General features: G+C 49.9%; 1 protein-coding gene across 2 annotated transcripts; it reads right to left on the minus strand.

Moving 5' to 3' along the window:
* Positions 1 to 10,825: 10,825 nt before the first annotated feature.
* Positions 10,826 to 41,771, minus strand: LOC146869727 (uncharacterized). Of its 2 annotated transcripts, none has more exons than XM_085613553.1 (5): positions 41,529 to 41,771; positions 33,240 to 33,284; positions 31,167 to 31,586; positions 18,355 to 18,467; positions 10,826 to 13,316 (listed from the first exon to the last, which is right to left on the minus strand). In XM_085613553.1, exons 1-5 carry the CDS (start codon positions 41,605 to 41,607, stop codon positions 13,158 to 13,160), a joined length of 816 nt encoding a protein of 271 aa, XP_085469679.1. In that variant the 5' UTR covers positions 41,608 to 41,771; the 3' UTR covers positions 10,826 to 13,157. The 2 variants fall into 2 exon arrangements, with proteins under 2 accessions (XP_085469679.1, XP_085469610.1); XM_085613484.1 differs by having other exon boundaries at positions 31,167 to 31,589; positions 41,529 to 41,769.
* Positions 41,772 to 71,301: the final 29,530 nt, after the last annotated feature.

Raw genomic sequence — 71,301 nt, forward strand, 5'->3', positions numbered from 1 at the left:
CCTAGTGTAACCATGCGCTCTATAAATTTGTTTATTATTATTATTAAAAGATCTGAAAAGTACGGCCATCCAGAAAAGAGATAATCCAATCCAGGGCTGAACCGCAGATTCCCAAGGATCTCAGAGATTTGATTAGTGTAGGATGAGAGATAGTGTCGAACGCCACACTGAGGTAAAGCAATATGAGCGCAACGGTCTCCCCACCATCAAGATAGTGGCGAAGCCTCTCTGTGACTCCTAGTAAGGTAGTTTCTGTGGAAAAATTGGTCCTAAACCCGGATTGGGAAGGGTGGAGAATCTTATTCAATTCAACCTACTGGGAGAAATGAAAGTGAATATGACTCTCAAGGATTTTGGAGAAAACTGGCAGAAGGGAGATTGGACGGTAGTTGGAGAGAATGCTGGGGTCGGTAGTTGGCTTTTTCAGAAGAGGGGTCACCATGGGCTGTTTCCAATGAGCTGGAACTACAGACTCGCGTAGGGAAGAATTTAAAGCATTCAAAATGACGTGCATATGGGGGGGATCCAGTTGTTTGAGTATGGAGGGAGGCAAAGGGTCATTGGGAGAGCCGGACTTTACTTTGTTTAAAATGATAGTTAACAAATCCATGTTGAGAAGTGGTCAGGAATCAAGAAGAGGGGCCGTGGTGACATGCACAGTGGAGAGTTCATCAAGAGACGGATCATCCACGCCGGGGGGGAGGGCCCTCTGAGTAGTGGTTGATGGTAATGTCTGCATGGGGCTGCTTAAATAAGGAGCGTGAGTGAGTGTTGGCGATCTCAAGATGAATCTTCTCTATTTTGTGCTTAAAGAAGGGAGCAAGGTCTTCACACTGGCAATTGTTCAAAGGGGGGGGGGAATTGCTAGGGTTCCAGATCCGGCAAGCTTTTTAACTAGGCCGAAAAGTGTCTTAGAACAATTAGCGGCAGCTGTGATAGAATTAGAAACAAAATGAGCCTTAGTAGATTTACAGAGGTTATGGTAAAAAAAATTAGATTTAATATATGCAATTTTAAGATCGGGCGCATAGTCTCTCCTTCATTTGCGTTCAAGTGATTTGCATCTAGATTTTTCAGTTTTTAGAGTGTCATTGAACCATGGGGCCATGGGGGCGGTGGTTAGTAAGTTTTTTCTTTGTCGGGGGAAGACAGGAATCGATGGCACTTGAGAGCCAACTATGTACGTTTTTGGAGAGTAAAACCACCTTAGAGTCAGATAAAGGAGCGTTCGAACGTAAGTCGTGGTTAAGAGCGTTCAAGTCAAGTTTTTTCCACTCTCTTTTAGATGTCTTGAGGGAAGGGAACAGGGGGGTAGAGGTAAGAGGGATCGAGATGTTAACCCTTGATAAGAAGTGGTCGGACCAATGGATGGGCATTGCAGGGGCGCAATGAAAGCCAGGAAGGCTGGAGAAAATGGGGTCGAGGAGGTGGCCTGCTTTGTGTGTGGGTCCCGAATTACGTAGGTTGATGTTCATAGCAGCAAAGTCAGAAATTAAGTTGGTACAAGTGGAGTTAGAGAGATTGTCCAGATATAAATTAAGATCGCCAAGCAGCGAAAAGTTGTTAGAGTTCATAATCAAAGGGGTAAGGTGGTCCGGCAGGGATGTGGCCCAGGGAGTAGGGGGGCCTGGAGGGCGATAAATAAGAAGGCCTGAAAAAGTAAAATTGGGGTTTAATGTTAACTTAAATAGGGCGGCTTCACAATTTGGGATATCCACTGTATCAAATTTGCATTGAAGGTGGTTTTTGTAAATGATGGCAATACCACCACCAGATGAAATAATTCTGTCTTTTCTAACGATGACATAATTAGGTGGTAAAGCTGCTGCAACATCTGGACCCGAGCTCTCATGGAGCCAGGTCTCCGTGAGAAAGAGAGCATCAGGTTTTTCTTCAAGGAGGAGGTCAAAAATATCCATTTTGTGTTTGGGGAGTGAACGGCAGTTTAAACTGAGAAATGTAAAAACGTTATTAGGGGAAGATGTTGAGCGAGTGTTTGTCCTATTTCTTGATGACGTGTGTACGCTTAACTGGGAGTTGACAAAAGAGAAATTGCAACCGGGGCAGGTATCTTTAGCTAGATTATTTATTTATTTATTTATTTTTAATATTTATAAAGCGCAGCATATACCCTAAGGCGTCTTGGCGCTAAGAAACCAGTTACTTGTGGTGAGAAACGTGGGGATGGAGGAATCATTGATCGAACAGCCAAGTTTTTAGGAGCTTACGAAAGTGAAGGAGGGAGGGGCTCTGCCTGATGTTTAGGGGTAGAGTGTTCCAGAGCTTTGGGGCTGCCACCAGGAAGCGTCGATCACCCCAGGATACCGTTTTTGTGCGAGGAATGACCAGTTGGCCGAGGGTGGCTGAACGTAACGTTCTACTAGGTTTGTACAGTTGCAGCTGCTCTTTCAAAAAGTAAGGTCCTTGATTAATGAGCGCTTTGAACACGATACAAAGGGACTTGAAATGGATTCTGTTTCGAACGGTGAGCCAGTGGTAATCCTTTATGCTTCTTGATATTGATTCATATTTTGTTTTTCCTGAAAGCAGGCGAGCTGCTGCGTTCTGGATAGTTTGTAGTTTGGTTATTACTCTGGATTGAGCGTTAAGAAAGAGGCCATTGCAGTAATCCAGAGCGGAGAATACTAGGGAGGTGACCAGAGTTTTGATGGCAGACTCCGGGAGAAAAGGTCGAATTTTTCTGATCATCTTTAGTTTTAGATGTGCTGTGGAAACTGTTTTATTGGCGTGATCCATGAAGTGTAAACCTTCATCGAAAACGATACCGAGGTTCCTAACTTTGGCGGTCGGAGTGGGAGGGGTACCGAAGGCAACTGGCCACCAACTTGATGGCCAGGCTGGGAGAAGAGATCCAAATATGACCACCTCAGTTTTATCTGAGTTTAATTTGAGGCAATTAGTGGCCATCCATTCTCCTATATCGATAAGTCCCTTCTTAAATTTTTCAGCCACTTGATCTCCGTCACCTTTGATTGCCAGTACCAACTGGGTATCATCGGCATAGGAGGTTAGGCTCATCCCGTGTGCTTTGATGGTCTTAGCAAGGTCCGACACATAAATATTAAAAAGTGTCGGACTGAGGGATGAGCCTTGAGGAACTCCGCAGGGAGATGAAAGTTGTGCCGATTGAAATGGGCCTAAGATGACAGCCTGCGTTCCATTGGCTAGGAAGGAGGCAATTAGATTTTTAGCGGAGTGGCAGATTCCAAATCCCTCGACACGATCAACCAAAATTGTATGGTCGACCGCGTCGAAGGCCGCTGATAAGTCCAGTATTACCAGGATGGCTGTTCCCCCCTGATCCCGGATTACCCTGATATCATCGGCAGCCTTAATCAAGGCTGTCTCTGTCCCATGGTATTTCCGGAATCCAAATTGCGTGTCATCCAGGAGATGGTGTTTCTCAATAAATTCAGAGATCTGAATGTGCATGGCTTTTTCAATCACCTTAGCCACAAACGGGAGACTCGCAATGGGCCTGTAGTTTTTTAGCTCATTTTTATCCAGGGAAGGTTTTTTTAACAAGGGTTTTAGTAGTGTGTTTTTTAAGGGGTCTGGATAAGTGCCTGCAAGTAGAGTTGAATTACATACTTGAGTGAGTAGTGGAATGATGAAATCCATTACCGGCAGAAGCACTGAGAGTGGACAAGGGTCCAGGGCCGATCCTGATTTAATGGTGGACACTATGATTTTGATTTGGTCCGCTGTAACTGGTTGAAAACTGGGGAACGTATTGGCTGGAGGTAAAGTGATGGAATTGAATGTCCTGGGGAGTGAGTTTGCCGAGAATGCCTGATAGATATCGTCAACTTTGGTAAAGAAAAAAGAGGCTAAAGAGTCACATAAAGATTGTGACGGGGGGGGAGTGAGATCCGGGGAATTGCCTGACAGTGATTTTGTGATTTGGTACAATCGTCTACTGGAATTTTTGGATTTTTGGATTTGATCAGTGTAATAGTCTTTTTTTGCCTTTGTAATCATGGCTTTGTAGAGTGCCAGAGATTCCTTATAGGTTGCTTTGCTTACTATATCGTAGGTTTTCCTCCATTGTCTCTCCTTATTCCGGTTGATTTGCTTTTGTGCCCTTAGTTCTTCGTTATACCAAGGGGCAGTGGGTTTAGATCTATTTTTAGATAATTCTTTAGTTGGGGCTGATTGGTTCGTAGCCAAACCCAGCCAGGAGTGGAATTGAAATAGTGCTGAATTGGGGTCAGCAGATAGTACTGGGCAAGTATGATCCAGTTTTGACCTTAGATCGTCCAGATTGATATTTTTCCAATCTTTAAAAGGCTTTTGAGGGATGGAAGTGGGTTTGATATCGCAAGGAGTTTTAATGGTGATAATAGCAAAAATAGCATGATGGTCAGTCCATGGCAGAGGTAATATATTGGTTATTTGTAGGCCTTCTAAATTGGAAAATATGGGATCCAAGATGTGGCCGGCTAGGTGAGTGGGGGAAGTGACCCGTTGTTTTAACCCTAGTATTTCCAGATCGGTAGTTAGGGTGATAGTGTCAGTTAGATGGAATTGGTCCAAGTGAAAATTCAGGTCACCTAGGACCGTAAATGCACTTTCAGTGGCAACTGATTCCATGATTGTGTTGATGCTGTTGAGAAAGGCTGTTTTTGTTCCAGGGGGACGATATATCAATATTCCTTTGAAATTAAACGAAGGTGATAACTTGATGGCAAACTGCATGGCTTCACAGGATATGGATGGGATAGGAATCGTTCTGACAGGATATGAGTCTCTGGCTATTATAGCTAGCCCACCCCCTCTTTGTCTAAATCTGTCCTGGCGGTATGCTTTGTAACCATCCGGTACTGCTATGGCTAAGTCTGGCTCTGAAGATTCATCGGTCCAGGTCTCAGTGACAAACAGAACATCCAATTTAAAGTCAGTAATGAGGTCTGAGATCTCTTGCCTATGCTTAACGAGTGAGCGCGCATTGATAAGGGCAATTGTTCTGACAACTGTTTTTCCATTCCTTGCAGGTACCGCATTAACGACAGGTAATCGTAAAGGTATTGTGTGGTTACAATGGGGGCAGTAGGTAGCAGACTGGCTATGTAATCCTGAAGGTTCTATTTTTATACAACGAGTGTTGGACGCTGGCTGAAGTGCCAATAAGTCATGGCTTGTGTACGTCCTGTCGGTATCTGGCGTCGGTCGGGCAGGGGTTGTGGCCCTGGGCCCGGTCCCGGCGCGGACGGGCGCAGACGGGCTTGCCTTAGGCGTGCCTTCGGCGCGCAAACGGCGCTCCCGCTGCACTCGTCCGCTGCGCTTGCGTGGGAAGCACATTTAGGGAGAGGGGAGGTGGGCGTGGCCTAGCGGGTGGGCGTGGCCTCACGCTAGCGATGGCAGCCGTGAATCAATGCAAGGGACAGCGCTAAATCCGCTGTATGTCAAGTGCTTACGGGAATTTAAAAATACAGAGAGGATCTCTGTATAGGACACAAAGTTTTAAAATATGAGGTAAGCACAAAATAAACAATTCAAAAACACGAGTCACACCACCTCCGGCTTCCGCCTCAGAGGTCTTCGGTAGCTAAGGCCCGGGTGCAGTCAGGTGCAATTTTAGGGTGAAGAGCTAAAAGTTGCTCCGATGAGAGCGTACGTTTTTTGAGGGGATTAGGACCAGGCGTTGTGGCCCCTAGCCCCGGTCGGCCGCAGACGGGCTTGCCTTTGGCGCGCCGCTGGCGCAACCGCTGGTGCGCATCCGCTGCGCGAAGCGTCTGGCATGAAGATAATAACTTTAGGTCATGTGACCAGCAGCACGTGAACACCCCACCTCCCCGCACCTCTAGCCCAGAAGAAAATGTGACCGCGCCTCCCTCCACATCAACCGTGAAAACCCGTGGTGGACCGGGGAGAATGCGGAGTGAAATTAAAGGCGTCAGAGGTAAAGAGGTAAGCGTTGAGGTGGCGTTTCACTTAGTTTTTGTTAAAAAACAATAAAGCAGTGCAAACAAAACAATCACAGTATCAGTGAGATTAAAAGGTAGCAAGTACCAGGAAAAACAGCCTCTTAGAAGTAGGCTTTCGTTCCCAGTGCGCGTCCATCTCAGCATTGGCAGAAGGGTCAGGTGCTAGTAGCACATCTCAGTATCAGCAGAAGGACCAGGTGCTAGGAGGACATCTCAGTGTCGGCAGTAGGGCCAGTTGCTAGAAGTACATCTGGGCATCGGCAGAAGGGCCAGGTGCTAGGAGTATATCTCAGTGTCGGCAGTAGGGCCAGATGCTAGAAGTACATCTGGGCATCGGCAGAAGGGCCAGGTGCTAGGAGTATATCTCAGTGTCGGCTGATGGGCCAGGTGCAAGGAGTATATCTCAGTGTCGGCTGGTGAGCCAGGTGCTAGGAATACAGCTCAGTGTCGGCTTATGAGCCAGGTGCTAGGAGTACATCTCAGTGTCGGCAGTAGGGCCAGATGCTAGAAGTACATCTGGGCATCGGCAGAAGGGCCAGGTGCTAGGAGTATATCTCAGTGTCGGCTGATGGGCCAGGTGCAAGGAGTACATTTCAGGGTCACAGAAGGGCCAGGTGCGAGTAGTACATCTCAGGGTCACAGAAGGGCAGGTGTGAGGAGTATATCTCAGGGTCGCAGAAGGGCCAGGTGCGAGGAGTACATCTCAGGGTCGCAGAAGGACCAGGTGCTAGGATTACATCTCAGTGTTGGCAGTATGGAAAGGTGCTAGGAGTATATCTCAGTGTCGGCTGGTGAGCCAGGTGATAGGAATACCTCTCTGTGCCGGCTGATGAGCCAGGTGCTAGGAGTACATCTCAGTGTCGGCAGTAGGGCCAGATGCTAGAAGTACATCTGGGCATCGGCAGAAGGGCCAGGTGCTAGGAGTATATCTCAGTGTCGGCTGATGGGCCAGGTGCGAGGAGTACATCTCAGGGTCACAGAAGGGCCAGGTGGGAGTAGTACATCTCAGGGTCACAGAAGGGCCAGGTGCGAGGAGTACATCTCAGGGTCGCAGAAGGGCCAGGTGCGAGGAGTACATCTCAGGGTCGCAGAAGGACCAGGTGCTAGGATTACATCTCAGTGTTGGCAGTATGGAAAGGTGCTAGGAGTATATCTCAGTGTCGGCTGGTGAGCCAGGTGCTAGGAATACATCTCAGTGTCGGCTGATGAGCCAGGTGCTAGGAGTACATCTCAGTGTCGGCAGAAGGGCCAGGTGCTAGTAGCACATCTCAGCGTCGGCAGAATGGCCAGGTGCTAGGAGTATATCTCAGTGTCGGCTGATGGGCCAGATGCTAGGAGTATATCTCAGTGTCGGCTGGTGAGACAGGTGCTAGGAGTACATCTCAGTGTCGGCTGGTGAGCCAGGTGCTAGGAGTATATCTCAGTGTCGGCTGTTGAGACAGGTGCTAGGAGTACATCTCAGGGTCGGCTGGTGAGCCAGGTGCTAGGAGCACATCTCAGTGTCGGCTGGTGAGCCAGGTGCTAGGAGTATATCTCAGTATCGGCTGGTGAGCCAGGTACTAGGAGTACATCTCAGGGTCGGCTGGTGAGCCAGGAGCTAGGAGTACATCTCAGGGTCGGCTGGTGAGCCAGGTGCTAGGAGTACATCTCAGTGTCGGCTGATGAGCCAGGTGCTAGGAGTATATCTCAGTGTCGGCTGGTGAGCCAGGTGCTAGGAGTACATCTCAGGGTCGGCTGGTGAGACAGGTGCTAGGAGTACATCTCAGGGTGGGCTGGTGGGCCAAGTGCTAGGAGTATATCTCAGTGTCGGCTGGTGAGACAGGTGCTAGGAGTATATCTCAGTGTTGGCTGGTGAGCCAGGTGCTAGGAGTACATCTCAGGGTCGGCAGGTGAGCCAGGTGCTAGGAGTATATCTCAGTGTCGGCTGGTGAGCCAGGTGCTAGGAGTACATCTCAGTGTCGGCTGGTGAGCCAGGTGCTAGGAGTACATCTCAGGGTCGGCTGGTGAGCCAGGTGCCGGGAGTATATCTCAGTGTCGGCTGATGGGCCAGGTGCTAGGAGTATATCTCAGTGTCGGCTGGTGAGACAGGTGCTAGGAGTATATCTCAGTGTCGGCTGGTGAGCCAAGTGCTAGGAGTACATCTCAGGGTCGGCTGGTGAGCCAGGTGCTAGGAGTATATCTCAGTGTCGGCTGGTGAGCCAGGTGCTAGGAGTACATCTCAGGGTCGGCTGGTGAGCCAGGTGCTAGGAGTATATCTTAGTGTCGGCTGGTGAGCCAGGTGCTAGGAGTATATCTCAGTGTCGGCTGGTGAGCCAGGTGCTAGGAGTGTATCTCAGTGTCGGCTGGTGAACCAGGTGCTAGGAGTACATCTCAGGGTCGGCTGGTGAGCCAGGTGCTAGGAGTATATCTCAGTGTCGGCTGGTGAGCCAGGTGCTAGGAGTATATCTCAGTGTCGGCTGGTGAGCCAGGTGCTAGGAGTACATCTCAGGGTCGGCTGGTGAGCCAGGTGCTAGGAGTATATCTCAGTGTCGGCTGGTGAGCCAGGTGCTAGGAGTACATCTCTGGTGAGCCAGGTGCTAGGAGTATATCTCAGTGTCGGCTGGTGAGACAGGTGCTAGGAGTACATCTCAGGGTCGGCTGGTGAGCCAGGTGCTAGGAGTACATCTCAGTGTTGGCTGGTGAGCCAGGTGCTAGGAGTATATCTCAGTGTCAGCTGGTGAGCCAGGTGCTAGGACTACATCTCAGGGTCGGCTGGTGAGCCAGGTGCGAGGAGTACATCTCAGGGTCACAGAAGGGCCAGGTGCGAGTAGTACATCTCAGGGTCACAGAAGGGCCAGGTGCGAGGAGTATAGCTCAGGGTCGCAGAAGGGCCAGGTGCGAGGAGTACATCTCAGGGTCGCAGAAGGACCAGGTGCTAGGATTACATCTCAGTGTTGGCAGTATGGAAAGGTGCTAGGAGTATATCTCAGTGTCGGCTGGTGAGCCAGGTGCTAGGAATACATCTCAGTGTCGGCTGATGAGCCAGGTGCTAGGCGTACATCTCAGTGTCGGCAGTAGGGCCAGATGCTAGAAGTACATCTGGGCATCGGCAGAAGGGCCAGGTGCTAGGAGTATATCTCAGTGTCGGCTGATGGGCCAGGTGCAAGGAGTACATTTCAGGGTCACAGAAGGGCCAGGTGCGAGTAGTACATCTCAGGGTCACAGAAGGGCCAGGTGTGAGGAGTATATCTCAGGGTCGCAGAAGGGCCAGGTGCGAGGAGTACATCTCAGGGTCGCAGAAGGACCAGGTGCTAGGATTACATCTCAGTGTTGGCAGTATGGAAAGGTGCTAGGAGTATATCTCAGTGTCGGCTGGTGAGCCAAGTGCTAGGAATACATCTCAGTGCCGGCTGATGAGCCAGGTGCTAGGAGTACATCTCAGTGTCGGCAGTAGGGCCAGATGCTAGAAGTACATCTGGGCATCGGCAGAAGGGCCAGGTGCTAGGAGTATATCTCAGTGTCGGCTGATGGGCCAGGTGCGAGGAGTACATCTCAGGGTCACAGAAGGGCCAGGTGGGAGTAGTACATCTCAGGGTCACAGAAGGGCCAGGTGCGAGGAGTACATCTCAGGGTCGCAGAAGGGCCAGGTGCGAGTACATCTCAGGGTCGCAGAAGGACCAGGTGCTAGGATTACATCTCAGTGTTGGCAGTATGGAAAGGTGCTAGGAGTATATCTCAGTGTCGGCTGGTGAGCCAGGTGCTAGGAATACATCTCAGTGTCGGCTGATGAGCCAGGTGCTAGGAGTACATCTCAGTGTCGGCAGAAGGGCCAGGTGCTAGTAGCACATCTCAGCGTCGGCAGAATGGCCAGGTGCTAGGAGTATATCTCAGTGTCGGCTGATGGGCCAGATGCTAGGAGTATATCTCAGTGTCGGCTGGTGAGACAGGTGCTAGGAGTACATCTCAGTGTCGGCTGGTGAGCCAGGTGCTAGGAGTATATCTCAGTGTCGGCTGGTGAGCCAGGTGCTAGGAGTATATCTCAGTGTCAGCTGGTGAGCCAGGTGCTAGGAGTACATCTCAGGGTCGGCTGGTGAGCCAGGTGCTAGGAGTATATCTCAGGGTTGGCTGGTGAGCCAGGTGCTAGGAGTACATCTCAGTGTCGGCTGGTGAGCCAGGTGCTAGGAGTACATCTCAGTGTCGGCTGGTGAGACAGGTGCTAGGAGTACATCTCAGGGTTGGCTGGTGAGCCAGGTGCTAGGAGTACATCTCAGTGTCGGCTGGTGAGCCAGGTGCTAGGAGTATATCTCAGTGTCAGCTGGTGAGCCAGGTGCTAGGAGTACATCTCAGGGTCGGCTGGTGAGCCAGGTGCTAGGAGTATATCTCAGTGTCGGCTGGTGAGCCAGGTGCTAGGAGTATATCTCAGTGTCGGCTGGTGAGCCAGGTGCTAGGAGTACATCTCAGGGTCGGCTGGTGAGCCAGGTGTTAGGAGTACATCTCAGGGTCGGCTGGTGAGCCAGGTGCTAGGAGTACATCTCAGGGTCGACTGGTGAGCCAGGTGCTAGGAGTATATCTCAGTGTCGGCTGGTGAGCCAGGTGCTAGGAGTACATCTCAGTGTCAGCTGGTGAGCCAGGTGCTAGGAGTACATCTCAGTGTCTGGTGAGAGACCAGGATTTTTGGTTCTCACATTTAAAGAATAGTTCAGATAAAGTCGTTTTGGACATTTCTATCTTCTGTGTAAACATTGTTTTTGCTAATAAAATTTGTTGACTTGATTACCTGGTCAACAAGCCACCCCAGGCTGGAGGGAGGGGTAGAGAAAGGGGAACATTGTTAGCCAAGGGTGGGGGTGGCGGGAGACAGTGGTAGTCGAATAAAATGAAAAGAAGTACAAAAATACTCACATCATGATAATATTTTATTTCAAACACACAATCACAAGTATGAGCGGTGGAACATTCGCCGAGGTGGTCCCACGGCCTGCAGGACATTTAAGAAGAGATTAAGAAACAGCTTTTCTCCTTTGTAAGGACGTGCACTTTATTCACTGAGACAGATTGGAACCAGCTGCTTCTAACTGCTTCGCCACTGTAACTTAGCAGGAAGTTTCAACAAAATTGACATTTTCAACAAAAAGTTCTTTAAAAAAATATTAATAATTCAATCCTACCTCAAGAAAGATAAAGACGGATTCTTAACTAGAGTCCATGTTTTTCTTTTTGTTTTATGAATCGTTTCGTGCTTAACTTCTTGAATGGATCGACTTGTTTATGCTGTCTGTCCATTCTTTTTATCCAATATAGTTAGAGAATATGGTTCGGGCAAAACCGGGGATGATTGAAATTTAGTAGTGAGGCGAATTCTGACTAAAACTCAGCTGATTTGTCATTGGTGAATATGGTTTGTCTACTCTCCCCCTGAGTCAGTGGCACTTCAGAAGACACTATGGACTTGCAACACATCTTAGAAGGCGCTGTGAAACCAGTAAAGTGCTCCAGGAGGCGCTGTGAGTTCTATTGCATGCCCCACGAGGCACTGGGGATCCTATAACACGCCCCGGGAGGCACTGCGAATCTTATCACACGCCCAGGAGACTCCGTGAATCCTATAACATTCCCCAGAAGGCACGATGAATCCTATAACGTGCCCGAGGAGGCACTGCGGATCCTATAAAACACACCTCGGCAGGTACTGCTCATCACCTCAGGAGGCATGCCAGATCCTGTAATGTGGCTCAGAGGGCACTGCGAATCTATAACATGCCACAGGTGGCGTCCTGGATCCAGATAAGTTCCAGTGCGGAGGCACAAACTCTGCATTGTACACATAAAAATAAGTATATACTCAGCGTTTAATAAATAGTGCTAAAAAATTAAGGAAGAGAACCGAGGAACAACACGTGCTAAATATAAAACGTTGATATTGGGGGCCAGCTGCTGACAGCAAGAGCCCCCTCAGTGAGTATGACAGATTTGAAAGAATAAACCTCATGTTTTCCTGAGTGCGTGCTTGTGTAGTATGCAAGCTTCCCTTGGGCAGTGAGTGAAGCCGTCGCTCTTTCCTGAGTGTGCACTCGTAAAAGATGAGAGCTCCCTCTCTCAGCATTCATAAATGGTCTCAGACCCAGTGCTTAATCTGAGCTGGTGCTTTCCGGTGCTCGGCACCAGCACTTAATTCTTAATACTGGCTCTTATGACAGATCACCACATGGTGGTGCTGTTTCTCTAAGATTGAAGTGAGAATATCAGCTACATTTTTAACATAAATGACACATACAGAAATGAATAATACTTGCATGTCCGGGCCAAAGCACTTGTAGGACTCTGATGGTTAGTAGTTGCATTGGTACTGACACAGCACCAGTGGGCAGTGCCAGTCACAATGGCCTCTTGAGAAATACCTTGGGCCCTGGCACTTAAATTAAGTGCTGCTCTGACTAAAGAGTGCAGGCTGCTCCTTGGTATGAATGAACGCACAAACTTCACCTGTTTCTAGAGTATGTGTTCTTAGTCTACAATCTGGTCCTACAGTGTGAGTGATTGTAGGATCCCTCAGCAGAGAGACAGTCTACTGGCTCTGCAACGTTTGAACACAATCCTCTCCTCTGTGAGAGTGAGTGACTGTAGGATCACCCAGCAGAGAGCCAGTGGGGTAACTGCTACGTTAGAAAAATACTGAGAATTCACTAGCCATCTCTTAGCTCTTCCGAACTAGCAAAAAGTAAACAAATTTAGTCAAATGGACAGTAGGGCTTGGTTTAGATATTGGCAGACGGGTTTCTCCCTCACATTGGGGATGGATATGCCCTCTGCCCAAATATTGATCCAGTGATATCCTGTCGGATTTATATTTCGGAGGCCGGGATAGCCGTCACCGTTTGGAGTAATCCGTCCACCAAGCGCCACATCTGGCCCGATGTTTTTGAGAAAGGTGTCAAGCTTGAGTGTAATCCTGGGTGATTGTGGGCTGCAGCACACACTAGGAATCCGGGGTATATTCGCCATAAAACACATTTGTTTGCAAACAATCTAAAGACAAGAAATGCTGGACTCAGAGAAAGTGAAGTCAGAGTCTGCTGTGTAGAAATTAGGGGGTCCCAGCATCACGCATGCGCACCGCGGCTGGTCCTGGGCTGCGTCCTCTGGCGGTGGATGGAAGGACGGACGGCAGCTCCAGAGCTTCTTTCAAGGACCTGGCGGTGGAGCTGGGGCCACGTCTGTTCATGGCACCCCTCAATAATGGGGGCCCTGGCGCCCCCCAAAACCATTGAAGTCCTGCCCAGAGCAGTGCGTAGAAGTGACGTTGTCCATGCCAAGCCCGGGGCAGGCGGCTGAGCTCTGACGGTGGCCACGACAGCAGCCGCTTCCACCACCGCACTTCCCTGACATGACCTACAAAAAAATGAAAACAAAGAAGATATGTCAGTATTCTGCGGGGCAAACCTGGCACTGCCCACTGAATGCCACTGCCAACCATCAACCCAGAGGGATGATGCAGGACACTTGGTACAGAAGTATCGCCACCCCCCAAGCCTAGTCCCTCCACCTAACCCCATCGAGAGAAACTCCTACACTTGTCCGTGAGATACCGAAGCAGTTTCCATGTGCCACAAGCCTGGCACTGCCCACTGTGTGCCATCTCTTACCCCAGAGGTACTCTTTGGCCAGGAAAGCAATAGTACCCTCAAAAAGGAAGGTACAATTAACTGAGAGACACTGGCAGAAGAGAAGAGATGTAACCCATACCCTATGTTCCAACTCTCACCCCAAAGGTACCCCTGGACACTGAAGAAGCAGTGCACCTTCCTGAGAGATACTGCCACAGGGAAGGAGAGGAAACCACTGCCCGGTGGCACCGTCCTGGCACTGCCCATGGTGTTTCCATTAGAGTGTTACTGTGCACACCTTATTTTCCTTGTAGTTTTGAACATATTCATTCTAGAACAATGTTACACGTGCAACCCAAGTGCGTGATCCGCCCTGGTTCACGCTTACGTTAACAACTTGAAGAATAGGACCGTGTTTGCGTTCCTTGCACGGGTGCACCGCGATTTCATTTTTATTAATGCTTTCTTCTCGAATTATCAAAAAATTCATCAGTATACTCCAAACATAAAAAATGACTTCATTTATTTTCAGATGGTCAATCACACGTGAGAGAATATGTCTTGAAATGCCCATGGTGTGCCAACCGAGATCCCAGAGGTACCATACGAGCACTGAGAAGCAGCCCTCATTGGAGAAGTATCCTCACCACCCTAAGAGACCCTTAAAAACAAGGACCGAGAACACATCACCGCTACCCAGAAGCAACTGGCACTGCCAATGGTTTGCCAACCCTCACCCAGAGACCAGGGGAGTTGCTGCAGAAACACAAGAAAGATGTCACTACTGGCCAGCTGCATGTGCCAGGAGCTTCCTGCTGGGTGCCAACGGGCACCTGAGGCCAGAGGAACTGATAGTACTACTAGAATAAGCCACTACATTATTGGCACACACACCCTGGCACCAGTCCTCAGCCAGATGCCTGGGATACTAACACTGCTATCAGAGAAAACACTTCCTCATTGGCACACACACTGGCATCAGACCACAGCCAGGGGCCTGGGATACTAACACTGCTATCAGAGGAAACACTTCCTCATTGGCACACACACTGGCACCAGTCCTCAGCCAGATGCCTGGGATACTAATACTGCTATCAGAGGAAACACGCTGGCACACACACTGGCATCAGGCCACAGTCAGGGGCCTGGGATACTAACACTGCTATCAGAGGAAACACTTCCTCATTGGCACACACACTGGCACCAGTCCTCAGCCAGATGCCTGGGATACTAACACTGCTATCAGAGGAAACACTTCCTCATTGGCACACACACTGGCACCAGTCCTCAGCCAGATGCCTGGGATACTAATACTGCTATCAGAGGAAACACGCTGGCACACACACTGGCATCAGGCCACAGTCAGGGGCCTGGGATACTAACACTGCTATCAGAGGAAACACTTCCTCATTGGCACACACACTGGCACCAGGGAGCAGCCAGGGGCCTGGAATACAAACACTGCTATCAGAGGAAACACGCTGGCACACACACTGGCATCAGGCCACAGTCAGGGGCCTGGGATACTAACACTGCTATCAGAACAAACACTTGCTCATTGGCACACACACTGGCATCAGGCCACACCCAGGGGCCTGGGATACTAACACTGCTATCAGAACAAACACTTCCTCATTGGCACACACACTGGCACCAGGGAGCAGCCAGGGGGCTGGGATCCTAACACTGCTATCAGAGCAAACACTTCCTCATTGGCACACACACTGGCACCAGTCCTCAGCCAGATGCCTGGGATACTAATACTGCTATCAGAGGAAACACGCTGGCACACACACTGGCATCAGGCCACAGTCAGGGGCCTGGGATACTAACACTGCTATCAGAGCAAACACGTCCTCATTGGCACACACTGGCATCAGTTCTCAGCCAGAGATGCCATCAGAGCAAGCACATCGTCCGGTGGACCAGACCAGGAGGTTCTTAATTGACGAAATATCTCAGCAGCTGCGGCTATAAATCTCCACATCAGGAGGGAAGGTTTCCATTGTACCAGGGATGTGGAGAGATGCACTTATAACAGAGGCTAGTGGGGCTGTGGAGAGATGCACTTACAACAGAGACTAGTGGGACTGCGAAGAGATGCACTTACAACAGAGACTATTAGGGCTGTGGAGAGATGCACTTACAACAGAGACTAGTGGGGCTGTGGAGAGATGCACTTACAACAGCGGCCGGTGGGGCTGTGGAGAGCTGCACTTACAACAGACACTAGTGGGGTTGTGGGGAGATGCACTCACAACAGAGACTAGTGGGGCTGTGGCGAGATGCACTTTCAACAGAGACTAGTGAGGCTGTGGAGGGATGCACTTACAACAGAGACCAGTGGGGCTGTGGAGAGATTCACTCCAACAGAGACCAGTGGGGCTGTGGAGGGATGCATTTACAACAGAGACTAGTGGGGCTGTGGCGAGATTCACTTTCAACAGAGACTAGTGGGGCTGTGGAGAGATGCACTTACAACATAGACTAGTTGGGCTGTGGAGAGATGCACTTTCAACAGAGACTAGTGGAGCTGTGGCGAGATGCACTTACAACAGAGACCAGTGGGGCTGTGGGAAGATGACCTTACAACAGAGACTAGTGGGGCTGTGGAGAGATGCACTTACAACAGAGAATAGTGGGGCTGTGGAGAGATACACTTACAACAGAGACCAGTGGAGCTGTGGAGAGATGCACTTACAACAGACTAGTGGACTGTGGAGAGTTGCACTTACAACAGAGACTAATGGGGCTGTGGAGAGATGCACTTACAACAGCGACCCGTGGGGCTGTGGAGAGATGCACTTACAACAGAGACTAGTGGGGTTGTGGAGAGATGCACTTACAACAAACACTAGTGGGGCTGTGGTGAGATGCACTCACAACAGAGACTAGTGGGGCTGTGCAGTGATGCACTTACAACAGAGACTAGTGGGGGTGTGGAGAGATGCACTTACAATAGAGACTAGCAAGGCTGTGGAGAGATGCACTTACAACAAAGACTAGAGGGGCTGTGGAGAGTTGCACTTACAACAGAGACTAGTGGGGCCGTGGAGGGATGCACTTAAAACAGAGACTAGTAGGGCTGTGGAGGGATGCACTTACAACAGAGACTAGTGGGGTGGAGAGATGCACTTACAAAATAGACTAGTGGGTCTGTGGAGAGATGCACTTACAACAGAGACCAGTGGGGCTGAAGAGAGATGCACTTACAACAGACACTAGTGTGGCATTGGAGATACACACATAGCACAGAGACTAGCAAGGCTGTGGAGAGATGCACTTTCAACAGACTAGTGGTTTGTGGAGAGTTGCGCTTACAACAGAGACTAGTGGGTCTGTGGAGAGATGCACTTACAACAGAGACTAGTGGGTCTGTGGAGAGATGCACTTACAACAGAGACTAGTGGGGCTGTGGAGAGATGCACTTACAACAGAGACTAGTGGGGCTGTGGAGAGATGCACTTACAACAGCGACAAGTGGGGCTGTGGAGAGATGCACTTACAACAGAGTCTAGTGGGGCTGTGCAGTGATGCACTCACAACAGAGACTATTGGGACTGTGGAGAGATGCACTTACAGCAAAGACTAGTGGGGCTGTGGAGAGATGCATTTGCTGCAGAGACTAGTGGGGCTGTGGAGAGATGCACTTACAACAGAGGCTAGTGGGGCTGTGGAGAGATGCACTTACAACAGAGACTAGTGGGGCTGTGGAGAGATGCACTTACAACAGAGGCTAGTGGGGCTGTGGAGAGATGCACTTACAACAGCGGCCAGTGGGGCTGCGGAGAGATTCACTCCAACAGAGACTTGTGGGGCTGTGCAGAGATGCATTTACTGCAGAGACTAGTGGGGCTGTGGAGGGATGCACTTACAACAGAGACTAGTGGGGCTGAGGAGAGATGTTCTTGTAATAGGTGTCATTTATATCCTGTGTCAGATGTCTGTGAATACCAAATTATGATGGGAGTCGCTGCACTCTCGTTAGCTATACCCCTTGGCTCCGCATCATTGAGAGATATCACTGCTGGCACGTGAAGGTAGGGCGAGCCAGTGACATTTCATTTATTTAGGAGGGATCTGTGCATCACTCGTGGGTACATATGAGCCGGGAAGGCTCCTAGAATGGCCTTGTGTCCATACTCTAGAAGAGACATCACCTAGTCCTCCCATGACGTCAGATTAACAGTAACACTTCCTGTGAAGACATCAGCCACTACCTTGTGACAAATGACGGCAGATGAATAGAAACAGCTGACACTACCCCTCTGACCTATGAAATACGACATCTCCCTAAAGAGACAGCCGCTCTGTCTCTAATGATGCATTACTTGTGACATTCCCTCTGCCACCCGCGGCTTAGGCCTTGAGAAAATGATTTCTTCGCAAAGAGACAACCCATGTCTGGAAGCAGTGACATCACCCTAAAGAGACAACTCCGCTCCGACTATAGAGACTCAGCAGCAGGTTAGCTCCCGCCTGAGCCGCCTCCCGTGCGGCCATCGCAGACCCACGATTTGACATGTGCAGACCTCTAGAAAAGACATCCCGGCAGTGGGGTAACAAAGATCCCCGCAGGCCCCGCAGTGCAGGGGCCCGAGCCCCGGGGGTCCCCTCAGCACAGTACCCTGGCCTGAGAGACCCAGAGTCCGGAGGGGGGCTCACCATGTACTTTGCAAGGGGGGGGAGGGGCTCAAGTTTCGTTACGTCACTGCATCCCAGCGCCCTTGGCGTTCAGCTGATTACCCCGAAGTATCTGACGAAGCCCCCTGACCCAAAAGAGACACCCCGACCGCCCCTGCTAGGTGCCCCAGGTGACTTACCAGGCAGAGCAGGGTTAGGAGCAGCAGCGCCCCCAGGGAGGAGAAGACAGCAATCAGGACGATCTTCCAGGTTTCGAGGCCCTTGACCTGGGCACTTCCGGCCATCGTGGTCTCTGTGAAGGAAAGGACAGGGCGTCATCGGGTGGGCACGCCTAGTGTGCAGGAAACCCTAGGCAAGGCAGACCTCTGTCCTAGTGTGCGGGAACCCTGAGTGAAGCAGACCTCCGTCCTAGTGTGCAGAGACCTTGGGTGAGGCAGACGGATGCCCTAGGGTGCAGGGACCCTAGTGAGGCAGACCTCTGTCCTGGTGTACAGAGACCGTGGGTGAAGCAGAACTCTCCCCTAGTGTGCGGGAACCCTGAGTGAAGCAGACCTCTGTCCTAGTGTGCAGAGACCTTGGGTGAGGCAGACGGATGCCCTAGGGTGCAGGGACCCTAGTGAGGCAGACCTCTGTCCTGGTGTACAGAGACCGTGGGTGAAGCAGAACTCTCCCCTAGTGTGCAGGAACCCTGAGTGAAGCAGACCTCTGTCCTAGTGTGCAGAGACCTTGGGTGAGGCAGACGGATGCCCTAGGGTGCAGGAACCCTAGTGAGGCAGACCTCTGTCCTGGTGTACAGAGACCCTGGGTGAAGCAGAACTCTCCCCTAGTGTGCAGGAACCCTGAGTGAAGCAGACCTCTGTCCTAGTGTGCAGAGACCTTGGGTGAGGCAGACGGATGCCCTAGGGTGCAGGGACCCTAGTGAGGCAGACCTTTGTCCTAGAGTGCAGAGACCCTGGGTGAAGCAGAACTCTCCCCTAGTGTGCAGGAACCCTGAGTGAAGCAGACCTCTGTCCAAGTGTGCAGAGACCTTGGGTGAGGCAGACGGATGCCCTAGGGAGCAGGGACCCTAGTGAGGCAGACCTCTGTCCTAGTGTGCAGAGACCCTGGGTGAAGCAGAACTCTCCCCTAGTGTGCAGGAACCCTGAGTGAAGCAGACCTCTGTCCTAGTGTGCAGAGACCTTGGGTGAGGCAGACGGATGCCCTAGGGTGCAGGGACCCTAGTGAGGTAGACCTCTGTCCTAGTGTGCAGAGACCCTGGGTGAAGCAGAACTCTCCCCTAGTGTGCAGGAACTCTGAGTGAAGCAGACCTCTGTCCTAGTGTGCAGAGACCTTGGGTGAGGCAGACGGATGCCCTAGGGTGCAGGGACCCTAGTGAGGTAGACCTCTGTCCTAATGTGCAGAGACCCTGGGTGAAGCAGAACTCTCCCCTAGTGTGCAGGAACCCTGAGTGAAGCAGACCTCTGTCCTAGTGTGCAGAGACCTTGGGTGGGGCAGACGGATGCCCTAGGGTGCAGGGACCCTAGTGAGGCAGACCTCTGTCCTAGTGTGCAGAGACCCTGGGTGAAGCAGAACTCTCCCCTAGTGCGCAGGAACCCTGAGTGAAGCAGACCTCCGTCCTAGTGTGCAGAGACCTTGGGTGAGGCAGACGGATGCCCTAGGGTGCAGGGACCCTAGTGAGGCAGACCTCTGTCCTGGTGTACAGAGACCGTGGGTGAAGCAGAACTCTCCCCTAGTGTGCGGGAACCCTGAGTGAAGCAGACCTCTGTCCTAGTGTGCAGAGACCTTGGGTGAGGCAGACGGATGCCCTAGGGTGCAGGAACCCTAGTGAGGCAGACCTCTGTCCTGGTGTACAGAGACCCTGGGTGAAGCAGAACTCTCCCCTAGTGTGCAGGAACCCTGAGTGAAGCAGACCTCTGTCCTAGTGTGCAGAGACCTTGGGTGAGGCAGACGGATGCCCTAGGGTGCAGGGACCCTAGTGAGGCAGACCTTTGTCCTAGAGTGCAGAGACCCTGGGTGAAGCAGAACTCTCCCCTAGTGTGCAGGAACCCTGAGTGAAGCAGACCTCTGTCCAAGTGTGCAGAGACCTTGGGTGAGGCAGACGGATGCCCTAGGGAGCAGGGACCCTAGTGAGGCAGACCTCTGTCCTAGTGTGCAGAGACCCTGGGTGAAGCAGAACTCTCCCCTAGTGTGCAGGAACCCTGAGTGAAGCAGACCTCTGTCCTAGTGTGCAGAGACCTTGGGTGAGGCAGACGGATGCCCTAGGGTGCAGGGACCCTAGTGAGGTAGACCTCTGTCCTAGTGTGCAGAGACCCTGGGTGAAGCAGAACTCTCCCCTAGTGTGCAGGAACTCTGAGTGAAGCAGACCTCTGTCCTAGTGTGCAGAGACCTTGGGTGAGGCAGACGGATGCCCTAGGGTGCAGGGACCCTAGTGAGGTAGACCTCTGTCCTAATGTGCAGAGACCCTGGGTGAAGCAGAACTCTCCCCTAGTGTGCAGGAACCCTGAGTGAAGCAGACCTCTGTCCTAGTGTGCAGAGACCTTGGGTGGGGCAGACGGATGCCCTAGGGTGCAGGGACCCTAGTGAGGCAGACCTCTGTCCTAGTGTGCAGAGACCCTGGGTGAAGCAGAACTCTCCCCTAGTGCGCAGGAACCCTGAGTGAAGCAGACCTCCGTCCTAGTGTGCAGAGACCTTGGGTGAGGCAGACGGATGCCCTAGGGTGCAGGGATGCTAGTGAGGCAGACCTCTGTCCTAGTGTACAGAGACCGTGGGTGAAGCAGAACTCTCCCCTAGTGTGCGGGAACCCTGAGTGAAGCAGACCTCTGTCCTAGTGTGCAGAGACCTTGGGTGAGGCAGACGGATGCCCTAGGGTGCAGGAACCCTAGTGAGGCAGACCTCTGTCCTGGTGTACAGTGACCCTGGGTGAAGCAGAACTCTCCCCTAGTGTGCAGGAACCCTGAGTGAAGCAGACCTCTGTCCTAGTGTACAGAGACCTTGGGTGAGGCAGACGGATGCCCTAGGGTGCAGGGACCCTAGTGAGGCAGACCTCTGTCCTAGTGTGCAGAGACCCTGGGTGAAGCAGAACTCTCCCCTAGTGTGCAGGAACCCTGAGTGAAGCAGACCTCTGTCCTAGTGTGCAGAGACCTTGGGTGAGGCAGACGGGTGCCCAAGGGTGCAGGGACCCTAGTGAGGCAGACCTCTGTCCTAGTGTACAGAGACCCTGGGTGAAGCAGACCTCTGTCCTAGTGTGCAGAGACCTTGGGTGAGGCAGACGGATGCCCTAGGGTGCAGGGACCCTAGTGAGGCAGACCTCTGTCCTAGTGTGCAGAGACCCTGGGTGAAGCAGAACTCTCCCCTAGTGTGCAGGGACCCTAGTGATGCAGACCTTTGTCCTAGTGTGCAGAGACCCTTGGGTGAAGCAGAACTCTCCCCTAGTGTGCAGGAACCCTGAGTGAAGCGGACCTCTGTCCTGGTGTGCAGAGACCTTGGGTGAGGCAGACGGATGCCCTAGGGTGCAGGGACCCTAGTCAGGCAGACCTTTGTCCTAGTGTGCAGAGACCCTGGGTGAAGCAGAACTCTCCCCTAGTGTGAAGGAACCCTGAGTGAAACAGACCTCAGTCCTAGTGTGCAGAGACCTTGGGTGAGGCAGACGGATGCCCTAGGGTGCAGGGACCCTAGTGAGGCAGACCTTTGTCCTAGAGTGCAGAGACCCTGGGTGAAGCAGAACTCTCCCCTAGTGTGCAGGAACCCTGAGTGAAGCAGACCTCTGTCCTAGTGTGCAGAGACCTTGGGTGAGGCAGACGGATGCCCTAGGGTGCAGGGAACCTAGTGAGGCAGACCTCTGTCCTAGTGTACAGAGACCCTGGGTGAAGCAGACCTAGTGTGTCCTAGTGTGCAGAGACCTTGGGTGAGGCAGACGGGTGCCCTAGGATGCAGGGACCCTAGTGAGGCAGACCTCTATCCTAGTGTGCAGAGACCCTGGGTGAAGCAGAACTCTCTCCTAGTGCGCAGGAACCCTGAGTGAAGCAGACCTAGTGTGTCCTAGTGTGCAGAGACCTTGGGTGAGGCAGACGGGTGCCCTAGGATGCAGAGACCCTAGTGAGGCAGACCTCTATCCTAGTGTGCAGAGACCCTGGGTGAAGCAGAACTCTCCCCTAGTGTGCAGGAACCCTGAGGGAAGCAGACCTCTGTCCTAGTGTGCAGAGACCTTGGGTGAGGCAGACGGGTGCCCTTGGGTGTAGGGACCCTAGTGAGGCAGACCTCTGTCCTAGTGTACAGAGACCCTGGGTGAAGCAGAACTCTCCCCTAGTGTGCAGGAACCCTGAGTGAAGCAGACCTCTGTCCTAGTGTGCAGAGACCTTGGGTGAGGCAGATGGATGCCCTAGAGTGCAGGGACCCTAGTGAGGTAGACCTCTGTCCTAGTGTGCAGAGACCTTGGGTGAGGCAGACGGATGCCCTAGGGTGCAGGGACCCTAGTGAGGTAGACCTCTGTCCTGGTGTACAGAGACCCTGGGTGAAGCAGAACTCTCCCCTAGTGTGCAGGAACCCTGAGGGAAGCAGACCTCTGTCCTAGTGTGCAGAGACCTTGGGTGAGGCAGACGGATGCCCTAGAGAGCAGGGACCCTAGTGAGGTAGACCTCTGTCCTAGTGTGGAGAGACCCTGGGTGAAGCAGAACTCTCCCCTAGTGTGCAGGAACCCTGAGTGAAGCAGACCTCTGTCCTAGTGTGAAGAGACCTTGGGTGAGGCAGACGGATGCCCTAGGGTGCAGGGACCCTAGTGAGGCAGACCTCTGTCCTAGTGTGCAGAGACCCTGGATGAAGCAGAACTCTCCCCTAGTGTGCAGGAACCCTGAGTGAAGCAGACCTCTGTCCTAGTGTGCAGAGACCTTGGGTGAGGCAGACGGATGCCCTAGGGTGCAGGGACCCTAGTGAGGCAGACCTCTGTCCTAGTGTACAGAGACCCTGGGTGAAGCAGAACTCTCCCCTAGTGCGCAGGAACCCTGAGTGAAGCAGACCTAGTGTGTCCTAGTGTGCAGAGACCTTGGGTGAGGCAGACGGATGCCCTAGGATGCAGGGACCCTAGTGAGGCAGACCTTTGTCCTAGTGTGCAGAGACCCTGGATGAAGCAGAACTCTCCCCTAGTGTGCAGGAACCCTGAGTGAAGCAGACCTCTGTCCTAGTGTGCAGAGACCTTGGGTGAGGCAGACGGATGCCCTAGGGTGCAGGGACCCTAGTGAGGCAGACCTCTGTCCTAGTGTACAGAGACCCTGGGTGAAGCAGAACTCTTCCCTAGTGTGCAGGAACCCTGAGTGAAGCAGACCTCTGTCCTAGTGTGCAGAGACCTTGGGTGAGGCAGACGGATGCCCTAGGGTGCAGGGACCCTAGTGAGGTAGACCTTTGTCCTAGTGTGCAGAGACCCTGGGTGAAGCGGAACTCTCCCCTAGTGTGCAGGAACCCTGAGTGAAGCAGACCTCTGTCCTAGTGTGCAGAGACCTTGGGTGAGGCAGACGGATGCCCTAGGGTGCAGGGACCCTAGTCAGTCAGACCTTTGTCCTAGTGTGCAGAGACCCTGGGTGAAGCAGAACTCTCCCCTAGTGTGCAGGAACCCTGAGTGAAGCAGACCTCTGTCCTAGTGTGCAGAGACCTTGGGTGAGGCAGACGGATGCCCTAGGGTGCAGGGACCCTAGTGAGGCAGACCTCTGTCCTAGTGTACAGAGACCCTGGGTGAAGCAGAACTCTTCCCTAGTGTGCAGGAACCCTGAGTGAAGCAGACCTCTGTCCTAGTGTGCAGAGACCTTGGGTGGGGCAGACGGATGCCCTAGGGTGCAGGGACCCTAGTGAGGTAGACCTCTGTCCTAGTGTGCAGAGACCCTGGGTGAAGCAGAACTCTCCCCTAGTGTGCAGGAACTCTGAGTGAAGCAGACCTCTGTCCTAGTGTGCAGAGACCTTGGGTGAGGCAGACGGATGCCCTAGGGTGCAGGGACCCTAGTGAGGTAGACCTCTGTCCTAATGTGCAGAGACCCTGGGTGAAGCAGAACTCTCCCCTAGTGTGCAGGAACCCTGAGTGAAGCAGACCTCTGTCCTAGTGTGCAGAGACCTTGGGTGGGGCAGACGGATGCCCTAGGGTGCAGGGACCCTAGTGAGGCAGACCTCTGTCCTAGTGTGCAGAGACCCTGGGTGAAGCAGAACTCTCCCCTAGTGCGCAGGAACCCTGAGTGAAGCAGACCTCTGTCCTAGTGTGCAGAGACCTTGGGTGAGGCAGACGGATGCCCTAGGGTGCAGGGATGCTAGTGAGGCAGACCTCTGTCCTAGTGTACAGAGACCGTGGGTGAAGCAGAACTCTCCCCTAGTGTGCGGGAACCCTGAGTGAAGCAGACCTCTGTCCTAGTGTGCAGAGACCTTGGGTGAGGCAGACGGATGCCCTAGGGTGCAGGAACCCTAGTGAGGCAGACCTCTGTCCTGGTGTACAGTGACCCTGGGTGAAGCAGAACTCTCCCCTAGTGTGCAGGAACCCTGAGTGAAGCAGACCTCTGTCCTAGTGTACAGAGACCTTGGGTGAGGCAGACGGATGCCCTAGGGTGCCTGGACCCTAGTGAGGCAGACCTCTGTCCTAGTGTGCAGAGACCCTGGGTGAAGCAGAACTCTCCCCTAGTGTGCAGGAACCCTGAGTGAAGCAGACCTCTGTCCTAGTGTGCAGAGACCTTGGGTGAGGCAGACGGGTGCCCAAGGGTGCAGGGACCCTAGTGAGGCAGACCTCTGTCCTAGTGTACAGAGACCCTGGGTGAAGCAGACCTCTGTCCTAGTGTGCAGAGACCTTGGGTGAGGCAGACGGATGCCCTAGGGTGCAGGGACCCTAGTGAGGCAGACCTCTGTCCTAGTGTGCAGAGACCCTGGGTGAAGCAGAACTCTCCCCTAGTGTGCAGGGACCCTAGTGATGCAGACCTTTGTCCTTGTGTGCAGAGACCCTTGGGTGAAGCAGAACTCTCCCCTAGTGTGCAGGAACCCTGAGTGAAGCGGACCTCTGTCCTGGTGTGCAGAGACCTTGGGTGAGGCAGACGGATGCCCTAGGGTGCAGGGACCCTAGTCAGGCAGACCTTTGTCCTAGTGTGCAGAGACCCTGGGTGAAGCAGAACTCTCCCCTAGTGTGAAGGAACCCTGAGTGAAACAGACCTCAGTCCTAGTGTGCAGAGACCTTGGGTGAGGCAGACGGATGCCCTAGGGTGCAGGGACCCTAGTGAGGCAGACCTTTGTCCTAGAGTGCAGAGACCCTGGGTGAAGCAGAACTCTCCCCTAGTGTGCAGGAACCCTGAGTGAAGCCGACCTCTGTCCTAGTGTGCAGAGACCTTGGGTGAGGCAGACGGATGCCCTAGGGTGCAGGGAACCTAGTGAGGCAGACCTCTGTCCTAGTGTACAGAGACCCTGGGTGAAGCAGACCTAGTGTGTCCTAGTGTGCAGAGACCTTGGGTGAGGCAGACGGGTGCCCTAGGATGCAGGGACCCTAGTGAGGCAGACCTCTATCCTAGTGTGCAGAGACCCTGGGTGAAGCAGAACTCTCTCCTAGTGCGCAGGAACCCTGAGTGAAGCAGACCTAGTGTGTCCTAGTGTGCAGAGACCTTGGGTGAGGCAGACGGGTGCCCTAGGATGCAGAGACCCTAGTGAGGCAGACCTCTATCCTAGTGTGCAGAGACCCTGGGTGAAGCAGAACTCTCCCCTAGTGTGCAGGAACCCTGAGGGAAGCAGACCTCTGTCCTAGTGTGCAGAGACCTTGGGTGAGGCAGACGGGTGCCCTTGGGTGTAGGGACCCTAGTGAGGCAGACCTCTGTCCTAGTGTACAGAGACCCTGGGTGAAGCAGAACTCTCCCCTAGTGTGCAGGAACCCTGAGTGAAGCAGACCTCTGTCCTAGTGTGCAGAGACCTTGGGTGAGGCAGATGGATGCCCTAGAGTGCAGGGACCCTAGTGAGGTAGACCTCTGTCCTAGTGTGCAGAGACCTTGGGTGAGGCAGACGGATGCCCTAGGGTGCAGGGACCCTAGTGAGGTAGACCTCTGTCCTGGTGTACAGAGACCCTGGGTGAAGCAGAACTCTCCCCTAGTGTGCAGGAACCCTGAGGGAAGCAGACCTCTGTCCTAGTGTGCAGAGACCTTGGGTGAGGCAGACGGATGCCCTAGAGAGCAGGGACCCTAGTGAGGTAGACCTCTGTCCTAGTGTGGAGAGACCCTGGGTGAAGCAGAACTCTCCCCTAGTGTGCAGGAACCCTGAGTGAAGCAGACCTCTGTCCTAGTGTGAAGAGACCTTGGGTGAGGCAGACGGATGCCCTAGGGTGCAGGGACCCTAGTGAGGCAGACCTCTGTCCTAGTGTGCAGAGACCCTGGATGAAGCAGAACTCTCCCCTAGTGTGCAGGAACCCTGAGTGAAGCAGACCTCTGTCCTAGTGTGCAGAGACCTTGGGTGAGGCAGACGGATGCCCTAGGGTGCAGGGACCCTAGTGAGGCAGACCTCTGTCCTAGTGTACAGAGACCCTGGGTGAAGCAGAACTCTCCCCTAGTGCGCAGGAACCCTGAGTGAAGCAGACCTAGTGTGTCCTAGTGTGCAGAGACCTTGGGTGAGGCAGACGGATGCCCTAGGATGCAGGGACCCTAGTGAGGCAGACCTTTGTCCTAGTGTGCAGAGACCCTGGATGAAGCAGAACTCTCCCCTAGTGTGCAGGAACCCTGAGTGAAGCAGACCTCTGTCCTAGTGTGCAGAGACCTTGGGTGAGGCAGACGGATGCCCTAGGGTGCAGGGACCCTAGTGAGGCAGACCTCTGTCCTAGTGTACAGAGACCCTGGGTGAAGCAGAACTCTTCCCTAGTGTGCAGGAACCCTGAGTGAAGCAGACCTCTGTCCTAGTGTGCAGAGACCTTGGGTGAGGCAGACGGATGCCCTAGGGTGCAGGGACCCTAGTGAGGTAGACCTTTGTCCTAGTGTGCAGAGACCCTGGGTGAAGCGGAACTCTCCCCTAGTGTGCAGGAACCCTGAGTGAAGCAGACCTCTGTCCTAGTGTGCAGAGACCTTGGGTGAGGCAGACGGATGCCCTAGGGTGCAGGGACCCTAGTCAGTCAGACCTTTGTCCTAGTGTGCAGAGACCCTGGGTGAAGCAGAACTCTCCCCTAGTGTGCAGGAACCCTGAGTGAAGCAGACCTCTGTCCTAGTGTGCAGAGACCTTGGGTGAGGCAGACGGATGCCCTAGGGTGCAGGGACCCTAGTGAGGCAGACCTCTGTCCTAGTGTACAGAGACCCTGGGTGAAGCAGAACTCTTCCCTAGTGTGCAGGAACCCTGAGTGAAGCAGACCTCTGTCCTAGTGTGCAGAGACCTTGGGTGAGGCAGACGGATGCCCTAGGGTGCAGGGACCCTAGTGAGGTAGACCTTTGTCCTAGTGTGCAGAGACCCTGGGCGAAGCGGAACTCTCCCCTAGTGTGCAGGAACCCTGAGTGAAGCAGACCTCTGTCCTAGTGTGCAGAGACCTTGGGTGAGGCAGACGGATGCCCTAGGGTGCAGGGACCCTAGTGAGGCAGACCTCTGTCCTAGTGTACAGAGACCCTGGGTGAAGCAGAACTCTCCCCTAGTGTGCAGGAACCCTGAGTGAAACAGACCTCTGTCCTAGTGTGCAGAGACCTTGGGTGAGGCAGACGGATGCCCTAGGGTGCAGGGACCTTAGTCAGGCAGACCTTTGTCCTAGTGTGCAGAAACCCTGGTTGAAGCAGAACTCTCCCCTAGTGTGCAGGAACCCTGAGTGAAGCAGAACTCTGTCCAAGTGTGCAGAGACCTTGGGTGAGGCAGACGGATGCCCTAGGGAGCAGGGACCCCAGTGAGGCAGACCTCTGTCCTAGTGTACAGAGACCCTGGGTGAAGCAGAACTCTCCCCTAGTGTGCAGGAACCCTGAGTGAAACAGACCTCTGTCCTAGTGTGCAGAGACCTTGGGTGAGGCAGACGGATGCCCTAGGGTGCAGAGACCCTAGTGAGGCAGACCTCTGTCCTAGTGTACAGAGACCCTGGGTGAAGCAGAACTCTCCCCTAGTGTGCAGGAACCCTGAGTGAAGCAGACCTCTCTCCTAGTGTGCAGAGACCTTGGGTGAGGCAGACGGGTGCCCTAGTGTGCAGGGACCCTAGTGAGGCAGACCTTTGTCCTAGTGTGCAGAGACCCTGGGTGAAGCAGAACGCTCCCCTAGTGTGCAGGAACCCTGAGTGAAGCAGACCTCTGTCCTAGTGTGCAGAGACTTTGGGTGAGGCAGACGGATGCCCTAGGGTGCAGGGACCCTAGTGAGGCAGACCTTTGTCCTAGTGTGCAGAGACCCTGGGTGAAGCAGAACTCTCCCCTAGTGTGCAGGAACCCTGAGTGAAACAGACCTCTGTCCTAGTGTGCAGAGACCTTGGGTGAGGCAGACGGATGCCCTAGGGTGCAGGGACCCTAGTGAGGCAGACCGCTGTCCTAGTGTGCAGAGACCCTGGGTGAAGCAGAACTCTCCCCTAGTGTGCAGGAACCCTGAGTGAAGCAGACCTCTGTCCTAGTGTGCAGAGACCCTGGGTGAAGCAGAACTCTCCCCTAGTGTGCAAGAACCCTGAGTGAAGCAGACCTCTGTCCTAGTGTGCAGAGACCTTGGGTGAGGCAGACGGATGCCCTAGGGTGCAGGGACCCTAGTGAGGTAGACCTCTGTACTAGTGTACAGAGACCCTGGGTGAAGCAGAACTCTCCCCTAGTGTGCAGGAACCCTGAGTGAAGCAGACCTCTGTCCTAGTGTGCAGAGACCTTGGGTGAGGCAGACGGATGCCCTAGGGTGCAGGGACCCTAGTGAGGCAGACCTCTGTCCTAGTGTACAGAGACCCTGGGTGAAGCAGAACTCTCCCCTAGTGTGCAGGTCCCTGAGTGAAGCACACCTCTGTCCTAGTGTGCAGAGACCTTGGGTGAGGCAGACGGATGCGCTAGGGTGCAGGGATGCTAGTGAGGCAGACCTCTGTCCTAGTGTACAGAGACCCTGGGTGAAGCAGAACTCTCCCCTAGTGTGCAGGAACCCTGAGTGAAGCAGACCTCTGTCCTAGTGTGCAGAGACCTTGGGTGAGGCAGACAGATGCCCTAGGGTGCAGGGATGCTAGTGAGGCAGACCTCTGTCCTAGTGTACAGAGACCGTGGGTGAAGCAGAACTCTCCCCTAGTGTGCAGGAACCCTGAGTGAAGCGGACCTCTGTCCTACTGTGCAGGGACCCCAGTGAGGTAGACCTCTGTCCTAGTGTACGTAAACCTTGGGTGAGGCAGACGGCTGCCCTGGTGTGCAGGGACCCTAAGTGAAGCAGACCTCTCCCCAGATGTGCAGGGACCCTGAGCGAAGTAGACACTCCCCTAGTGTGCAGGACTCTGGTGAGGCAGATGTCTGCCCTAGTGTGCAGGGAGCCCGGGTAAGGCAGATATCTCCCCTAGTGTGCAGGACACTGGTGAGGCAGATGTCTGCCCTAGTGTGCAGGGACCCGGGTGAGGCAGATGTCTGCCGTAGTGTGCAGGGACCCTGAGTGAGGCAGATGTCTCCCCTAGTCTGCAGGACCCTGGTGAGGCAGATGTCTGCCCTAGTGTGCAGGGACCCTGGGTGAGGCAAATGTCTCCCCTAGTGTGCAGGACCCTGGGTGAGGCAGATGTCTGCCCTAGTGTGAAGGGACCCTGGGAGAGGCAGATGTCTGCCCTAGTGTGCAGGGACCCTGGGTGAGGCAGCTGTCTCCCCTAGTGTGCAGGACCCTGGGTGAGGCAGATGTCTGCCCTAGTGTGAAGGGACCCTGGGAGAGGCAGATGTCTGCCCTAGTGTGCAGGGACCCTGGGTGAGGCAGCTGTCTGCGGTAGTGTGTAGTAGCCCTGGGTGAGACAGCTGTCTGCACTGCTGTGTAGGGACTCTGTGGCAAATAATGGCGATTGTATGTGTTGTGTGACCCGGAAGTGACTCCTCATTGGATTTAGGTAAAGTTTCCAGTGAATTGATGACTTCCTGCAGCAGACACTCTGCTCCTGCTGCCCCATAGCCAGTGTCATTCGAGTGGTTCTGCTGCAGGGCTGTGCTTGGGACTTGTAAGCTGAGATGTCATCCCTTCTGCAAGACCCACACCCCCAGTTTATCACAGGATAAACTTGGGGTGCCCTGGCTCCATAGAACGAGAAGTCTTTTTTATTGTTTACAGCTTTAAAGAAAGAAATAGAAGGCCTTGTGCGGTAGTTTGAGAGCGAGGGATAAGAGTATGAAATGAACAGCTCTTGGGGAGGAGATCTCAGTTTCAAGGAGTGGGCTGAGAGGGCTGGAGGTCAGCGGCAGTGTGCTGGCACAAATGGTGAATGTGGGGTGCAGTTCACGAGCCAACATAAAACTCTGAGGTGCCGTCCGCCCCCTCCACCGGCAGCTCCAGTGATCAGGAGTGACCCGATGGAGGTGCCCTTTGTGAATACTGAATGTCTTAAAGTTAGACTTTCATCTCAGTTTACCTTTGTGAATCGAGCCACATGTTTTTTGCCCAAGAGCAGTGATCAGATAGCAGCCTGAAAGGCAGACTTATCACAAACAATTCAATGTGCTCGGGGAGATGAGGGCGCACCCCTGGTACAGTGGCAAGTGGAAGGAAGTAGCAGAAGCCCGCAATCAGGGACAGTAAACACATCGGGCCCAATTCACAAAGGTAAACTTACACCTTTGTGTACGTTTACGACTTTTCGGTATTCACAAAGGTAAGTTACTACTAGTAAAGTTAGACTAATGGTCTAATTTTACCTTTCTGAATATTGAAAAGTTATAAACTTGCACAAAAGTACAGTTATAAACTTGCCCCCTGCTGGTGGAAGAGTATAACCTGCAGATGGGAAAGTGGCCAGAGAGGTTCATGCAGTCTTAGGCTTTGGAGCAGCAGGCTGTCCTGCTTAAAGTGCTCCAATGCCTCCTCAGGGTTAATAAGAGCTACATAAATGTTATTACAATACAGTACAACCTACCTCCACTGCTGGTAGTGCTTCCAGTTCCTGTGGTGGTGCTTCCGGTTCCTGTGGTGGTGCTTCCGGTTCCAGTGGTAGTGCTTCCAGTTCCTGTGGTGGTGCTTCCAGTTCCTGTGGTGGTGCTTCCGGTTCCTGTGGTGGTGGTTTCGGCTGCTGTGGTAGTGGTTTCGGCTGCTGTGGTGGTGGTTGCGACTGTTGTGGTGGTTGTTTCGGCTGCTGTGGTGGTGGTTGCGGCTGCTGTGGTGGTGGTTGCAGCTGTTGTGGTAGTGGTTTCGGCTGCTGTGGTGGTGGTTGCGACTGTTGTGGTGGTTGTTTCGGCTGCTGTGGTGGTGGTTGCGGCTGCTGTGGTGGTGGTTGCAGCTGTTGTGGTAGTGGTTTCGGCTGCTGTGGTGGTGGTTGCGGCTGCTGTGGTGGTGGTTGCTGCTGGTGAGGGGAACAGAAGATGGGTTCAAAAATTAGATTTGCTACTACATCCTGCACACCCTTAAACTACAAGTGAGAACGTGGGTGCTGTTAGGGCCACTCTGGCAGGCCATCTTCAAGGAGTGGGTAGAACCATGGTTCAGAGGTTCCCAAACCTTTAAACACATTCTCTTAGTTTCCTGAACCTTTGTTGCCCCTGATGGTTCTTCTCAAAATCTTTCAGCCTATAAACTATTTCACATAACCGAAAGGAGTTAAGGGAGCAGTGATGCTGCAAACCCCGAAACCTTCTGACGTTGAGGAATGCAGTAATAATGCAGTGGCGGCTCCTACGCAATGGCGGAGGAGTATCGCCCCACTGGCTCAGAGCCAGCAGCTGAAAAATAAAGTGATTTTAGTATTGATTTATTTTTCAGCGTCTGTCTCTGAGCCAGTGTGTGCAGGGAGGGGTGAGGCCGAGCCATGGGAGGGGGAAGTAGGAGTGGCAAATGTGCACTTTGAAGTGCACATGTTGGTTGGCCGGCCGTTTCAGGCCTACCAAACTGACATGCGCACTTAGGTTTCTCCAACCCAGCTGTAATGTACACCCAGGTTGGAAAAACAGTGCAAACTCCCTGTGCCTGAGCAAGCGTTAATCTAGCCCACTCAGGCCAATTGCCACTGGTCTCATGCTTGAAAGCAACCTGGGGATTGGATAGGGAGTCCGATGCTGTCCCAGGGACTGCTGGGACCAGGAACAGAGGAGTGCGAGGCGGCTGGCACCACCAGGTAAGTCTTGTTTTTTTAAATTATTTACTAATCCCCCAGCACACTTCCTCGCTGCATGACAGGGAAAGGGGAGGAATGCGTCATATTTAAAATAACACAGCGCGTTCCTACCTTGGTCCCTGCACTGGTGCCACATTGGCTGCCGAACACCAATGCAGGCACCCATGCACCATGGTGGAAGGGTGCCTCTGTTGCGGGAAGGATTATTTTTGGTCACTAAGAGGCACATTCCTGCACAAATGCAATCTTGAGAGGCATTTTCCTCTTTCTATGTGTGCCGCATGCAGAGGAAGTAACAAGAAGAGATAAAGATATTTCTTCTAGGTACGCCTCCCCTGGGAAGGTGTATCTTTTTAGCGCATTCCCAAGTCTTCCACATTTGATAAATCTGGGAATGTGTACAAAACCGTGGGGGTTGCATGGGAACACCCACGCAATGCCCAGGCAATGCCTTCTCAGGGCAGAGAAACCCAATGCAATGTTTTGTGCTGTGTTGCGTTACTACAAATTTATGAAGCCACTCAGGGCCACAGAAGGTGGCCTTGTATGGTTTCATAAATCACATTTTGGGCTTGCGTCACACTTGCACAACGTTGCATGTTGAAGTGCGACGCACCCCCTTTAATAAAAATGCCCCTAGTTGAGCAAGGCATGCCACAACAGAAAACTAAAGTTTATATGACCAATGGGGTTCTTTGTGCCATCCTCAAACGTGTATGATTACAAGCAGGCCTGTGCCATTCCAACCTGAATTAAATGTTCTATTTTAGAGTTTGTGTTTCATCACCTTTCTGACTACAGAAACTGGATTAAAAAAAATAAGAATCAGTGGTGAAGCCACAAGCATGATATCATTGGCGTACGTGACCTCAGGTGACTTACGTGTAGTCGTGGTGGTCGCGGTGGTCGTAGTGTTGTCTAATCCAGCTGTGGAGAAAAGAAAAACAGCAACATGAAGCCGGTGCCCAGAAAGCTCAGTATGTGTTCATTGCGCATGTGCATCAACCCAAGCGATGATGTAATAATACTTTGCAGCTAGTGTTTGCCACCTATCCAGTTTGGGCAAATCAGTCAGAGTACTGACAGTTTCGATAGCTTTAATTTTCAGTGTTTACCACTTTCAATAATTTAAACAATCGGAGTCAAGATGCCGCTTATCACCAAGACACACATGACAATCAAAACCAAGAGAAAACACTTACTAGACAAAGAGATTCAACATTTTCCAGCCATAAATGGTGACATTAAAAACAATATTTCTCAGATTAGACGCATTTAGTAAAGTGGACCCCCAATAATAAACAATGCACCAATTGAACCATTCCTTACACTAAACCTTTAAGGTGTCAGTTCCCCTAATACTTAGCCTTGTAGGATCTGGTTCTTGGAAACGTATCAAGAGCACATGGACCAGAGGTTGATGGATGGCCTATGCAGCATGAGCGCCTCACCGTGAAACCCTGGCTGGCTGTCCTTAATATTTGACCTGTCTTTTATATGCATTAGTTTAAGAATTCATATTTGTATAAGTCAAAGTTGCAGACAAATTAGTTTAAATACTTTTTTATGATTTAATGAAATGTATTGGAATAAGTGCGAAACACCAGTTACGCTAAGCACCTGAAAAGCTACCCCTTCTATTTGTTACTTTTGTCTTAATGGTTAAGATGTGGTATTTGTTTGACCTCCACCCCAAAAGAAACATTAGAGTTTTTGATTTACTAATACATTTTAAAATCAGCTGACTTTGGCAAAGCCAATAGCAATGACCACAGAGCTGGGAACGTGCAACCACTTGGCATTTCCAATGCTTGTTTCCAATGTTTTGAAAACTTAAACATTTTCCTAAGCTGCAGTCCCCTCTTCCTGTCTCTGGGGGCCGAGCATTTGATGCTGCCTACCAATCTGCAGCAGTGATGGCCTGTGTACCTGCAGAACCCACTTGTACCACTGGATGGCAGCAGCCAGTGGTACTAGGGGTCTCAATGACTGTCAGATCCACATCCCTGCTGCCCCCATCCCCAGCACCCTGTGAGTGACTTGTCCTCTAGGATCCAGCCTCTTATCCCTCTCACATCACCTTTTAATAGTTGAGTAAGAACTTCTTCACCCCTTGAGACCAGCAGTGATCCTTAAGCAGAGACCTTCCGCAGAGGTCCTAGAGCCGTCACAGAGCTTAGAATCTAGCATATGGACTCCAGGCGCTGTACTCACAAACACCAGAGGCCGGGACAGCGGTTCTGTGAACATTAGGCCCAGGGTGGTACATGATCTAAATGAGATGTTGACCCTAGAATACTCCAGTTCCTGGGACATATGCAGAAGACAGCACATATACCCCTTTTTTTGTTTTCTTCGAGGATGCAATGGAAATGTGCAAATACATTCCTGACATGTAAAATATCTAAGTCCAAGTACCCTAAAGAAAAGCTTTGTCAAAAGTGAAGAAAAAACTGTTTTGAAAATGTATCTTACACAAGGTAAGTTTACGGACAACAAACCAAATCTACATTACACATTAATTTCATATGAACATCTCTAGGTTAAGACTGATGATGGAAGGTGAGGCTGGTGAAGGTAGGTAAGGCTAGTGAAGGTAGGTAAGGCTAGTGAAGCAAGTGTGGCTGGTGATGGAAGGTAAGACTAGTGAAAGACGGTAAGGCTGGTGAATGAAGGTAAGACAGGTGAAAGGAGGTAAGGCTGGTGAAGGAAGGTAAGGCTAGTGAAGCAAGTAAGGCTAGTGAAGCAAGTAAGGCTGGCGAAGGAAGGTAAGACTGGTGGAAAGAATGTAAGCCTGGTGAAGGAAGGTAAGGTTTTGATGGAAGATAAGGCTGATTAAGGAAGTTAAGGTTGGTGATGGAAGGTAAGGGTGGTGAAGGAAGGTAAGGCTGGTGACGGAAGGTAAGGCTGGCTAAGGAAGGCAAGGCAGGTAATAGAAGGTATCGCTGTTGATAGATAGTAAGGCTGGTGATGGAAGGTAAAGCTGGTGATGGAATGTAAGACTAGTGAAAGAAGGTAAGGCTGTTGAAGTAAGGTAAGGCTGTTGAAGGAAAATATGGCTGATGATGGAAGGTAAGGCTATTGAAGGAAGGTAAGGCTGGTTAAGGATGGTAAGGCTGGAGAAGGAATGTACAGCTGTTGAAGGAAGGTAAGACTGGTGAAGGAAGAGGAGGCTGGTGTAGAAGGTAAGACTGGTGATGGAAGGTAAGGCTTGTGATGGAAGGTAAAGTTGGTGATGGAAGGTACGGGTAGTGATGGAAAGTAAGGCTGGTGTTGGAAGGTAAGGCTGGTGAATGAATGTATGGCTGGTGAAGAACGTAAGGCTGGTGATGGAAGCTAAGGCTAGTTAAGGACTGTAAGTCTGGTGAAGTAAGGTAAGGTTGGTGAAGGAAGGTAAGGCTAGTGATGGAAGGTAAGGCTGATGAAAGAAGGAAAAGCTAGTGATGGAAGGTAAGACTGGTGAAGGAATGTAAGGCTGGTGAAGAAGGTAAGGCTGGTGATGGAAGATAAGGCTGGTTAAGGAAGGTAAAGCTGGTAATGGAAGGTAAGGCTGGTGAAGGAAGGTAAGGCTGGTGAAGGAAGGTAAGGCTGGAAAAGGAAGGTAAAGCTGGTGATGGAAGGAAAGTCTGGTGATGGAAGGTACGTCTGATGGAAGAAGGTAAGGGTGGCAAAGGAAGGTAAGGCTGGTCAAGAAGGTGAGGCTGGTGAAGGAAGGTAAGGCTGAAGAAAGAAGGTAAGGCTGATGAAGGAAGGTAAGGCAGGTTATGGTTTACCTCTGTCACAGCCCGCTGTTGAAAGCTGATTTGTCCTGGGACCAGAAGTTGTGAAGAGCCCAGACCACATTAGAGCAGCTCTGGAGGAAAGGCTGGGTGATACCAACTGTGTTTTTGGGCTCTTTGTGAGAGCTGTATGCCATGAAAATCAACCGCAATGTTACTTTTTATATCTACACTGCGCACTCTGTAGGTCACCGCGGTTTGTTGCATCAAGGGTGGAACCAGCCTGAGGACATAGCTGTGATCAGACGCTTACGCCCTCTGAATGATATCTCACTCTGGAATCTGTCCTAAAGTAATTTAAATATCATTTTTCTTTGTGTCTGACCTTAGACCTTCAGTCCAGGCCATGTGCAATGAGTGCCAACACCGGTCTTCAACATCTATTGATCATCAATGTATGCTGGGTCCAGGTGAAGTCAAAAGTAAGATAGGCATGTGGTCCAAGGGTTCGCCCAGAAGCAGTCAGGTCAGTAATAACTTGACACGGATAAACCTTTTGTTACATTACCGTAGTCTCCTTCCACTAGTTATGCAAAATTCCTGGAGCTACAGCATTACACCACATCACCTAAATTCAACTTAATTGAAGTAAAGATCATATCTCAGGTATGTGGGAGCAAAACAAACCCACAGAACACGAGCAGCTGTCATTTGCAGCAGTTGTGGTTTATTCTCAACTGTTTGTGCGAAAGGTGTCTTTGCATCCACAACTGGCATGAGTATGCATTTCACTCTAAAATATAGCGCTAAATTACAGATTTGAATTTTGTGTAAGTTTTCTGAAGCTGTGCATAGCTACACAAAAGGAAATCACACACATTTCACACATCCCTAATAATTATACCGAATTTCCCTTCTAGAGATGGTTAATGGAGGGCCATTGGGATTTATATCACTGTTGTGACGGAGTAACCCATCCGACAAGATCCAAATACAGCCCTCTCCGTTTAGGAGCCTCAGGACTTCTGGAATTCCCTCACTTCCTCAACAGCATCAACACCCCAAAGATCTTGAGATGATTCTATCACCTCAGCCCCTCTTCCTGACTTGACAAGTTCAAACCCCAGCAACTTTTCATATTAGTTCTAGAATACCGCCTACCATCCCCAGACCTCTGTTTCTGTCTGCAAGCTGCCTCTATCCTTCTCTAGACCTGGACACAATACTATAAGTGTCCTCTCTAGAACCAGTACTGTATTCCAGATCTGGCCTTTTCACCTACTGCTGAACACCGTGCTCCCAGACTGGGATGCTCTAGATGTGTGCTCGTCTTGTAGAACCTGATACCTTTGAACAGATGTGACCATCAGACCTGAGAATAAGTCTGATGATGTGGACTTCAGAACTGAGAATAACTCTATAGATGAGACCTTCAGAACTGACAATAACTCTGTAGATGAGACCGTCAGAACTGACAATAACTCTGTAGATGAGACCTTCAGAACTGTCAATAACTCTGCAGATGAGACCTTCAGAACTGATAATAACTGCAGATATGGTCTCCAGAGCTGAGAATAACTGCAGATATGGTCTCCAGAACTGAGAATAACTCTGTAAATGAGGCCCCCAGAACCGAGAATAACTCTGTAGATGAGACCTTCAGAACCGAGAATTGCTCTGTAGATGAGACCTTCAGAACTGACAATAACTCTGTAGATGAGACCTTCAGAACTGACAATAACTCTGGAGATGAGACCTTCAGAACTGACAATAACTCTGTAGATGAGACCATCAGAACTGACAATAACTCTGTAGATGAGACCTTCAGAACTGACAATAGCTCTGCAGATGAGACCTTCAGAACTGATAATAACTGCAACTATGGTCTCCAGAGCTGAGAATAACTGTAGATATGGTCTCCAGAACTGAGAATAACTCTGTAAATGAGGCCCCCAGAACCGAGAATAACTCTGTAGATGAGACCTTCAGAACCGAGAATAGCTCTGTAGATGAGACCTTCAGAACTGACAATAACTCTGTAGATGAGGCCTTCAGAACTGAGAATAACTCTGCAGATGTGGACTTCAGAACTGAGAATACCTCTGCAGATGTGGACTTCAGAACTGAGACTTCTTCTGTAGATGTGGCCTCCAGAACTGAGAATAACTGCAGATGTGGACTTCAGAACTAACAACAACTCTGTAGATGAGACCTTCAGAACCGAGAATAACTGCAGATGTGGACTTCAGAACTGAGAATAACTCTGTAGATGAGACCTTCAGAACTGAGAATAACTCTGTAGATGAGACCGTCAGAACTGACAATAACTCTGTAGATGAGACCTTTAGAACTGACAATAACTCTGTAGATGAGACCTTCAGAACTGAGAATAACTCTGCGGATGTGGACTTCAGAACTGAGAATAACTCTGCAGATGTGGATTTCAGAACTGAGAATACCTCTGCAGATGAGACCGTCAGAACTGAGAATAACTCTGTAGATGAGACCTTCAGAACTGAGAATAAATCTGAAGATGAGACCTTCAGAACCGAGAATAACTCTGTAGATGAGAACTTCAGAACCGAGAATAACTCTGTAGATGAGACCTTCAGAACCGAGAATAACTCTGCAGATGTAGACATCAGAACTGGGTATAACTCTGCAGATGTGAACTTCAGAACTGAGAATACCTCTGCAGATGAGACCGTCAGAACTGAGAATAACTCTCTAGATGAGACCTTCAGAACTGAGAATAACTCTGTAGATGAGACCTTCAGAACTGAGAATAAATCTGTAGATGAGACCTTCAGAACCGAGAATAACTCTGTAGATGAGACCTTCAGAACCGAGAATAACTCTGTAGGTGAGACCTTCAGAGCTGAGAATAAATCTGTAGATGAGACCTTGAGAACCGAGAATAACTCTGTAGATGAGACCTTCAGAACTGGGTATAACTCTGCAGATGTGGACTTCAGAACTGAGACTACTTCTGTGGATGAGGCCTCCTGACACTCTACATGTTGCCTCAGAGCTAGTCCACGAAGCCAGCCCTGGGAACAAGGCTCTCTCTATGGCAGTCAGAAATGGACACATTATTTATTTTCATGATTTATCTTACATCTGTAACCTTTCTTAGAGCATCCTTTTACAAGAGAGACAAGGGTGTTATAGAGAGCACGGTGATGAGAGGGTTAACTTGGAGCTATCTTGTGCTGCTGCAATGTGGAGTGAATATGCATGCTATGGCATGACTATGGCGAAGAAAGACATGCATCTTATAAACATATCTATTATTAATGAGACATAGAGGTATTAATGAACCTATTTATTCTAAATGTGGCCTCCAGAAGTGAATACAAAATTATAGGTTTGGCCTCTGGAACTAGGAAATATTTGGTCACCAGGTCTCGCCATAATGCTCCATAGGTGTACTTTAAAACCATACATAATCACTCAAAAAATGGAATGGATTAAACCAAAGGTTGCATTTGCTACATTTATAAACCCAGCAGTGATATGTGTTACCTTGTCTGCTAACCCCACTTCTCCCACAGGTAACATGTTGACCAATCTACATTGTCTCACAGGTAAAAGGTTGTCTAACCTCCTTTCTATCACAAGTAACATGTCGGCTAGCCTCCTTTCTCCACAGGTAACATGTTGACTAGCCTCCTTTCTCCCACAGGTAACAGGTTGACTAGCTTCCTTTCTCCCACAGGTCCCATGTTGACTAGCCTCCTTTCTCCACAGGTAACATGTTGACTAGCTTCCTTTCTCCCACAGGTAACATGTTGCCTCACCTTCTCTCATCCACAGGTAACAAGTTGACTAGCCTCCTTTCTCCCATAGGTCCCATGTTGACTAGCCTCCTTTCGCCACAGGTAACATGTTGACTAGCCTCCTTTCTCCCACAGGTAACAGGTTGACTAGCTTCCTTTCTCCCACAGGTCCCATGTTGACTAGCCTCCTTTCTCCACAGGTAACATGTTGACTAGCTTCCTTTCTCCCACAGGTAACATGTTGCCTCACCTTCTCTCATCCACAGGTAACAAGTTGACTAGCCTCCTTTCTCCCATAGGTCCCATGTTGACTAGCCTCCTTTCTCCACAGGTAACATGTTGACTAGCTTCCTTTCTCCCACAGGTAACATGTTGCCTCACCTTCTCTCATCCACAGGTAACAAGTTGACTAGCCTCCTTTCTCCACATGTAACAAGTTGACTAGCCTCCTTTCTCCACATGTAACAAGTTGACTAGCCTCTTTTCTCCCACAGGTAACATGTTGACTAGCCTCCTTTCTCCCATAGGTCCCATGTTGATTAGCCTCCTTTCTCCACAGGTAACATGTTGCCTGACCTTCTCTCATCCACAGGTAACATGTTGACTAGCCTCCTTTCTCCCACAGGTAACATGTTGATTAGCCTCCTTTCTCCACAGGTAACATGTTGCCTCACCTTCTCTCATCCACAGGTAACATGTTGATTAGCCTCCTTTCTCCACAGGTAACATGTTGCCTCTTTTCTCCCACAGGTAACATGTTGACTAGCCTCCTTTCTCCCATAGGTCCCATGTTGATTAGCCTCCTTTCTCCACAGGTAACATGTTGCCTCACCTTCTCTCATCCACAGGTAACATGTTGACTAGCCTCCTTTCTCCCACAGGTAACATGTTGATTAGCCTCCTTTCTCCACAGGTAACATGTTGCCTCACCTTCTCTCATCCACAGGTAACATGTTGATTAGCCTCCTTTCTCCACAGGTAACATGTTGCCTCACCTTCTCTCATCCACAGGTAACATGTTGATTAGCCTCCTTTCTCCACAGGTAACATGTTGCCTCACCTTCTCTCATCCACAGGTAACATGTTGATTAGCCTCCTTTCTCCACAGGTAACATGTTGCCTCTTTTCTCCCACAGGTAACATGTTGACTAGCCTCCTTTCTCCCATAGGTCCCATGTTGATTAGCCTCCTTTCTCCACTGGTAACATGTTGCCTCACCTTCTCTCATCCACATGTAACAAGTTGACTAGCCTCCTTTCTCCACATGTAACAAGTTGACTAGCCTCCTTTCTCCACATGGAACAAGTTGACTAGCCTCCTTTCTCCACATGGAACAAGTTGACTAGCCTCCTTTCTCCACATGGAACAAGTTGACTAGCCTCTTTTCTCCCACAGGTAACATGTTGACTAGCCTCCTTTCTCCCACAGGTAACATGTTGATTAGCCTCCTTTCTCCACAGGTAACATGTTGCCTCACCTTCTCTCATCCACATGTAACAAGTTGACTAGCCTCCTTTCTCCACATGGAACAAGTTGACTAGCCTCCGTTCTCCCTCACTTACAGTTTCCCACCCCGTGCTTTAGACAGCAGAGCCGCCTCTCCGTCCCTCATCCGGTGCCACCTGCTGGCCGAGAGCCACCCTCGGTGTGAGGTCTATGCTGGCGCCACCTACCGGCAGTGTGGAGTCCCAGCAGCAGCAGCAGGACGACGGCTGCCCTCAGGCTCCTGGACACATTACCACCTTGCTCCATTCTGATCTTGGTCACTCTCCTCTGGTCACGTGCAGTCAAGAAGTGTCTGGGTTGTTGCAGCTTCCAAAACCTGTGCTCTCAACTCCTCAATGTGGCCTTTTATACCGGGGCCACTGGGAGGGGCCGGGCGGCTCGTCAGGGCCCCAGAAGACACTCACTCACCCGCAAGTCACTCACTCGAGGCGCACGGCCGTTAATTGCCAAAATTATCCGCGCAATTAAGGAAATCTTAAGGAATGATGTGCACGCCAAGTATTTCTGCTGAAACTGGTGCGGACATTCCTGGCAGCGTTCAGCGATGGCGAGGCCCGTTTGTGTTTTAAAGCCCCTCAGTCCAGCTTTTTTCAAGGCTTTCTGGGGTTTCCTGATCAGAAGTTGCGCGGGCATTTTCATTACAGAATTCACCTTGCCAAGAAGATGTCAATCAAAAACATGCATTAAAACGCAACTGCACTGCAAACCTTTTTTTAAAGATGTGTTTTTATTTTATTTTCGTCGTAAAAAACATCAGCTGCTTGGATTTATTACAGAGAGCAAACAGAGCACCGAGAATCCTTTAAACAAGCAAGTAAAGTTAGTAAATTACATGGACCAGCAAGCAAGAACATACTATAACCAGGGCGATTACCGCAATGCAAAACTGACATAAAAATACACCATTACTGACAGGAAACTCAAACACAGCTACACACCTCAGACATACGAAAACACAGACACGCCACCAAGACAGACGCACCAATAGGCGAGTGAGAGACCGACACAACGTCATAAACACACACAAATACATCTATTAACCAGAGAGCCGAAATATAAACAAATCACACAAACAGATACATCGATACCCCAGAAAGAGAAACTGTAGAATAGAAACATCGCAAACAATCTGAAATAAGAAATACAAACACGTGCAGGCAAGTAGAAAGACAGACTTATGGGTTTATTCACCCCTCAACCATCCAATCAGGGCCTCCGCGCGCCCCTTGGGGTAGGGCTTTCTCTCCCCTGGCCCCTGCTCACTGGAGCACCCTTCCTTACTGCCATGGTGTGTAAGGGACGGCCTCCTCTTTAGAAAGCAACTAAAACCTCGCTTTTTAGGTCTGGCATTAACCAAGACCTTTTGATAAAAAAATAATATATATATATATATGTACAACATGCTTTTTTAAAGTGGGTTTCATCAGCTTTCGTAGTTGGTTGGTCTGCACTTTGTTCTTTCACAGGGAGCACATCCACACACAAGCAGGTTCCCTTCTGGGCCATTGTTTTTCTTTTTAATGTATTACTTTGATGCCCCCTCTGTGTGGGAGAGTCTGGTGTGTCAGCAGGAAGCTTTACACCATATCTGAGCACAGGGCACACTTCACACTTTAGCAGTTCCTGTCTTCTGCCAATGCTATTGTAAATTGCTTTTGGGAAAGACCTTTCTTTAATCTGAATTTCTCAGATAAGCACAGGGCACTCCAAAAAGAATTTCACAAAATATCAAATCAAAAGCTTCAATATTATACAAGTGAATTCATAAACTGAAAATTCTGCACAGCATGTTTATTCTGAACTCAATTTCACCAATGGTTCTTTTATAGGGGTGGGAGTAACTGCGTAATTCTCTGTAGTGTAAATACTCATAATCTAGCATTTAGTGCTCTTTGCTAGTGCAAATTCACTCTAGCATCTTAAATAGGTGTGAGGCTGCATTTTGCTCTAAGAAATTAGCATTAAGTGCTTCTTTCCTTGTCCTTTTTTTCCCTTCTTTATTTCTCTAATTTTTCTATTATACCTTCTTTCTTGCTTTCATTGTTTCTTTCATTCCTTTGGTCTTTTGTTTGTTTGTTTATTTGTTTTGTCTTACTTTCAATCTTCTTTGCTTTCTTTTTTCTTTAATTGTTTCTTTCCTTCATTCTTGGTCTCTCTTTCTTTCCCTCTTTCCTTCTTTGTTGCTTTAATTCCTTCTTTCTTGCTTCTATTCCTGATTTCATTCCTTCTTTCTTGCTTTCCTTCCTTCTTTCTTGCATTCATTCATTCATTCATTCATTATTTCCCGTCTTCCCTTCTTTCCCTCCTACCTTCTAACTCTCTTTCGTTTCTTTCTTTCTCCCTTTATGTTTCTTTCTTTTTCTGTGCATTTCTTTCGCTCTCGTTCTTTTTCTTTCTTTGTCTTTATTTCCCTCTTTCTGTCTTTCTCCCTCTTTCCTTATTTCATTCATTCTTTCCTGCTTTGATTCCTTCGTTCTTGTTTTCATTCCTTCTTTCTTGACTGCTTTCTTTCCATCTTTCCTTCTTTCTTGCATTCCTTCTTTCTTTCCATCTTTCTTGCATTCCTTGTTCCTTCCTTCCTTTTTCTTTTTTCTTTCTTTTCTTTTCTTTCCTTTCTTTCTTTCTTTCGTTCTTTCTTTCTTTCTTTCTTTCTTTGTTTGTTTGTTTGTTTCTTTCTTTCTTTCTTCCTTCTTTTTTCTTTCTTGCCTTCTTTTTTGTCCATGTTTTTTTACACATCTTTTTAGTTTCAGTTCTTTTCGTTTTAATATTTGCAAAATGCCTCACTGCAAATTCAATTCGAATAGGAAAAATGGTGGCCGTGTTAGAAGCAAATCTTTGAAAATTTCTCAGCTTTACTAAATGCTAGAGTAATCTATGGAAGAAGACTGCGAAATGAACGTGCCAGTGTCAAGTGTTTGCACAATTCTCCCTTTTGCTGCTCAAGAAGTTGGGGATTTGTGTGTTTTAAACCTCTCCCCTTTTTGCCGAATTCCCCACAAAAACAGTGAACTCTACTGTGTTTCCACCGGACTCTTATAAAACAATAATATGTTGAAGATTCCAGAGTTTGAAATATTTAAAGAATAGTCCATGCCCCAGGAGCTGATGACGTTTGATAACTTGGCCCGCACCTCGGACAGACACTTGATCAGGGCATAGACGGGTCTGTGCTACTGCTCTGCACCCTGATACCCGCCACCAGCCTTCTTTTGCAACCTGGTACCCATCCCAGCCTTCTTTTGCAACCTGGCACCCACCCCAGCCTTCTTCTGCACCCTGGTACCCGCCACCAGCCTTCTTCTGCACCCTGGTACCCACTCCCAGCCTTGTTCTACACCCTGGTACCGGCTCCAACCTTCTTCTGCACCCTGGTACCCGTCACCAGCCGTGTTCTGCACCCTGGCACCCGCCCTAGCCTTCTTCTGCACCCTGGTACCCGTCACCAGCCTTCTTCTGCACCCTGGTACCCGTCACCAGCCTTGTTCTGCACCCTGGTACCCGTCCCCGGCCTTCTTCTCCACCCTAGTACACGCCCCAGGATCAGATTGGTATCGCGGGCACTCGGGCAATGCCTGAGGGGCCGGTATCCGAATTGCAGCTGTGGGCTGCTTTTTTGAGTAGCCTGGGGGGCCGACTTGGACGGTTTCTGCGTTGTTCGATGCCGCCAGCGGCCCAGTGGTTGCCTGAATGGCCTTTCTGGAGGTAGATGGGTGTCCATTACCTCCCCTTTATCAACGGGCAGAGGTTTGATTGATTTGATTTGATTTGTCTATTTCTAAAGCGCACGAATGCCCGGAGGTGTCTTGGCGCTATGAATTGTCCAGTTTCCGGTGCAGGTCTGAAGTTAGTGTAGTTTATGCAGTGAAAAGCCAAGTCTTGATTTTCTTTCTAAATATCTCCAGAGTTGGGCTGTTTTTTACATCAAATGGTAGTAAGTTCCATGTCCGTGCTGCGTGAACGAGGAAACTTCTTCCTCCCCAGTTTGTTCGTTTAAACTTGGGTATTGCTATCAGTTTTTTTTTACCAGATCTGAGAAGTCTTGAAGGTTCGTAATGTTTCAGGTGTGTTTTCAGGAAGTGAGGGCCTTTGCCCTGCAGGGCCTTGTAGGTTAAACACAGTGATTTGAACTTGACTCTTTTGGCCACATGTAGCCAATGGTGTCACTCCCTTTCTCTTGCTGGACCGGCCCATTAATGTATGCATATTGAGCGGGGCAGGGGGCCTTCTTCTGCACCCTAGTACCTGCCCCTAGCCTTCTTCTGCACCCTGGTACCCGCCCCAGCCTTCTTCTGCACCCTGGTACCCACCACCAGCCTTCTTCTGCACCCTGGTACCCGCCCCAGCCTTCTTCTGTACCCTGGTACCCGCCCCAGCCTTCTTCTGCACCCTAGTACGGGCCCCTGGCCTTCTTCTGCACCCTGGTACCCGTCACCAGCCTTGTTCTGCACCCTGGTACCTGTCACCAGCCTTCTTCTGCACCCTGGCTTGTTCTTCACCCTGGCACCCGCCACCAGCCTCCTTCTGCACCCTGGTACTCACCCCATCGTTCTTCTGCACCCTGCTACCCGCCACCAGCCTTCTTCTGCACCCTGGTACCCACCTCCAGCCTTCTTCTGCACCCTAGTACCTGCCCCTAGCCTTCTTCTGCACCTTGGTACCCGCCACCAGCCTTCTTTTGCAACCTGGTACCCACCCCAGCCTCCTTCTGCACCCTGGTACCCGCCCCCAGCCTTTGTTCTGCATCCTGTTACCCACCCCAAGCCGTTGTACTGCACCATGGTTCCCGCCCCCTGCCTTCTTCTGCAACCTGGTACCTGCCACCAGCCTTCTTCTGCACCCTGGTTCCTGCCCGCTGCCTTCTTCTGCACCCTGGTACCCGCCCCCAATCTTCTTCTGCACCCTGGTACTCACCACCAGCCTTCTTCTGCACCCTGGTACCCTCCACCAGCCTTCTTCTGCACCCTGGTACCCTCCACCAGCCTTCTTCTGTAACCTTTTACCCGCCCCCGGCCTTTGTTCTGCACCATAGTACCCACCCCTAGCCTTGTTCTGCACCATGGTGAATGCCACCAGCCTTGTTCTGCACCATGTTGCCCGCCACTTGGCTTCTCCTGCAGCCTGGTACCCGCCACCAGCCCAACTCATGGTTCTATGTCATGCCCCTTACCCCAGACAGAGTTGTAGCCTCATTGTTCTGTGTCATACCCCAAGCACCCAGACAGAGCTGTTGGCACATTGTTCTAGATCATGCACGAGGCCCCCAGACAGAGCTGTAGGCTCATTGTTCTATGTCATGCCCCATGCCCCCAGACAGAGCTGTAGGCTCATAGTTCTATGTCATGCCCCTTGTCCCCAGTCAGAGCTGTAGGCACATTGTTCTGTGTCATGCCCCAAGCCCCCAGACAGAGCTGTAGGCTCAATGTTATATGTCATGCACCTTGCATCCAGACAGAGCTGTAGGCTCATTGTTCTATGTCATGCCCCAAGCCCCCAGACAGAGCTGTAGGCTTATTGTTCTATTTCATGATCCTTGCCCCCAAACAGAGCTGTAGGCTTATTGTTCTATTTCATGATCCTTGCCCCCAAACAGAGTTGTAGCCTCATTGTTCTGTGTCATACCCCAAGCACCCAGACAGAGCTGTTGGCACATTGTTCTAGATCATGCACGAGGCCCCCAGACAGAGCTGTAGGCTCATTGTTCTATGTCATGCCCCATGCCCCCAGACAGAGCTGTAGGCTCATAGTTCTATGTCATGCCCCTTGTCCCCAGTCAGAGCTGTAGGCACATTGTTCTGTGTCATGCCCCAAGCCCCCAGACAGAGCTGTAGGCTCAATGTTATATGTCATGCACCTTGCATCCAGACAGAGCTGTAGGCTCATTGTTCTATGTCATGCCCCAAGCCCCCAGACAGAGCTGTAGGCTTATTGTTCTATTTCATGATCCTTGCCCCCAAACAGAGCTGTAGGCTCATTGTTCTATGTCATGAACCTTGCCCCCAGACAGAGCTGATGCCTCATTGTTCTATGCCATGCCCCAAGGCCCCAGACAGAGTTGTAGCCTCATTATTTTATGTCATGCCCCTTGCCCCCAGACAGAGCTGTAGGCTTACTGTTCTATGTCATGCCCCTTGCCTTGTCCCCAGACAGAGCTGTAGGCTCATTGTTCTATATCATGCCCCAAGCCCCCAGGCAGAGCTGTAGCCTCATTGTTCTATGTCATGCCCCTTGCCCCCAGACAGAGTTGAAGGCTCATTGTTCTATGTCATGCCCCAAGCTCTCAGACAGAGCTGTGGGCTCATTGTTCTATTTCATGACCCTTGCCCCCAGACAGAGCTGTAGCCTCATTATTCTAGGTCATGCCCCAAGCCCCAGGACAGAGCTGTAGGCTCATTGTTCTATGCCATGCCCCTTGCCTTGCCCCAAGACAGAGCTATAGACTCATTGTTCTATGTCATGCCCCAAGCTCCCAGACAGAGCTGTGGGCTCATTGTTCAATGTCATGCCCCTTAGCCCCAGACAGAGCTGAAGACTCATTGTTCTATATCATGCCCCTTGCCCCCAGACAGAGCCGTAGCCTCATTGTTCTATGTCAAGCCCCAAGCCCCCAGACAGAGCTGTTGGCTCATTGTTCTATGTCATGCCCCAAGCCCCCAGACAGAGCTGTTGACTCATTGTTCTATGCCATGCCTCTTGCCCCCAGAGAGTGATGTAGCCACATTGTTCTATGTCATGCCCCAAGCTCCCAGACAGAGCTGTAGCCTCATTGTTCTATGTCAGGCCCCTTGTCCCCAGACAGAGCTGTAGGCTCATTGTTTTATGTCATGCCCCTTACCCCCAGACAGAGCCGTAGCCTCATTGTTCTATGTCAAGCCCCAAGCCCCCAATCAGAGCTGTAGGCTCATTGTTCTATGACTTGCCCCAAGTCCCCAGACAGAGCTGTAGGCTCATTGTTCTATGTTATGCCCCTTGCCTTGCCCCCAGACAGAGCTATAGCCTCATTATTCTATGTCATGCCCCTTGCCCCAGACAGAGATGTAGGCTAATTGTTCTATGTCATGCCCCTTGCCTCCAGACAGAGCTGTAGGCTCATTGTACTATGTCATGCCCAAGCGTCCAGACAGAGCTGTAGGCTCATTGTTCTGTGTCATGCCCCTTGCCCCCAGACACAGCTGTAGGCTCATTGTTCTATGTAATGCCCCAAGCCCCCAGACAGAGCTGTATGCTCATTGTTCTATGTCATGCCCCGTGCCCCCAGACAGAGCCGTAGGCTCATTGTTCTATGTCATGCCCCTTGCTCCCAGACAGAGCTGTAGGCTCATTGTTCTGTGTCATGCCCCTTGCCCCCAGACACAGCTGTAGGCTCATTGTTCTATGTAATGCCCCAAGCCCCCAGACAGAGCTGTATGCTCATTGTTCTATGTCATGCCCCGTGCCCCCAGACAGAGCCGTAGGCTCATTGTTCTATGTCATGCCCCTTGCTCCCAGATAGAGCTGTAGGCTCATTGTTCTATGTCATGCCCCAAACCCCCAGACAGAGATGTAGGCTCATTGTTCTATGCCATGCCCCAAGCCCCCAGACAGAACTGTAGGCGCATTATTCTATGTCATGCCTCTTGTCCCCGGATGGACCTTTAGGCTCATTGTTCTATGTCATTCCCCTTACCCCCAGACAGAGCTGTAGGCTCATTGTTCTATGTCATGCCCCTTGCCCCCAGACAGAGCTGTAGGCTCATTGTTCTATGCCATGCCCCTTGCCCCCAGACAGAGCTGTAGCCTCATTGCTCTATGTCATGCCCCTTGCTCCCAGACTGAGCTGTAGCCTCATTGCTCTATATCATGCCCCTTGCCCCGACAGAGCTGTAGGCTCATTGTTCAATGTCATGCCCCATGCCCCCACACAGAGCTGTAGGCGTATTGTCCTATATCATGCCCCAAGCCCCCAGACAGAGCTGTAGGCTCATTGGTCTATGTCATCCCCCAAGCCCCCACACACAGCTGTAGGCACATTGTTCTATATCATGCCCTAAGCTCACAGACAGATCTGTTGGCACATTGATGTAGGTCATGCCCCAAGCCCCCATACAGAGCTGTAGGCTCATAGTTCTAACTTCTATGTCATGCCCCAAGCCTCCAGACAGAGCTGTAGGCTCATTGTTCTATGTCATGCCCCTTGCCCCAGACAGAGCTGTAGGCTCATTGTTCTATGTCATGCCCCAAGCCCCAAGACAGAGCTGTTGGCATGTTGTTCTATATCATGCCCCTTGCCCCCAGACTAAGCTGTAGGCTCATTGTTCTATGTCATGCCTCTTGCCCCCAGACAGAATTGTAGGCTCATAGATCTATGTAATGCCCCTTGCTCCCAGACAGAGCTGTACGCTCATTATTCTATGTCATGCCCCAAACCCCTAGACAGAGCTGTAGGTGTATTGTTCTATATCATGCCCCAATCCCCAGACAGAGCTGTAGGCTCATTGTTCTATGCCATGCCCCTTGCCCCCAGACATAGCTGTAGGCTCATTGTTCTATGCCATGCCCCTTACCCCCAGACTGAGCTGTAGGCTCATTGTTCTATGTCATGCCTCATGCCCCCAGACAGAGCTTTAGGCTCATTGTTCTATGTCATGCCCCAAACCCCCAGACAGAGCTGTTGGCTCATTGTTTTACGTCATGCCCCTTGCCCTCAGTCAGAGCTGTAGACTCATTGTTATATGTCACACCCTTGCCACCAGACAGAGTTGAAGGCTCATTGTTCTATGTCATGCCCCAAGCTCCCAGGCAGAGCTGTGGGCTCATTGTTCTATGTCATGCCCCAAGCCCCCAGACAGAGCTGTAGGCTCATTGTTCTATGTCATGCCCCAAGCCCCCAGACCGAGCTGTTGGCTCATTGTACTATGCCATGCCCCTTGCCCCCAGAGAGAGATGTAGCCTCATTGTTCTATGTCATGCCCCAAGCTCTCAGACAGAGCTGTAGCCTCATTGTTCTATGTCAGGTCCCTTGCCCCCAGACATAGCTGTAGGCTCATTGTTTTAAGTCATGGCCCTTGCCCCAGACAGAGCTGTAGCCTCATTGTACTATGTCATGCCCAAGCATCCAGACAGAGCTGTAGGCTTATTGTTCTATGCCATGCCCCTTGCCCCAGACAGAGCTGTAGGCTCATTGTTCTATGTAATGCCCCTTACCCCCATAGAGAGATGTAGCCTCATTGATCTATGTCATGCCCTGCCCCTTGCCCCCAGACAGAGCTGTAGGCTCATTGTTTTATGCCATGTCCCTTGCCCTCAGTCAGAGCTGTAGACTCATTGTTATATGTCATGCCCTTGCCACCAGACAGAGTTGTAGGCTCATTGTTCTATGTCATGCCCCAAGCTCCCAGGCAGAGCTGTGGGCTCATTGTTCTATGTCATGCCCCAAGCCCCCAGACAGAGCTGTAGGCTCATTGTTCTATGTCATGCCCCAAGCCCCTAGACAGAGCTGTTGGCTCATTGTACTATGCCATGCCCCTTGCCCCCAGAGAGAGATGTAGCCTCATTGTTCTATGTCATGCCCCAAGCTCTCAGACAGAGCTGTAGCCTCATTGTTCTATGTCAGGTCCCTTGCCCCCAGACATAGCTGTAGGCTCATTGTTTTAAGTCATGGCCCTTGCCCCCAGACAGAGCTGTAGCCTCATTGTACTATGTCATGCCCAAGCATCCAGACAGAGTTGTAGGCTCATTGTTCTATGCCATGCCCCTTGCCTCAGACACAGCTGTAGGCTCATTGTTCTATGTAATGCCCCCAGACAGAGCTGTATGCTCATTGTTCTATGTCATGCCCCTTGCCCCCAGACAGAGCCGTAGGCTCATTGTTCTATGTCATGCCCCTTTCTCCCAGATAGAGCTGTAGGCTCATTGTTCTATGTCATGCCCCAAACCCCCAGAAAGAGATGTAGGCTCATTGTTCTATGTCATGCGCCAAGCCCCCAGACAGAGCTGTAGGCTCATTGTTCTATGTCATGCCCCAAGCCCCCAGACAGAGCTGTTGGCTCATTGTACTATGCCATGCCCCTTGCCCCCAGAGAGAGATGTAGCCTCATTGTTCTATGTCATGCCCAAGCTCCCACATAGAGCTGTAGCCTCATTGTTTTATGTCAGGCCCCTTGCCCCCAGACATAGCTGTAGGCTCATTGTTTTAAGTCATGCCCCTTACCCCCAGACATAGCTGTAGCCTCATTGTTCTATGTCATGCCCCATGCCCCCAGACAGAGCTGTAGGCTCATTGTTCTATGTCTTGCCCCATGCCCCCAGACAGAGTTGTAGGCTCATTGTTCTATGTCATGCCCCTTGCCCCCAGACAGAGCTGTAGGCTCATAGATCTATGTAATGCCCCTTGCCCCCAGACAGAGCTGTAGGCCCATTGTTCTATGTCATTCCCCTTGCCCCCAGACAGAGCTGTAGCCTCATTGTTCTATGTCATGCCCCAAGTTCGCAGGCAGAGCTGTAGGCGCATTGTTCTAGGTCATGTCCCAAGCCCCCAGACAGAGCTGTAGGCTCATTGTTAAAGGTCATGCCCCAACCCTCCAGGCAGAGCTGTAGAGTCAGTGTTCTAGGTCATGCCAAAGCCTCCATACAGAGCTGTAGGCCCATTGGTGCTGTGACTGCTCAGGTGAGGCTCCACTCTTGGCACATCTTAGTCACAATCATGAGCCGCCGTCTTCAGTGAGTCACAACCTGGAAGGACACGTGCATCAGGCAGCGTTAATGTAGGAGCCATTTATAATTTAGAAACCGATTTGTATTCTAAAAATATGAATTACGGCTTGTAATCACAGAGGTGAGTTTTGGGTGCTGAACTCTGCTGGGCAGGTGAGTTCTAGCTTTGGAATTCAAGGCCTTGAGTGACATCATAATAGAGGAAATCACAGGCGCTCCTCTGAGAATACCCGGCAGTACTTCATGATAGGATAATATCTATTGCTCCTCTCTCCAGAACTGCGCCGCGGTGTCCTCCCTCCTGCAATGGCGTGCCTATCTCAGCACCTGCCGCCACCGAAGTGACAGTCTCAGGCTCATCAATTGGAGTAGAAGGTACCAAGGTTTACTGCAGGAGAAAATATTGCAGAGCATGGTAACACAATAGCTGTGCATTATGAACAGCTTCCACCGGTGGCAGATCCTTCTCCTACCTCGCTGCCAAGACATGGAACACCCTCCCCACAAAGCTGCGACAGACCCAGGACCTGCTGACCTTCAGGAGACTTCTCAAGACCTGGCTGTTCGAGCAGTAGCTGCACCCCCTCCCTCCCCTCAGCACCTTGAGACCCTCACGGGTGATTAGTGCGCTCTACAAATAAGTGATTGATTGATTGACTTGCAGACCTTGACCTACATCAACTCCTGGACATCACGCAATCAGGTTTAAGATCCAATCACAGCGCAGCGCATGCCCTGATCGTAACAACTGACAACATCAGAATGACCCTTGACTAAGGGGAAACAGCAACCCTCACCCTGCCCGAACTTTCACTAGCACACGTACACCGCCTACACAAGAACAGAGCAGGAGGTCGCCCCTTTTCATATACCTCCCCTAAAGAATGGAACGACCACCCACATCACATCCGAGCCGCCTCATCCTGAGTTCCGTAAGAAGCTGTAAACCTGGCTTTTCAAATAAATATCATGGGAGACCGGCTGCCTACGCACCTGCGATGTGACGGAATACCGCCAAGTGTGATTAGGGCACAATACAAATATACATAAAATAACTTCATACATTCACTCTTTATAAGGCAAACAGCAGGGAACCGCTTAGCACAGTATCCCTGCTGGGAGAGCACTAGATGATTTGATCACACCACAAGAAACATCGTGGACACCAGAGGTGTGGGATTTAGGTACGAGAGATGTGACATTGCAATACGTTGGATGTCAGTAACAGAGTGTTAAGGGTAGAAGGTCATGCTTAGGAGTAGGTCTTGGTCCAATTATGCCAGGAAATGTAGACGGACTGTAATGCTAGGCATTTGCAGCTTGATGAATTAAACTTAAGACCTTATCCTGAGTCTAGGACTGACCCGGCTTTGAGTCTTTCAAGAGTGTTTTATCATAAGTTAAGGACATGCGGTGATTTATTCATGTGTGAATAAAAGAAATGTTTCAAGCAAGTCAGAAAACAATCAAGAAATACCCAGTTAATAGCGTAATTGGCAAAAGTAAATGACGTAAAGAAAATGGCACGTAAATCAAATTAATGCAAAGTGATTGAACACTCATTGAAGCACAACAACAAAAATAACTTTACTGTATCGAGTGTGGTGGTCCAACCTCAAACACTGTGATAAGGTATTTGGGAGGCACGCCTGTGCAATTGACATTATTCTTGGAAATGTAGACATTTGTGAAACAAAATAATAAGAAGGTCATTGATATAGTAACTTTCAGTGCTTCCACACCTCCTTTGCCACCACTCCAACTTGGTTTTGGCTCCATTCTTGAGCAAGCGTGATAGAAACACCACCAGAAAAGAAGCAGTAGCCATACTGAAGTCATTCATGAAATAATGAAAAATCTTTACTAAGGGCCTAATTTAGAGCTCGGTGCACGGGTCACTCCATCCCAAGGTTGACGGATATCCTGTCTGCCGAAATATAAACCCCATTATACCCTATGGGATTTAGACTTCAGTGTTGGGGATAGCCATCACCGCCGAGATCTAAACCTGGCCCTCCCTCTCGGCAGCAGTCTTTGAGTTAGGCAGCCTTCCTTAGATTTGAATGGAAGAAGCCATTTTGAGATCATAACAAGTTGCTAGTCCAATTAAAGGAACAAAGAAATAAATATTATCACACAAAACTACGAGGTGAGACAACAATTTATAATAATATATATTCTTTTTTTTTTTTTTTAAATGTCTGACAAAGAAAATGAAAGTAATGCAGCTACAAGAAGAGGAAAATATTTCATGAATGATTTTTCACAGACTTCTAACATTTGACATAACAGATTTACTGCAATCTATTTGGTGATGAAGTGGAAGATTTAATTATAAGGTTTCCAGAACAAGAAAGGGGGACTTACCTAGGACTTATGAAGTGTTTAAAACAAAAGGTTTAATCCATAGAGTAACCTATATTTTAAGAGGTATAATCTCAACATGGCTTGTCAAGAAGAAGATCAGTCCTTTGAGAAGTGTGATGCAAGATTGAGGAAATTAGTAATGTTTTGTGAGTTTTAAGGCATTTAATAATGAGGGAACTAAATGATTAAAATGACTTACAATTGGAAAGATGGAAGACATACAAAATAAAAAATATGTTTCAGATGTGGATTGCAATTGCTACTTACAAATGTCTGTCTAGCAATGGGGCACCATTGTAAATAATGTGGAAAATTAAACCATTTTGCTAGTGTATATAGGATGACGCAAGGAAATGAAAGGACAGATAATATTAGACCTGAAAGAGGCAAAAAAGAAGATTCCAAATATAACAGACAAATTGAAAACCTAGAGCTTGAGTGTTCATAAGAATCTGAAATGTCAGAACATGGTAAACATGGGGCAAGAGATGCCAGAGGGATTAAATGTGGGACAAATATACTTACTACCAAGAGAAAGCAGGAGAAAAACAGAGATCAGGCTTGAGCATCGAAAAGTACCATTTGTTCTTGACAGTAGTGCCATGTCTAACATCATGTGTGTCACAGGAAACCATAAAATGCAAAACAAGCCATTATTAAATCCATCTAATGTAACTGTCATTCAATGAAAGGTGATACATCCTGTTTGCCTTGTGTAAAAATGTGAAGTTTAATATATGGAAACGTGTCCAGTAAAGAAGACATACACGTTCTGGAAGAAGTTGTTTCAGGTCCATGCCTGTTGAGTAATGTCACTGCCCAGATGATTGTGCCTCTGGCCATGACTTTTAATATCACGACAGAACACACCATATTTAAGACATATCCAAACTTGTTCCAAGGTTTACAAAAATTAAAGGATAGAACAATAACCTTACATATTAATGAAGACATACATCCAGTTCCACAGATGAGTAGGAGAGTTCCTATTCATTTGCAAAAGAAAGTAAAAGATGACATAAATTCTCTACTAAAGCAAGACACAACAGAGACGGCTACGGATCCAAAACCATGAGTGTCCCCCCTAATAGTAGTTCCCAAAAAGAATACTAATGCTATCAGAATTTGTGTAAACATGAGAATTCCTAATGCAGCAATTGAAATTTGGAGGTATTCTAGACCCCATTTGTATGATATGATCAGCAGTATGCATGGACCTACAATATTTTCATAAGTAGATTAATGTAAATTATATCGTCAATTAGAGATTGACGAGAAATACAGGTACATAACTACATTTTCTGCACACCTTGGGCTATTTAGAAATACAAATTTCCATTTTGGCATATACTCGGCTGCTGAAATATCTCAGAAATCATTGTAAATGTGATAACGACAAATGAAGAACTCAATGAATTACAATGATTTTATTTTAGCTTTTGGAAGCACTCAAGAGGAACATGACTAAGCGTTAGATGGAGTATGTCAATATCTAGTGAATACTGGTCTCATTGTACAATACAGAAAATGTAAAGTTAGAAAACTTAAATTGACTTTTCGCAGGCACATTTTTTAAAAGGAAGGGATGAGAACAGATCCAATAAAGGTGTCTTCTTTGAAACTGTTATTAGTCTAGAGATATTTCCGAACTACATTCTTGGCTATGAAGGGTCAGTTATTGCTTGTGAAATATCATGGACTATTCTGCTATTAGTGCATCACTTAGAGATCTGACTAACAAAAAAGAAAATGGTTTGAAATTTGGATGAAAACTTTGAAAATGCTTTAAAATATTTCAAAGATGAATTATCATCGATGACGAACTTGCACTACTTTATTCCTAAACTGTGCACAGAATTAGTGGTGGATGCAAGTCCCGTGGCTGTGGGTGCCATACTTGTACAACACACACAGGGGCGAGATACCTTCAGATAAATAGTTTCACGTGCTAGTACATATCTATCTGACATGAAGAGCAAGTATTCTCAACCTGACAAATAAAGTATTGTAGTGGTTTGGGCTTGTGAGCACTATCATAATATAAAAAAAACATTTTGTAATAATCATAGACCATCAAACTCTAATGACTATTTTTGGGAATCCTAAAAGTAAGGTGTCACCCGGTATTGTGAGATGAGGAATAAGGTTGGTGAATTATGATTTAACATCATGCATAGAATAGGACTGGAACACAACTCTGCCAACTATCTGTCTAAGCATCCAACTGAAATGAGTGGGTATAAAAGATCTATACCGTGAATCTATTTATATTTCATATTCAAATCTAATCTGCCAGAAAGAACTAATAAGTGCAGGGTTGAATGATTATACCAATAAAAAGGTAAAATATATATTATATATTAATTAACATATTAATAGGGCAACATCATTTCAATCTAAAGTAAGAAGGAAAGATGTGCTGGCATTCAAGAATGTTCCAGCAGAATTGACGGTGACTCCATCTGGTAGTCTCTTGAGAGGTACAAGGTTAGTAATTATGCGTACACTACAGAAGTATGTGGTAGACATGTGATAGACATAGGACACAAGGAGGCTGGAAGCAGTGCCCAGGGAGCCAAGACAGAGCAAGCACAGGGAGATGTGGGGCTGAGGAGCCATTACAGAGAGGAATGATAGATAAATGCAAGGAGCAGCTAAGCATTGCAAGCAATGCCCACAGAGCCCAGACTGAGCGAGCTGCATGGACCCGAGGGAGTCAGACTGAGCAAGCTTCATGGACTCGTGGATTTCTGACTGAGCGAACTACATGGACACGGGGAGGTCAGACTGAGCAAGCTAAATGGACCCGAGAGGGTCAGACAGAGCGAGCTGTATGGACAATAAGGCATCAGACTGAGTGAGCTGCATTGACATGAGCAGGCTGGAAGCAGTGGCTAGAGACAGAGCGAAATGCATGGGCACCACCAGGGTGTCAGACTGAACAAATGACATGGGCACTAGGGAGCCAGACTGAGTGACCTGCATGGACAGAAGGGGGTCAGACTGAGCGAGCTGCATGGACATGAGGGGGACAGACTGAGCGAGCAAGATGGGTACAAAGGGGTTAGACTGAGCGACCTGCATGGACACGAGGGGGTCAGACTGAGCGAGATGCAAGAACACAAGTGGGTCAGACTGAGCGAACTGCATGGACTCGAGGGGGTCAGACTAAGCGAGCTAGAATGGTACAAGGGGGTCAGACTGAGCGAGCTGCATGGGGACAAGGGGTTCAGACTGAGCGAGATGCATGAACACGAGTGGGTTAGACTGAGTGAGCTGCATGGACTCGAGGAGGTCAGACTGAGTGAGCTAGAAGGATACAAGGGGGTCAGACTGAGTGAGATGCATAGACACAAGGGGTTCCGACTGAGCGAGATGCATGAACACGAGGGGTCAGTCTGAGTGAGCTGCTCGACATGAGGGGATCAGACTGAGCAAGCTGCATGGACACAAGGGGGTCAGACTGAGCGAGATGCATAAACACGAGTGGGTCAAACTGAGTGAGCTGAATAGACACTAAGGTGTCAGACTGAGTGAGCTGCATTGACATGAACAAGCTGAAATCAGTGCCTAGAGACTGAGCGGGCTGCATTGGCACCACCAAGGGGTCAGACTGAACAAACTACGTGAACACGAGGAGGTCGGACTGAACAAGTTGCATGAACACAAGTGGGTCAAACTGAGCAGATGCATAGGCACAAGCGGATCAGACTAAGTGAGCTGCATGGACACGAGGGGGTCAGACAGAGCGAGCTGCATGGACACGAGGGGGTCAGACTGAGCGAGCTGCATGGACACGAGGGGGTCAGACTGAGCGAGTTGCATGGACAAGAGGGGGTCAGACTGAGCGAGCTGCATGGACACGAGGGGGTCAGACTGAGCGAGCTGCATGGACACGAGGGGGTCAAACTGAGCGAGCTGCATGGACACGAGGGGGTCAGACCGAGCGAGCTGCATGGACAAGAGGGGGTCAGACTGAGCGAGCTGCATGGACAAGAGGGGGTCAGACTGAGCGAGCTGCATGGACACGAGGGGGTCAGACTGAGCGAGCTGCATGGACACGAGGGGGTAAGACTGAGCGAGCTGCATGGACACAAGGGGGTCAGACTGAGCGAGTTGCATGAACAAGAGGGGGTCAGACTGAGTGAGCTGCATGGACACGAGGGGGTCAGACTGAGCGAGCTGCATGGACACGAGGGGGTCAGACTGAGCGAGCTGCATGGACATGACGGAATCAGACTGTGCGAGCTGCAGGGACACAAAGGGCTCAGACTGAGTACGCTACATGGACACGAGAAGCTTAGACTGAGTGAGGTACATGGACATGAGGGGGACAGACTGAGAGAGCAAGATGGGTAGAAAGGGTATAGACTGAGCGACCTGCATGGACACAAGGGGGTCAGACTGAGCGAGATGCGTGGACACCAGGGGGTCAGACTGAGCGAGCTGCATGGACACGAGGGGGTCAGACTGAGCGAGCTGCATGGACACGAGGGAGTCAGACTGAGCGAGTTGCATGGACACGAGGGGGTCAGACTGAGCGAGCTGCATGGACACGAGGGGGTAAGACTGAGGAAGTTGCAGGGACAAGAGGGGGTCAGACTGAGTGAGCTGCATGGACACGAGGGGGTCAGACTGAGCGAGCTGCATGGACACGAGGGGGTCAGACTGAGCGAGCTGCATGGACATGAGGGAATCAGACTGTGCGAGCTGCAGGGACACAAAGGGCTCAGACTGAGTACGCTACATGGACACGAGAAGCTTAGACTGAGTGAGGTACATGGACATGAGGGCGACAGACTGAGAGAGCAAGATGGGTAGAAAGGGTATAGACTGAGCGACCTGCATGGACACAAGGGGGTCAGACTGAGCGAGATGCATGGACACGAGGGGGTCAGACTGAGCGAGCTGCATGGACACGAGGGGGTCAGACTGAGCGAGCTGCATGGACACGAGGGAGTCAGACTGAGCGAGTTGCATGGACACGAGGGGGTCAGACTGAGCGAGCTGCATGGACACGAGGGGGTAAGACTGAGGAAGCTGCATGGACATGAGGGAATCAGACTGTGCGAGCTGCAGGGACACAAAGGGCTCAGACTGAGTACGCTACATGGACATGAGGAGCTTAGACTGAGTGAGGTACATGGACATGAGGGGGACAGACTGAGAGAGCAAGATGGGTACAAAGGGTATAGACTGAGCGACCTGCATGGACACGAGGGGGTCAGACTGAGCGAGATGCATGACCACAAGTGGGTCAGACTGTGCGAGCTGCATGGACACGAGGAGCTTAGACTGAGTAAGGTGCATGTACATGAGGGGGTCAGACTGCGTAAACTACGTGAGTGAGCTAGCTGCATGGACACAAAGGGCTCCAACTGAGCATGCTACATGGACACGAGGAGCTTAGATTGAGTGATCTGCATGTACATGAGGGGGCCCGAAAGTAACTCCCCGGGAGTCCCACATGGACATGCGCAGGCTGCTAGCAAATGCCAGGGGAATGGTCAGGCTGCAGAGAGATGGTGTGCTAACCAGACTCAGTGCTGAAGAAACTGTGAGGCATATTTATGCTAAATTTGGCAATGCCTCACTCTGACATTTTTTAAACGCAGGGATGCGCCTTACTCACAAGAATACGGCGCACCCATGTGTTTCCTATACAGCTGGTGCAAAAAATGCTGCGTAGTGCCAGTGCAGGCACCCTGCCGTTATGTTACAAGGGTGCTAGCGCTGCAGGGGTGATTGTTTATGTGCAGGAAAGGACACCTTCCTACACATAAACAATCACTAATGGCGATTTGCTTCATTTATGTGCACTGCAGCATGCAGCACACCTAAAAGAGCAAAGAATGAGGAGAAATTAATAATCTCTTCTCGTATTGCCATTCTAAGACCAGATATTCCCCTGCATTCATTTTTGGTGCTGCCTTAGCCTTGTAATTCTGAGGTAGCGTCAAAAAGCAATGGGTATTGCGGTGGAACACCCACTGCAACACCCAATGCACTCCCCTTTGCCGCAGAGGACCGCAGAGGAAAGGGGCATATTTTCAAGATGGAGTTAAGCCACGTTAAGTGGCTTAGCACCACCTTATAAATATGGAAAATGGCGCTATGCCACCGGAGCATCAAAAAAAAAGTGACGCTCCTGTGGTGATAGGGGCTTGTAGAAAATGCCCTTAGGAACAATTAGCAGTGCCTGAAGAGTGAAAACCTTCTGAGCTCTTATGGCAAGCATGTGGGGTTGACGTAATGCTAGGAGGGCGTTAAATAGCAGTGAGGCAGGCAGGGGCAAGCAGGCTTGAAAAAGTGAGGGGTGTCACTCATAATAAGTACAGGAACGGTCTGGCAGAAAATTGCAGCTGCCGGCCTTCCTAGAAAGAAACACGAAATCAATGTTGTTAAAAGAGTGCCCTTCCTCTGCTTGCACCCTTCTGTCTCTGTAGTGCCCATGCTAATAGTATCTCTTTCCACAAATACAATTAGTGCAAATAGATGCTTTGGAGAACATGCGTGTGTATAAACAAGCTTTGGCAGAGCCAATGGTACTGGCAGGCATGCTGGTGCAGTGGTTCATTAAAAAACAATTTTCGTAAGAAAACTTAAAAAACGTAATCATGCTGATACTTAACAGTGAAATAAAATAAACAAAACAAAGAGAGTGCCAGTGCTGCACTAGACTTTCGAAAAAAGTTTTAAACATGAACTGAATTAAACACGTCCATTTTTGCCCATTTTTTGGTTGATTTTAATCAAAAATATTTTTATGCAAATTTTCTTATTATTTTGCACGGTTATATTGAAGTGATTAAAGCATTTCACAAATAATCAGAAAATACAAAAAATTACAAAAGATACATTCCTAATATTTACACTACATTGACACATATAAATGACATCACCACTAGCGTACCTCAATCATTCAGACAACAACAACACTCAAAATACACAAAATACTGACTAAACACCATAAAACAAACAATATACACTTGTATGTACAAAATACATCAGGCCATCAGCAAATAACACTTGCAGTACTTCTAAACGCTTATTTTTTAGTTGTTTTAGCAGATGATTGGCCAAAGGCGAAGATAGGTCAAGATAGGTCTACGCGTTTCGAATCCCTTCACCGGGGATTCTCATCAGGACCAACACTCTCTACAACTTGAGAGTACGCAACCCAGGCTTTCAATATAAAATGAACGTCCAACGGAAAATTTGTTAGGACAGAAGGTGTCTCGTAGGTACGTATATATCCTTACTCCTCCTGGTCGGAGTTGGCTGTGCTTCTGTTTGTTTAGAAAGCGGCGTGTAGATTGTATCACCGGCTAAGACTGGGGCAGCCTTTTAGTTTTATTTCATCTGAGGCCTGCTGCGCAACACTCTGCTTGCTTCACGTCATCGGTTGAAAAGTGCTGCGGCTGCGCAGTATGCTTGGGTGGGCTGCAGAGAACACAGTGATCCCATTAAAAGTGGGCATCATTTGCTTACAAAACAAAAATGTAAATGACATTCACACATGTGGATGTTTTAAAAGTGATATAAAAAAACACTAGCCCTTCAGTTGTGCCAGGCATTTTTTTACCATTCATTTTTATGAAGACACCAAACATAGGGCTCAAGAAGCCCTCTGCAGACCCGACGGACCTCAAAAACTACAGTCCCATCTCTCTCCTCCCCTTTGAGGCCAAAGTCATTGAGAAGATCGTCCGCGTCCATCTAACGACTTAATCGAAGAGAACTCCATCCTCTATCTTTCCCAATCTGGATTCTTCTGCAACCACAGCATCGAGACCGCCCTCCTCGCCGCCACAGATGACATCCGCACACTCCGCGTCCAAGACCGCACCACAGCCCTCATCCTACCCGACCTCTCTGCAGCCTTTGACACTATCTCCCGCCACACTCTCACCGCCAGACCCCACGACACCAGCATACAGGGAACCGCCCTCTACTGGCTCTGCTCCTTCCTCACTGGCAGAACCCAAAGAATCAGACTCCCGCCCTTCCTCTCCGAACCCACAGAGATCATCTGCGGAGTACCCCAGGGATCATCACTCAGCCCTACGCTCTTCAACATCTACATGGTTCCCCTCGCCGCCATTGTCAGACAGCATGGACTCAGCATAGTATCCTACGCAGATGACACCCAGCTCATCCTCTCCCTCACAAAGGATCCCCACACCACCAGACTCAGCTTCCAGGAAGAAATGAAAGACGGTGCATCCTGCATGAGCAGCAGCTGCCTGAAGCTCAACTAAGAGAAAACAGAAGTCCTCGTCCTCGGACTCACCCCCTCAGCATGGGACACTCACCCGGTGGCCCACTGCCCTCGGAAATCCCCCCCCCCACACTCCCACGGGACACACCCAGGGCGGTTTCTAGGTTATTTTGCCACCCTAGGCGAGAATTGAAAAATCCCGCCCCCTCCCTTTTACTACCATCACTCTCTCCCCCTGTCATCTAGGCTAGAAGAATTACTGCATTAGATATAGAACTTGTATTCTACATTAAACAATACAACACATTAAACATTACATTACTAAATGAGACATTGAAAGACTATGAGTGACACTTTTTCACAAGCAAAATCAAGCAATAAAGACAAGTAAAACATATAAATATCAGAAATTACACCCATTTCAACAACGAGAAGCACCAAGAAGATCTTAAAACTGATTGCGCGGATGGCATGATGCCATTCCTATGCATTATTCATTATAAATCTTGCACAAACATCACGTGTTTCAACATCCATTCTAGATCATCACATTGCATATAGGTGGGTCATTACTTAAATGAACTATGTTGCATGTACATAACTGCTTTATTTTATTAACTGTGAAAGTGTCTTCAGTGGTAGCCATAGCTGATGCTCCTCAACAACACCTTGTCAGCTGCCCCAAAAATTAAGTGACACAGTCAGCTGACTCTTGGACAGCGCCACAAACAGACAGGCACTGGGCAAGCCTCAGCCTCACAGGCAGTCACTGTGAGCCAGCAGCCATGGTGCTGTAATCTATTAAAAATGAGTCTCATCAACCCTAATAAAAATCATGATTACCCCGACAGCGGTGCGTTCTACCTGCCCAGCCCTGCAGCAGGCGGCACAGATGAGCTGCCTCCATTTAAAATTAAGAGAGTCAACGTAGCAGACTCGCGGACAAGTAGCTGGGCACTAGGCAGCTGAGGCACACAGGTCACTCACAGCAGGCAGCATTAATTCAACATCACTGCTCGACTCACCGACACCCAAAAATAATTATACCCCGGTCTGCCCCCTCCCCCTTCCCTCAGATGCACAGATCACATCACAACAGGGCTGTCACAGAGAGCCCTTTGTCTAAGTATATTAAGTAGGCTTCTCTTGGAAAACACTAGTCTGTCGAGGACCGCTAAAGCTTTCTCAAAGGCCAAGCCTAGAAATACAGCCTGCTTGCTCATAACTTCCAAGTAGTTTGGAACCAAACAAGTGGACACCATCGCCTTTAAAGTCATCCGGAGGCTCTGTCTGCCAGATATGTATCTGGTACCCTCTCTCAGGTACAAACCTCCCATCTCCCTTCACCCTGCTACTCTGAACCTACCAGCTGCCCCAGACCTCCTTGTGCAGCCTCACAAACTCTGACCCATCAGCCTTCTCCCTATCACCCTAAGCCCACCAGATGTGACCTCAAAACCTCTTGTTCAGAAGTCGTCTCTCTATCACCCTAAACCTACCAGTGATACCTAGACCTCTCTATGTGGCCTCAAAACCTCTCTGCTACCTAAACCTACCAGCTGTGCACACAGACCTCTCTGCACTGCCTCAATACCTCTGGGCCAGAAAGATCTTCTCTGCCATCCTACACCTTCCACCTGCACCGATGCTCCCTTGTGTGGTCTCAAAACCATGGTTCAGCAACCTCTCACTACCAGCCTAAACTACCAACCGCCCCTAGACCTCTGTGCGTGGCCTCCATGCCTCTGATTCATCAACCCCCTGACTGCCATCCTAAACTACCAGCCGCACACAAACCTCACTGCGCTGTCTTAAACCCTGGACGAGCAGCCTTCTCTCTGCTACTCCAAACCTATCAGCCGCACACAGACCTTGCTGCACAGTCTACAACCCTGGATGAGCAGCCTTCTCTCTGCTACTCCAAACCTACCAGCCACACACAGACCTCCCTGCGTGGCCACATACCCTTGTCCAGCAGCCTTCTCTATTCCACTCCAAACCTCCGAGCCGCACACAACTCGCCCTGCGTGGTCACAGACCCTGGTCCAGTAGCCTTCTCTCCACCACCCCCCTACTAGATGCAGAGAGACCCCCCCTACGTGGCCCAGACCCTGGTCCAGCAGCCTTCTCTCTGCTACCCCAAACCTACCAGTCACACACAGACCTCCTTGCATGGCCTCAAACCCCTGGTCCAGCAGCCTTCTCTCTGCTACCCCAAACCTACCAGTCACACACAGACCCCCCTGCATGGCCTCAAACCCCTGGTCCAGCAGCCTTCTCTCTGCTACCCCAAACCTACCAGTCACACACAGACCTCCATGCATGGCCTCAAACCCCTGGTCCAGCAGCCTTCTCTCTGCTGCCCCAAACCTACCAGTCCCACACAGACCTCCCTGCATGGCCTCAAACCCCTGGTCCAGCAACCATCTCTCTGCCACCCATCTACCAGGCTCACAGAAACCCCCCCTACGTGGCCCAAACCCTGGTCCAGCAGCCTTCTCTCTGCTACCCCAAACCTACCAGTGACACACAGACCTCCCTGCTTGGCCTCAAACCCCTGGTACAGCAGCCTTCTCTCTGCTACCCCAAACCTACCAGCCACACACAGACCTCAAACCCTGGTCCAGCAACCATCTCTCTGCTACCCCAAACCTACCAGTGACACACAGACCTCCCTGCATGGCCTCAAACCCCTGGTCCAGCAGCCTTCTCTCTGCTACCCCAAACCTACCAGCCACACACAGACCTCAAACCCTGGTCCAGCAACCATCTCTCTGCTACCCCAAACCTACCAGTCACTCACAGACCTCCCTGCGCAGCCTCAGAATCTCTGGACCCTTCAGTGGAGGTCATTCGCCGCTGAGTTACTCTTCACCAGCTGTCTCTTTCAAGACTGCTCTAAAGATGCAGCTTCCCAACCTTGATGTATCTCCTCAGTGGTGTATGTGCAACAGATGCATGTTTGGGCTTGTTTTGTGGCCTCGTCACCATACTTGTTCACTTTACTCTTCATGTCTCCACCCTAACCCTGTATCTTGTTGCTTTGCACAGCATCTGTTGTCGAAATGGCCCTTCATCTTCTCAGCAGTCAGTAGTGAGAAAGGGCGGGCAGCCATCGTTCAAGGCACTTCACGCCAGCCTGGTGCCAAGGTTGGGCAGCCGCTCTCACAGGACTGGCATACTGTAATTAGGTGTTTAATTAAAATGCGGAGCGGCACTTAGAAGCCTATAGAGATAAATGACTCTGTGATGTGAAGAGTCCGCTCTGTGAGTCAAGGCATATAATCAGGGAATCCTTTCCCCGCCCACCTCAGGCATGAGGTACTCCTCACCTCACCTGCAGGTGGGGGTGGGATTGGCGTGGCACTCACTGGAGGGGAATTCTGCTGTTTTGGGCCATGGCAAAGCTCAGTGCAGCCAAGAGTAGAGGAACTCAGTCTCCAAGAGAGACCTATGGGAGGAGCAGCTGTGAGAGGGCGGGAAATTCCGTCAGCCAATGGGATCTCGTCAGTCATAGACAACCTCACTGACCATTGAGTCGGCAAGAGCCGCATAATGTGATAGCTCTGCTGTCTGAAGCTTCACCCTGTAAGGTATCTGTATACTGCCCAATAGGTATGCTTGAAGCTTCGGCCTGTCAGATATCTGTATACTGCCCAATAGGTATGCTTGAAGCTTCAGCCTGTAAGATATCTGTTTACTGCCCAATAGTTATGCTTGAAGCTTCGGCCTGTCAGATATCTGTATACTGCCCAATAGGTATGCTTAAAGCTTTAGCCTGTAAGATATCTGTATACTGCCCAAAGGGTATGCTTAAAGCTTCAGCCTGTAAGATATCTGTATACTGCCCAATAGGTATGCTTATAGCTTCAGCCTGTAAGATATCTGTATACTGCCCAATAGGTATGCTTGAAGCTTCAGCCTGTCAGATATCTGTATACTGCCCAATAGGTATGCTTAAAGCTTCAGCCTGTAAGATATCTGTATACTGCCCAATAGGTATGCTTAAAGCTTCAGCCTGTAAGATATCTGTATACTGCCCAATAGGTATGCTTGAAGCTTCGGCCTGTCAGATATCTGTATACTGCCCAATAGGTATGCTTGAAGCTTCAGCCTGTCAGATATCTGAGGCTGCCCGCGGCTCACTCAGTGGGCCACCTCACAAGGGCGACTGCCTTAGTGCCACATTTGGCACACCACCACTCCTGTAGTTGAGGGGATCCCCGGGGAGGAATCCCCCAGGACCGGCACGCTGGCTGCGTCACTTCCGGCACACAGAGGGTTGGGGCGAGGTATTTACACCTGCCCCCGTCCATCTGGCACCCTCTTTGGATCTGGACACGCCGTCTCCCGCCCTACCGCATACCCGGCGTGTCAGCTGGTGAGCACGGTCATGTAGGACTGTTTAATACCTTAATTTGTATTGCAGGCGGAGTTACAGGGCAATCCGGAGCTGGAAGGGTACATCATCAGGAGCACAATAGGGGTGCCTGTGCCGAACCCCAGGAGTCTTTATTTCAGGTCCCTGGAGGAAAATCATTGGTGCACCGCTAGTCCTTCGGGCGGTTGTAAGCCTGAACAACAAGGGGCTTGCCTTGCAACGCTCTGCCCGGAAAAAGGCATGAGTAAAGTGGTGGACCGGTGGTTCGCGGTATTCAAGGGGGGAATCCCCTCATAACTGGTAGCACCGATTGAGTTGGCCACGGTGCAATTTGGCTCTTCAGGCGGGCAGGGCAGCGCTCATCAGTCACCGCTGCCCACCCGTAAGTTAACCCACCACATCAGCATACTTTTGTATGAATAAACCTGCAGTAAACTTTTCCTAACAAAATTGTGTTGTGTGATTATTTATTCCAAATGCATGCTAGGTTCTTCAAAGGTGGGGAGGGTTGCGTATATAGGCTCTATGTACACTGCTCAATAGGTATGCTGTCTGAAGCATCAGCCTGTAAGATATGTGTAAGAGACCCGACAGGTATGCTGTCTGAATTGTCATTCTGTAAAGATATCTGTATGCTGCCCAATAGGTATGCTGTCTGAAGCTTCAGCCTGTAAGATATCTGTAATCTGTCTAAAAGGTATGCTGTCTGAAGCCTAAGCCTGTAAGATATCTGTATACTGCCCAAGATCTATGCTGCCTGAGGCTTCAGCCTGTAAGATATCTGTACACTGCCTAATAGGTGTGCTGTCTGAAGCTTCAGCCTGTACTATTGCTGTAAACTGCACAATATGTATGCTGTCTGAAGTGTCATCCTGTAAGATATGTGTAAGAGACTCGACAGGTATGCTGTCTGAATTGTCAGCCTGTAAGATATCGGTATGCTGCCCAATAGGTAGGCTGTCTGAAGTTTCAGCCTGTAAGATACCTGTCAATTGCAATAGGTATGTAGGTATGCTGTCTGAAACATCAGTCTGTAAGATATCTGCATACTGCCCAATAGGTATGCTGTCTAAAGCTTCAGATCGTAAGATGTCTGTATACTGCCCAATAGGTATACTGTTTGAAGATTCAGCCTGTAAGAAATCCGTAAACTGCCCAATAGATATGCTGTCTGAATCTTCAGCCTTTAATAGATCTGTATACTGTATAGGTATGCTGTCTTAAACGTCAGCCAGTAAGACATTTGTAAACTGCTCAATAACTATGCTGTCTGAAGATTCAGCCTGTAAGATATCTGATTACTGCCCAATAGATATGCTGTCTGAATCTTCAGCCTTTATTAGATCTGTATACTGTATAGGTATGCTGTGTTAAACATCAGCCTGTAAGATATCTATGAACTGCCCTATAGGTATGCTGTCTGAAATTTCAGCCTGCAAGATATCTGTATACACTATAGGTATGCTGCCTGAAGCATCAGCCTCTAAGGTATCTGTATACTGCCCAATGGGTATGATGTCTGAAGAGTCAGGCTGTAAAATATCTTTAAACTTCCCAATAGGTATGTTGTCTGAAACGTCAGCCTGTAAGATATCTGTAAACTGCCCAATATCTATGCTGCCTGAGGCTTCAGCCTGTAAGATATCTGTAAACTGCCCAATATCAATGCTGCCTGAGGCTTCAGCCTGTAAGATATCTGTAAACTGCCCAATATCTATGCCGCCTGAGGATTCAGCCTGTAAGATATCTGTAAACTGCCCAATAGGTATGCTATCTGAAGCTTCAGCCTGTAAGATATCTGTATGCATTATAGGTATGCCGTCTGAAGTGTCACCTTGTAAGATGTCTGAATACTGCCCAATAGATGTGCTGTCTAAAGCTTCAGCCTGTAAGATATCTGTACACTGTATAACTATGCTGTCTGAAGCTTCAGCCTGTAAGATATATGTATGCTGCCCAATAAGTATGCTGTTTGACGTTTCAGATATCTATATACTTTATAGGATGCTCTTTGAAGCCACTCACTAAGGGCCCCGGGACCTCATTAAAGTTCTTGGGATGGCCTGGTGTGCAGCAGGGTGAAGGGGGTCATTACCTGTGCTACTCTACTCTCCTACTACCCACCATGTGTACCGATTGCGCTAGCCTAGTGGCAGTCTCCTAGCCTTCAGAGCAGCCTGTGTGAGGACAATGCCTCAAATGCACCGCAAGCATGATTTAATTTAATTGAAGGTTTTTGTAGAGCGCGTAGTAACCCTTGAGCATCCCAGCGCTTGAACCTGACTTCGGGGGGGGAACAGCAGCAGTAAGGAAGAGGAATCAGGGAAAGAGAAGATGGGTATCCTTCACGGACAGCTGCTCAGCAAACTTTGTTTTTTTCAAAATTGTCAAAGTGGGGGCTTGTTTTTGGAAACCGATCAATAATCCTGAGAACTGAAAGTTTTCTCCCAGGGTGTGAGGGCCATTTTTAGGTCGAGCCTATAGCTCTTGCGCTGTCAGGCGATCTGTTGTAGTTACTTTGTGTAGTCTGACTCCTCCCACACTTTGGATTGCCTTTTGTGCAACAACTCTTCATTCCTTCCATCTCTTCACCCACTCCGAACTCAGTTCTCCATGACCCGTTTCGCTCTTCACCCATTCCCACAGATCTCCTAGCATCCTTCCCGGTATCACCTAGCATTCCACTCATGCCTCCAGCTCCCCCCATCATTCACTCTTCCCCCCCTAGGGATGGGTGCGCCCGCTATTGACTCCCCCACCCCTCCAAAGTATCGCCAACCCTGCAGCCCGTCCTAAACTGGCACGCTCCGCCAACCCAACTCCCGAACCCTAGTAACTGCAGGGTGGGTGGGTGGCCTTTCCTAACTAAGCCCTCCCGATGGTGCCGAGAATGCAGGAAGAGGAAGATCCCTTCCTCCCCTGCATTCTTATACCCACCCCCTAACCCCACCACTTGCCCCTGCCTGGTCCTCCCCTGCGCAAATGACCCCGGGGGAAGACTAGTCTGCGACTGTACTTCCCCTGGGGCGTACCATTCTCCGGCAGGAAGTACGCTTTCCTCTGACAGCTGTTCTCTCTACACGCTGCTTCTTTTTAATGTAAGTTTGTACAATTATAAAGCACGGGCGGGGGGGGTGATTAAATGATTTGCCCAGATTCACAAGATATTGAGTGCCGCTGAGGCTTGAACGCTGACCCCGAGGTCCAGAGTCGGCAGCTCTGATGCGGCCGCTCATAGTATCGTCATTGACATCCTTTTCCTCCCCTCCAACATAACATACATTTCCCATAAATAAACACACAACACAATTTTTTGTTTGGGTAAAGTTGCTGCAGGTTTATTCATACACCGTTATGTAATAGGTGGGTTATCTTATGGGCGATCCAAGGGCAGGCAACCAACTGGGCCGCCTGCCCGCCTGATGAGCCAGGCAGCACTGGGGCGAACCCAGCCTGTGCTGCCTTTACTAGTGTTCCTCTTCCCGGATCACATGACCGTTGGTACCTTCTTACTCACGCCCCTTTCAGGGCGGAGCGTCACATAGCATAGCAAACCCCCCGGTTGTTCAGGCTCACAACCACCCATGAGGCTCCTCGGATTTGGCTCTGGCACCCCCTATGGTGCCACGCGGAGGTACCCTTGGTACCGGACAGCTTCCAGATCGCCCTGTAACTCCGCCACAGCTTTGGAGGTGGCCACCATCGGTGCCAGAGCACCCACCAAAACAGCTACAGTCTTACCCGCAACCTTTCCTGTCTAGAGCCTCCTGCAAATCAAGATGCAAGAGAACCATCCCTACTGGTTATAGATGACCCCATCAATATTCCAGTAGCCCTTGATGTTAGCCTGGATCAGCTAGTGTCTGATGAAACGAAAAGGCCCTTTTGGCCTGTGAAGTTGTGCCAAGAACTATGCACTCTGATGCGGGAAAGTTCCACTGCATCACATGCCTCAGCCCTGTGCCAACTCTGGGCGGGAAAAATGCAGACACCATGGCTCACATTGCCCTGTCTATTTGCTGATCTCACCTAGCTGCCGTCCTTCTAGCACCGTGTGTGCCTGAACGCCTGCGTGCCCCATCTATGGGACAGCAGCCCACTTGCCAGGTGACCCTTCCCACACCCCGCCTGCCTACTTTGGCTATTTGGGCGAGAAGGATTATACTTAACCTTTGAACCATCCCTTTGCTCGCTAAATCATGATGCACAGGAATGTTCATAACTAGAAGTGTGTGACAATGGACAAGGGGCCCTCCTGCCCTTGCCATGTATCCCTTATTCC

This window comes from Triturus cristatus, chromosome 1_1 (genome assembly GCF_964204655.1).
Source record: "Triturus cristatus chromosome 1_1, aTriCri1.1, whole genome shotgun sequence".
In the NCBI taxonomy this organism is placed as follows: Eukaryota; Metazoa; Chordata; class Amphibia; order Caudata; family Salamandridae; genus Triturus; species Triturus cristatus.

What these genes read in the sequence shown, in the direction of transcription:
- LOC146869727 (XM_085613484.1), bottom strand. Translation starts at nt 41,607, where the DNA reads ATGGAGCAAGGTGGTAATGTGTCCAGGAGCCTGAGGGCAGCCGTCGTC. An exon ending in GCTGGGACTCCACACTGCCG is followed by an intron (nt 33,285 to 41,528) that starts GTAGGTGGCGCC and finishes TTTTCTCCACAG; the next exon opens with CTGGATTAGACAACACTACG. An exon ending in TCCTAACCCTGCTCTGCCTG is followed by an intron (nt 13,317 to 18,354) that starts GTAAGTCACCTG and finishes ATTTTTTTGTAG; the next exon opens with GTCATGTCAGGGAAGTGCGG.